Source organism: Aquila chrysaetos, chromosome 4 (assembly GCF_900496995.4).
Source record: "Aquila chrysaetos chrysaetos chromosome 4, bAquChr1.4, whole genome shotgun sequence".
Taxonomy (NCBI): domain Eukaryota; kingdom Metazoa; phylum Chordata; class Aves; order Accipitriformes; family Accipitridae; genus Aquila; species Aquila chrysaetos.
The window spans coordinates 26677509-26749597 of NC_044007.1; the positions used below are offsets into that span (position 1 = coordinate 26677509).

Sequence of the window (72089 nt, forward strand, 5' to 3'; positions counted from 1 at the left end):
GTTTTGCTCACATAATTTTAAGTAAGCATAGAGTGGCTTGCTGTGATAACCAGCAGTGGCTGTGCTCTAGAGACATGCAACCTCTTCTGCTGAGTTGGACCAGTCCAGCTTTTAGTTAGTCTTACCCTGGGTTCTTCTGTGCTTCCAACATCTGCTTGAGTAAAACACAACTGTTGATTTTCATCTTCAGGCAAATATAATGAAAAGTAATTGGTCCAATGGTTCCTACTGCATGGGTCAGCTACTCCAGACCACAGTTCGTTATCTTTGATACGTGGAACTGAGTTGAATTGTGAAAACTGTGGACACCCTCATGGTCTGTGAAAAGCTTTGAGGGGTGACTGTGCTCTGTAGGTCCCAACATGGGTGAGTGACTTTTCCTTTCAGCCATCCTCCCTGACCCATCTGATGGACTACCTGGACTGCCAGAGGAGAGCTCGGGGTGGGTTCCTTCACCAGGGTCGGGGCACCTTGTTTTGCCCCAGCAGCACAGCAAGTGGCCCTCACCTGAGACGGCGTTAGTGTTAGAGGTGTAGAACCAGCATACCCCATTTCAGGCCAACCTCCCTCCTCTCCCAGAGACAGGGTTATGGGGGGGTGTCTGTGAATGAGGAGGCTCTACTGTGCTGGGGTTGCCCTTGACTAGCAGATGTTCCCCTAGATCTTAGGCCAGCAAATACAAAATCTGAGTGGCCTTCAGTGTCTTTTAACAGAACTGGAACTGAGAGTGGGGTAGAAGTAGGTCCAGAGTCAGGGTGTCAAAACCGATTTCTGTGCGGCAGCTTTTCCTTAGCTATACCTAGCAGATCCTGGGCACAGCTGAGAATATAAAAAGCTATAAACATGTTAATGCTGGTAATATTGCATGTTCTTTTGGCACTTAGCTTCCCTCTTGGAGGAAAGCCAGCTCATCTTTTGATTTTTTTGTGTTACAGATTCTCCTGAGATGCTACATACTCAGGTCAGGCTTTGTGATTTGTATTAAAGTGGTGTAACTGAGAGTAAGTCTATTAATTTATTTTGGTGTAGAAAGTAAGAATCTGAACCCTTCCTGCTATTGCTGAATCAGTAAACAGAGGTTAATAAATTGTGCCACTCTGTAGATTTTTTTCTGCAGATGGGAACCCAGGAAAAACTTAGAGGTACTTGTATGACATTAAGTACGAGTGAATTCAATGTAATTTTAAACTTGCAGTCTTTCAGGTAACAGTGTGGAAGAAAACAGACATTCTAGGGTTTTTTATTGTAATTCTGAAGCTGGGGACTTGAAACCATTTTTGAGTAAGTAAGTTTGCTGTGGAAACGAACAGGTATCAATTGCAGATTAGGGTGATTTTGAAAAACGAGTTTAGCGACTGCTCAAAGGTTATATCTGCAAGAGTTATAAAAAATACATCATCTACAGGAGACCAGAAGTGAAGCATTACAAAGGAGAGAAAGTAAACAAGTAAGCCAGGAATGAAAAAGGGTGTAGTTTGGCTGGAAAGTAGCGTTGAGTGGTCTAGGCATCTGCACAGTGCAGGTGGGACTGATGTATTGTAAGCTATTGTACATATTGAGAAATATTTCAGATTAGAAAGATTGCTGCTATATAACTTTTTTTCTGTGAGTACTGTTAGCAAAATTCACAGCTGGATTGGAGAGAGAAGTAGATTTGCTCAGAGAGAGGGATGTGAGATGATGATGGGCTGAAAATTGTCTTGGTAAGGAAAAAACTGGGAGTAGAGACAGTTTACTGAGTGGCACAGTATTGCAGGAGACACTAATAATTGGAAGGGTGTCAGTGACCAAGAGTTAAATGAATGAAGCTAAACACGGTATAACTTTTTGGCAAAACCTGTAGTGCCACCAATCCAGATCTAAGCCTGGGAGATTCAGCATTGTAGGTCAGAACAAGTGCTAGTTAACAGATCCTGCCTTCCACTAATGGGAGCAATGTAGAATTCACCCATTTCTTGTCACCTGAGCCCGAACACCAAACAGGTCACTGAAGTGATTTTTGTTATTAGCTGTTACAGTTGGTACAGGGGTTAGACAGTGGCTCTGGTGCACGTGATGAGTCCTGATAAGGGTCATGTGTAAAAGAGAGGTGATGGGGGCAAGCAACTGCGTACTATTATACAAACAACCGTTTTCCCTCATAAAATAAAGCTGATATGAGTGCGATCTATTTGACTGCTCACATTAACTGTGTCTTGTTGTATGATTTTACTTAGAAAGTAGAAAAGGAAGCAGAAATTAAACAGGAAGAGAAAAAATTAAAGGGGAAGGAGCATGAACAATTCAAGATGTGGATCTGGCATTTTTACTGCAAAATGAAGCAAATGAAATGTCAATCTGGCTTTTTGAAGGGCTTCAGAGTCTTTCAAAAGTTACAGAAAGGCAAGGTTTTGATTAAGGTAATGGGATTCATTATGGTGTGGTTGTTGGGAAGCTTTGCTGACTTTGCTTAAGTGTAGAATAGATAGAGGATATATATAAGAGCCTAAAGAGATCAATATTCAAGCAGTGACATAGGAGGGGTATTTGGCTATCAAAATTTGTTAGGTTTGTCCAGCTTTTCCAAATGCTACCTGTGACAAAAGGAAAACAAGGATGAAAAATATTTTACAGCCGGTTTTATACAGATGCCAGACTCTTATTAGTAAGATCACTGAAACTAGAAGCATCTGCTTGGAATGGGAAGTACATTTGGAATGACAGAGTTGTATTTCATTAAGACATCAGCTAGAAGGTGGAGTTATTGTGGCTGAGGGTTAGGAAGAGGAAAGACAAAACAAAGGGAAGAAAAGGTGACAATTCTACATCAATATGGTTGAATGAAATTGCAGTAGGGTGTTATTTAAATAAAATAAAAAACAACCCACAGGTCACATTCTAATCTTGGCTTATTTCAGAATTCTGTTATCAAAACCAGAATTTGGTCTCCTCTTTGAGCTACTGTTTTTCATTCCAGTCCACAGGCAAACAAACAAAAGAATTTAAATTAGTGACTGACTTGTCCAAAGTGGAATGCAACTGCAACAACTAATTTAAATGTAGCCAAAAAGGGAACTTTGTTGTCTAGGAACATAATTTATATTTATTTCTTTGCTACAAATAACTCAAGTATATGACAAGGTGTCGCTATCAAAAACCACTAAGGGAATTAGGAGTTACGGATCTGTTTCTGTACACAAATCTGTCTCTTTGGCTATCACCCTGCTTTGGGATGGTCTAGACACCACAGAAATCTTTTGCCTCCCCAAATTACATGACCCAATAGGAAACATGGAGACAGAAAAGGCAAATCCTTTACACCCTAGCGGTCTCTATTATTCTTTGGCAGTTGCAGGGGGAGAATTCTTGCTGTTTGGACAGTGTTTGCTGCCTGAAACTCCATCCCTGTCTTGTCTAGGAAAGATATAGCAGGTTGGATGGAAAACACCTATGGACTGGACCTGAGCCCCAGGCCGCTAGTTGGACTTTGGGGACTGGATTATTGAGAATGGCAAGTGATGTGAAGTGAAGAATAAAGATAAATTTGGGAGACTGCTTGATGGGACAGAAGAAAGTTAGATCTCACAGTGAAGGTGTAATGATGGTGAACAAATATGGAGTGTGAGATATTGTGAAGATACCCAGCGTTCTTGTGATTAGAAAGGCAACATCTCCTGAAGCATTCTCACTTAGATTAGCTGTTTATTAGGTGTGGTGTGTGCAGCTTGAGAAATACACCAGAAGAATTACTTTTCTACTTCATAAGCTCATTTCCTTATTGTTCACTAACCTGTTGTCATCACTATAGGCTCCAGCCCAGACCTCTCATTAATCACAGTTGGAGAGCTTTGTAGCTCTCACACCAGGGGAGGAAGATAGGTTTTTAGTTCCCAATGATCTCCTCTTGAGTTTTGTGGGGAAAAAACAGAATTATCTTTCTGCTCCTCTATCCTTGACCAAACATGTTACTTCTGGTGGAGTGCAGATATCATCAGTGGTAATGCTTGAATCTAAATGGGCAAAGAAACTCCAACAACTGTGTTATTCAAATTTCTTTTGTAAACAAAAAGAGAAAAATGCATATTTCGGAAACAGACAAGTACAAAAATGCTAAAAAATCTTCAGTGATGAGACAAGGTAACGTGCACAACTAGGTACATTCTGCTCCCAGCTGCTCTGAAAGTCCTGGATGATAAAACTCGCTTCATGTTACTCTAGATTTTCACTAGTGCAGGGAAGAGCAAAACCTAGCACATTTTTAAAATCACTTGTTTCCTTATGATATCAAAATTTGAAGAGAAAAATGCTCCGTTTTCAGGTCTTAGAAAATCCTGATTGTGCAGAATTCTGCATACCGAGCTGGAGCTTAGAGCATGACAGGTGCAGATTTATGCATCTAATAATATTGGGATCTTAGATTTAGTTTTTGCTGTTTATTGAACTAAATACTATTAAAAGATTGTATTATGATATGTATAATAATGTTTCTTTAAATTACTTTGCACTGCTGAGCTGAGATGTACCTAGGATTTCAAAGCAACGGTATTATTGTAAGACCCTGTTTAAATAAAACTGGGGTATAAACCGAAAATAAAATAAACCATGTATTTCTCTTGAAAGATCTGCATTTTTTAAGTTCAGATCTGTAACTTTCCTAGAAAGATGTTTCCAAAGCCAATGGTAAACTGAGGATATTCCATGTTAGAAGAGGTCAGTTCTTTCAGTTGCATGACTGTTCCTCCAAAAACTTTTAAAAGTTTCACAATAAACTCAATCAAGAGGCTTTTCTATTGAAATCTAATGCTTTCTGTCACATCTTTTGCCCAAAGACAGAACTTGGCTAACCATACCTGGAGGCAGGGCAGCAGAAGACATGTACAGTGACTGTAAGTGGAAGTGAATGACCGGTGACCGCCCCGGCATGGGACGGGAAGGAGGGCTCCGCTCAGGCTGAGGCACGCTCGCAGGGTTGTCTTGTTGTTCCCTGGAGATGTCCTTTGTGACCTCTCTCCTTTCCTCTCCCTTTTCCCTGGGCAAGAGGCCCCAGAAGGCGGGGGAAGACGGCAGAACCGGAGGCACGGGCTGAAACGGGGCTGTCTGCGCTCTCCCAGCGGCGACTGGGGACAGAGCAAAAGCCTTGTCTTGCATCTGCTCTTGAAGGGGGGCTGCTTTCGGGTGCACTCTTGTGCACGTTGAGGCGGAAAGAAAAGCCCTCACGTGCAGACGAGGATGCCAGAGAGCACTTCTGCTGTGGTCCCCGCATCCTCTGGCAGTCCGCACAAACAGTGGCAATTTGTCTGCTCTCCAGACATTTATTTATTGAGTGGAGAGGAGGGCTGAGCACTTGCAGGACAGCAAAGTAGAGAAATTAATAGGATGCTCAGAGAATTAATAATGTCATGTGGAACTATTCCTTATTTAGTTACCAGATGAAAAGTGGCTCAATCCATTAAACAGCCGTCAAACCGTCCAGTGCCTGGCTGGCCTCGGTGAAAGTAGTTTGTGTGAAATCCAGTTTTGAGTGTACAGACATCACTCCCATTAAGATAATTTATGCAGTTAGTGCAAGCTGGGACTCCTGTTGTCCCTCTCAAGAATCAGGCTAATAATGAAATAGCACCAAATACTTTTCTAGCCAGGCATCATCTCATTAGTTCAGCTTTTGGACTTGAGGCCTTTCTAAAAAATCTGGGAGATGCCTGTATTTTAATGCTATACATTTATTGCACAAAGGAGAGATGGGATTTGCAGGTGCACATTATGCGTATGTGTTAGTGAGAGAGACTGCTGGTTCGTCACATAGGTGTCCGTGCAATGTAGCAAACCTCTCAAGTTGGTGGAATCAAATGACATCTAGCGTTGTGCGGTACAAATGAGCCTTTTTTTTTGGCAAATGAGGTTTTTTTTGTATGTAGTTATTTAAATGGGATTTTTTGGGAAGTCAAACCAACAGGCTGCATGAGCGCAGGCTGAACAGGGGATCTGAGGCGCAGGCGGCAGCTGCAGCTGTACTGCTGTCGTTGCTCAGCTTTTCACCTTGCACGTGCTTACCATATTGTAAAGGTAATTGTAAAATAATAACAATTTCTTCCCTCTCTCTTTCTTCCCCTGTAAAATACTGAGTGACAAAGTAGTGTCTGAAGAACAGGCATTTTTGTGGTTGGAGATCAAGAAAGGAAGGTAAGATTGGGGAAAGTGCTGATGAAGGGGCATTAGCCTTATTTCACCTTGGTGTTAACAAAAGCCTTATCAAACCTGGAGTCTGCATGCAAAAACATGCCGACAAGTGTGTGCCTGTCCCATGCCCACCTGCTACTGCAGCTGTGTGGGAAGGCAGGGGCCGATGGAGGTGCCGATGTACCCCCTGCATCGGTTTTCATCGCCGTGGCCATTGTCCGCAGCAGCAGCAGAGTGTTGCTGGGGGAAAAAGCAGGGTACTAGCAAGGAGCAAAGCCCTGGGAATGGTGATGTGGTTTAACCCCAGTAGGCGGCAAAGCACCACACAGACTCTTGCTCACTCCCCCACCCAGTAGGATGTGGGGGAGAATCAGAAGGGTAAAAGTGAGAAAACTTTTGGATTGAGATAAAGACAGTTTAATAATTAAAAGAAAGGGAAAAAACCCAACAAAAAGAGAGGGAAAAAAAAACAACCAAGAAAAACAAGGAGGAAGAGCAGCTCCCACCAACCTCCACCCCCCCAGTTTTATTGCTGATCATGGCATCATATGGGATGGGACATCCCTTTGGTCAGTTGGGGTCAGCTGTCCCAGCTGTGTCCCCCCCAACTCCTTGTGCCCCCCCAGCCTCCTCGCTGGTGGGGTGGGGTGAGGAGCAGAAAGGGCCTTGGCTCTATGTAAGCACTGCTCAGCAATAGCTAAAACATCCCTGTGTTATCAACACTGTTTTCATCACAAATCCAAAACATACCCCATACCAGCTAGTACGAAGAAAATTAACTCTATCCCAGCCAGAACCAGTACAAATGGTTAGGGATGCTGAACCACTGCATTGGCTCCAATCAGTGTTCCCGTGTTCAAGGAATAGGTTTGAATCTCTGGTGCTCCTGTTGTGTAGGAGAAAGAATGACTCAGTGCTTGCTCTGACACCGGTCCTGATCCTTCAGCGAGGGCTTGCATAAATCTCCCCCCACAAGCTGGTGAAATTTTTTGATGTATACAGGCAGGGGGAGGGGAGCCAGTGTAATTAGAAGGGAAAAAAAAAAAAAAAAAAGCTGAAGGAGAACTAATTACTGCAGTCATTTTTTTTTTCTGGCTTTGTTAATGAGGAAATGGAATTGGGAAACAGAGATACTGTATATGAAACACTTTGACAGTTTAAAAACTGTTAGCCGCATCTAGTGAGACTGCTTAATTTTTAGTACTAATAGCAGAGCCATTCCCAGAACAACAGTTCTCTGAGCTGCAGTGGTACTCTGGGGATGACGCTGCTATTTGTAACAATATTACTCCTCTTGTTCTTTTTTTTTTTTTTTTTTTTTTTTTTTTTAAAGCCTCATCACTCCCCGTTTATTGTGGTACTTGCTGCGTGTGATGAGAGCAAGGGAGGTTTGCACATTTGGAGCGGCTCCTGCGTGTCTCAACGCATCTTATCTGGCTCTCCCGAGGATCAGTGGAACAGGCAGCTGCCGCCTTCATCCCCCCTCGTGCCGGTACTTCAGCAGTCGCCAACTTTCACCCAGCTTCGAAGGCAGGTGAGGGGCTGACCACTGATGACCCTTCATGCAATGAAAAACACCTAAAAAGAAATATATAAAAATGATTATCTTTTCCCCAGATTTTACACAATGTTCAGCACAATAGTTGATAACATCAGGTGAAAGTAATACACTTGGCAAGGGAAAGACATTGCTTTTTAGCACTGACCTTTTTGCTGTAATACAGGTTTTTGTAGCAACTTGGTTACGAAAACCATGTATCTGCTTCTTACCCTGAAACAAACAAAAATTAAGAGGCAGAAGAGTTGGTACATTATTTTTCTTTTATCTTTATACTTTTTTATCAAAATGTTATTTTATAATATGGTATCCACTTACATTTTTTAATGCAGGCATCTTGGCATGGATCCATTTGTAAACATTGCTTGGAAATGCCAAGCTCACATTGAAGGCAATTGGCGTTTGAGCTGTATAGGATCAAGCCCACTCAGCTGTTGTGTAGATTTGCTGATTTACATGAAAACTCACATGCATTTGTTCATATGTTCGACCACTCCCTTTTTTGTACAAAAATAAATTGTTTCTTAAGCACATATTTTATCTTCTCTCATAAAGCTACAGCTGTTGAAATCCAGGTTGCATCCTAATACAGTCCTTACTACCTCATTTTTTCCCCTGGAATGGAGGTTGCGTTGTATAGACTAGTATGTATATGAGTGTCCACAGAAGAAGAAAACCCAGAATTTTCCATTCTCTCACATTTACTTGCTACAATTGAGTATTTATCCCTAAGGGTGCTGTACTGGACAGCTTCCATTATAAACGTGAACATTTGAATTTGCTGCACAATGGGCCAAGTTCGGAACTGGTATTAACTCAAATTTGTCTGTTAGGTTTGGGAAGAAGGTGATTTCTTGCTTTTCTAGAGAGAAGTGGATTTGCTTTCAGTGTAAAAGTATGCAGTGGCACAAATATCTCTTGAGCTGTGCTTTCTGCAACAGAACTGAATTTGACTTATTGTGCAAACACAATTTTCACAAATTTGGGACTGAAAGGGAAATCCTGGATTACTGCATGCAGTACCTTGTTCTCAGATGAAAACAGGTTATAGAGTTTCTTTATCAAACTCCAATTTACCCCAGTTATGTATTTTTTTGCCCCAGCGTAATATTAGAGGGCTGTTCAGGAACCCACTCTTCTGAAGGCTCAAAACGTTCTTCTAAATCCATTCTTACATATTCAGGAACAATTTATACCCATTTGTTCTCATGCCAGCATTTTCCTTTAGCTTAAATAGCTCTTTCTTCTCCGTGTGTTTACCTCCCCCCAATGTATTTATAGGCAGCAATCATAACTCTCATTGTTTATCACATCTCTATTTACTATTTTAATTAGAAATAGCAGCCCTAATTTCTTCCTTTTTCTTTTCTTTATAAAATAAAAGATTGATTATCTGATATTTGATGCCACCAATTTTCTTTCTTTTTTTGTGTTAATTTTAAATGGCATCAATTTATTTAACTTGCTGCTCATACGGAAAAAGAATGTTATGCCTAATTGGCTGCATTTTTGTAGCTACACAAAGGGGACATTGCATAAAGGCGAAGCAGTTGGATTCGCTGTCAAAACAAATTAGAAAGTATATTTTTGGTTCTTATTAGGGTAACAAAAATACGTGGTTCGTCTGCAAGCTGTATAATCATTTGACCTATTTATGACCTCAGGTGCACTTGGTTCACCTCCAAAGACCAAATGAAGTGATAACTGTAGCTAGTCAATAATCCAGGACTTAGCTGGCCCAGGAGACATTACTGTTAGTGTCCTATGGGTGATGTCTAAATTAGATGGCAGTCAGGTATGTGTACACTAGAGCGGTCATTAGAGTGGGCAGATGTGCTCAACTAATGGCTTACAGTGGGGATTGCTGCAGGGGGAATTCCTTGAGAAAAAAGTGAGTTAATGCAAGACAATAGGCTATACAAAAGGGTGCTTTTCTGTGAGCTGTGGCAAATATTTTCAACTTACAGACTTGTTACTATTACTTGATGGACAAAATATGTGAATTATTAAATTAACATGAAAGATGAAACTAATCTGGGTGCATAAACACTGGCCAGTGATACCATTCAAAGTAAGCTTTTCATTCTAAATATGTAAAAACACTGGACTAAACCAGTAATGCAACATAGAGCCCTATGCACAACAGAATAAAGCTCTACACATGTAAGCAAGAAATGTCTATGATCTCATTACAGCATTGAGAGCTAACCAGCATTACTCCCAGATCACAAAGAAGACTAAGTGCACAAGTGACCTATGTACCAGCATCTATGCAAATCTCAGGCAGATGCAGAGATTTATACACACTTTACACACCCCTGAGGAAATACCCATTTTATATCACTGATGGAGCAGATGTATTTTCCTCTGTGAAATGTGCATAGAATCTAATCAGAACAAAGTGTTTAATGTATTCAAAACAAGCACACACCATCCCTTAACTTTACTAGTAAACTGGAATAGAGAGCAATGTCATATCTAAACTAATTAGAGGTTTTATTGTATGCTATGACTATACATTTGCATGAGTCCATTAGCAGAATCTTGTGCCATTCCAACTGCACTGCAAATTCTTACCCAGGCAAAAATAACTTTTATTCTGATCATAATTGGCAGTGTCATGAAAAACTGCCAATGAGAGATATTACTATCCCTTGAAAATTTTGATGTAGATTTCCAATATTTAGCCCTGCCCTCCCTGCCCAACCCTTTCAACTTTGTCGATATGGAAGAAAGGGTGAAAGTCAGTCCCAAACAGAGCCTTCTAGAGCAATCAGCCCAGTCCTGCATCTGTACATTTTGCAACAGGAAAGTGAGTATTATGCTGCAAAATTTGAACTTGTAGACTCTTAACTGTTTTGATGTCATACTATCAGAATAAAAGAACATGATGCAGTTAATGTCTGTATAATCCTAAACAGTATAAAATGAGATGTATATTTGAAGCGTCAAGGCATTTGAATGTATCTTGTGCCACGGTCATGGACAATTATGTAAGGATCCACGAATAAAACATTTTTAGTACATAAACAGAGTAGAAACATAAGAAAAAAGGAACAAAATGTGCAATAATGAATCAAGAAGGAAATTCATCCTTTAATCTTTTGCAGACTTTGGATCATAGCACTCCAAGGAAAGCAGAATTACTCATAGTAATGTCCAGAGAAATACATAATTTACAACCTATCCACCACAAAGATTTTAATCCTCAGGTTTTTTTTGAGCCCTACAGATGGAGAAATTATTGTTAGCCTTTCTAAGCCTTTCATACTTCAGTGAGGAGATCCAAAAAGGGGCACATTAGTGTCCATAGATTTAAATGCAGGATTAGCAAGATGGTAGTGTTGAATTCAGGACAATGAAAGCCAGCCTCACAAAGCAAACAAATCACTCATCCTGCTTCTGGCATCAGCTGGCAATAACATTGCAAGGAAGACCGCTTGTTCCAAGGAACTTGTAGCTCATGTAGTGACACAGATATTTGTCAGTCTAATGAAAGCCTAGGAGAAGGGAAGATACAATTTGGAAATGATTTAGGTAGCTGAGTTATTGAGGGGTTAAATATAATACAATTATTTCAAGATGCCAGATGATATGGCAGCCAATTTTGAGGTACAACTTTTTAATGATAAATGAGTTCCTGCGATTATTCAGGATGTTATTGCTGAATGCTAGGGAGACAGGTTTTGGCATGCGTTAGCTGAAAACCCGAGATCTGCCAGAAGCAGGGTACTAAGGAGATCATTTATACTGACTAATAAAAATGAAGTGTTCTGGTTCTAGAACTGATTCTTATTAATATCATTTTGCATTAAGTGACATGATATGAGGGACATCTAAAATAAAGAATGTCTTTCAAGGCTCAGAACAACCAGGCCCTTCTCAAAGTACACACCTTCTTGTTTGTGAATTAAAAATTAAGCTTTATTTTGCTGATTGGGCTTTATTTGGATGATCATCTGGAGGTGCAGTAACTACGAGCTAGATTTTCTGCTGGTTCATAGGTTGGCATCAGTCCAGTGAGTGAGTGGAGCAACAGTGAGCTCCACAGCTGAGAATCCTCATCCCAAGCTGTATCCCACTGAGTTTAAATGGTTTAAAGTTTTAAGAGCTTACAATTCTCCAAACGTTTTTCATGGATTTAATGCAGCCTTGCAAAATACAATTCCTTGGACACAAGCATGAGTTTAGTGCTGTAGAATCGTGAGTGATGGAAAAGCAGGGAATGGTTAATTAGTTGATCAGATTTGTTGAGGGTATTTGCCATCTTTGTGAAATTCCAGGATGTGGAAAAATAATTAAGTTGGTTTGGGGAGTACAAAGAGGGAATCTGGGTGTTTTCCACTGAAGAGAAATTCTGAAGAGTTTTGTTGAGAAAGAATAGAAACATTTTATTTAAAAAATTGGAAATCTTAGTGTGACCATAGCTGGGTACAGTTCTATTATAAGGCTGGGTGACTCCATACAAGTAAGAAAGAAGCCAGTTTTGAAAGACTCTTGAGGTCTGTGCATTTACATGGACTGCTTTTCTACATTTTCTGATGGTGAAACATTCCATCTGAGAACTTCTGACTGGAGTCAAAATGGACATAGCACTAAGGATAGTTAAAGAAACTGGACTGGTGGCACAGAGTCCTCATGTGCAGAGCCTCTGTGGTGAAGAGCTGGAAGACAAAACTGATAATGGGTTGGAAGAAAGAAAAACTGGCAGAGGCAAGATGAGAGTTTTGAGAAATCAGAATTTCTAATAGAGGAGGAGATGCAGTTTAAAAGCTTGACCATGCACAGAGAAGCATTATTCATTTTCACCCTCTTCTCCATTTAGAATGACATTTTTTGGCAGTTAAATTTTGCCTTTTTCCAAAAGCCCACCAGTCTGTATTCTACCTGATCTATTATTCAACTGGAGAAGCAATGCTGACTGAATGTTTGCCTACCTTAGCAGTCAGAACAAGGTCAAACCTATGTGCTGCTATTTCTCCTGGAAATAGTCTTATTTCAGCACCACTACGTGTTGCTATTTCTCCTGGAAATAGTCTTATTTTAGCACCCCTACGTGCTGCTATTTCTCCTGGAAACAGTCTTATTTTAGCACCAGCCATTTCTAAGTTGCAGCAACATTTTAATATAACTCTTCCTGAAAACCCTTCAGATCCCTTGCACCTGTGTGACAAACAGGAGGGAGACGGCGCCCGAGAGAAAAGCATGAACCAAGGCTGAGGGGAATAGCTGGGACAGGGTAGATGAGGCTGCTGCTCAGCTCTGGTCTCTTGGAGACGGAGGGAGCTGTGGCAGAGGTGCAGGATGTGAGAGGGCTCCTTTCTCCAGCAGGGCCGGCCGGTGGTAGCCCAGGGGAAGTGGTGATGCTCATCCTCCCCTTCCCCCTCTACGGGTCGGAGCTGATGGAAACATCAAATGGCGAGAAGGAAAAGCACAGAAATGAAAAGAGCATAGCGGAAAGAAAATGCAAGCATGCCAAGAGGCAGGATCTCCTGGTGGAGCAGGAGGTGAGAGGGGAAGCCAGTGTCTGCAAGACCCTTGGTAGTCTTCCTTGGCCTGCAAGACCTCTGCAGATGAAAGGAGCTTGCTGTTCTGTGCTGGATGCAACAAAAACTTTTCAAAGTTTTTTCTTCTTCTGGGAAAAATGAGAGACATATGTGTGTGCCTGTGAAAAGTGTTTAGGGCACTGTGCCTGGCTGGGAGAAGCCCACCTTCATCCACCTGCAGTGCCAGGCTGCCAGCCGAGAGCGGGGGCTGCCGCTCCCGCGCTGGTTCAAGGAGTACTTCACACTTTTGGATATTCAACTTTTTTTTATAGAGATTGAAACATCTTCAGTGAGGCAAGCAGAGACTCTCAGTCCCCAGGCCACTTCTGGGGCATGAAAAATTCAGCTCTGAGGCTCTTTTAAAGTGCCTGTCTTTCTTCTGAGTCAGGCAGAGCAGGTCTGGAAGCTGGGGTTTCAAGCAGTTCCCGGTGTCCCCGTCACAAGCGCAGAGACTACATCCTTTTTCTCAGTTTGACCAGAAATTATATCCTGCTGCTGAAAAGCATTTGCTAGCAGAAGTTTTGCTGGGACTCAGATAAACTCCATGAAAAGTTTTTGTGTAGATGAAGTAGTGTTTTCCAACTGCTTTGCCAGAAAACTTCCAGTTAAACCCTATTTCGTAGCAATGCATCCTGGAGACTTACAGGGGGATGATTGCAGATTTGTACATGTGAAGCAATAGCAAAGACTGGATTCAGAGCCTGTGAAAGCCAATGAGGGTTTTCCCTTCAACCTGTCGTCCCCTCAGTGGGTTTTTCAGTGTACTTATGCAGCACTGGCTTGGTGGGAACCCAGAAATTCCCAGTTGCTCTTTAAAATCTCCTCCCCACAACAGACATAGTTTACTTGGAATGAGACAATTAAATTAGCAGTTTATCATCTCAGCTAACTGCCTTTTAAACTCCTTAACTGTCTTTGCAGTCCCTAGGGCAGCTTCATAGGTACTGATCACACTGGACAGGAGACAGGGATGGTGGGGTGATGGGCGGCCCATGCCGAAACAGAGCACCTACCTCAACTTGTCAGCATTTTCAGCCTTGAGGATGAATATTATTGCTGCAAGTGCAGCAGCTCCTGTGGGAAGAGTTTTCTTCTCAACATTATCCACCGGAGGCTCTTTTAAAATTAAAATTTGTTCTCCAGGGAGACTATAACAACCCACGAGGATACTGGGGAGGAGAAAGGCTATAAAGAAGCGCAGTTGCCCTGAGAGGAATTATTTTACTAATGCACACTCCTTTTTCACTTCCGTGGCTGCAGGCTGGACTCCCCGTGCCAGTACTGGAGGACACTGACCATGGGGTTGCAGGGTCTGAGTTCTGTGCTTGACTGCACTGACCAAGGGGGGCTCAGCCAGGAGCTTGGCAGACAGCAGCTCTCTCTACAGCTGGCTTTCCATGCAGTGGAAGCTTCAGCACGTGGCCTCTACGAGCAGCGTTGTGTGCTTCGACACCAAACGAGACGAAAATGTAGGGTTTGGAGTACGAGCACAGCTTTACCGTCTGCTTTGTCCTGCCTTTGCGTTCAGAATAGGAATGAAGGAATCAAGCTCTCTGACTTGGGCTTGAATTTCTGATCTAACACCAGCTTCTTCACTGTTTCTCTTGTAATTAGTCTCACTGAGAGGTGCTGGAATTGTTGAGAGGGTCTTGGAGGGGATAACAGTGTGCATATGCCCTTTGCCCAGAGCACCAGGGGAAAAAACCCTCCTGTGTTGGCACTCCTGGAAATGTTATCTGAATAATTCTTTTATTTGTGTTTGGACACAAATGATCTTTGGAAGCTTAGAACATAGAAGGCTACTACTATTTATTTTCTTTGGGGGCTGTGGGCACAGAATGACAGGGTTACTAAAGGGTGGGCATTTGGAGCTGAATGCAGTCCTGGGAGCATATTGGTACCAGGAGCTTGTCCCACGGTGCTTCTGCAGCTTTCATCTGTTTTCAGTACAATTACAGTGGATTTGCAGGGACTTTTTGAAAATTCCGCTTTAGGCTCGATTTGGGGAGCCCTCTGATTATGGAATTGATTTCTGCCTTTCTAAAATTTCAGCCTAATAAAGCATCTATAAACATTCATATCTTCTGGCATGTGAGTAGCCCCTGTGAACATCAGGAGTTTTATTACCCTTGCTGCTTTTGTGAAGAAGAGATTTTCCACGTGTCTCAGCAGATATGAGCAATTAAAGAAACTAATAAGAGGAGTGAAAACCAGTTTTGAAATGGTTTTTGTTTTTTCCAAGTGGATAAAAGATACACATATCCATTCGATTTTTATGCTTTAAAACTTATTAGGAATCAATATAAAATATTTGATATTTTTATATTATATTTATTTACACACTTTAAACATAAACCTAAAGGGAGTGTTTTGATCAAGATTTCTATATGAATTTCATTAGTCATGGAAACCAATTAGTTTTCCTAGCAGTATCTGTAATACAGATGCTTTCCACTGGGAACTTTGATGAAACTTAGCTCATTTCTCGTAGGTCCCTTGACACCCATGAGAACAGCAATTTCTTTCAGGACCACTACTGGCCCTGAGTGGCAAGGTCATGATGAAAGGTGCCAGCTCCCACTTTGTTCTGTCTTTGCCTCCTGAAGAGGAATGAAGGAATAAAGACTTAAACTTCTGGATTTGGCAGTCTCTGGAAATGTCCTGTTTTCCCATACGATGGACTGTAAATAGAACACAATTTACTAAGACAAAAGGATATTAGATGTAAATATATTTTCAGCCAGGGTTTCCTCACAAACCTGATTTCTTGGAAATGATGATTGACTGACTACGTTACTTATTTTCTGTAGTGCTATTTGCGCTTCTTTTTTAGCAATTGTATGTTTTTATCTGAACTACAAGTAATTTCTTGCCAATTATGCTGATGAAGTGTGAAGCTCATTCACAATTCCTTTTTCAGATTCCAGTTCAGTGCACAATAATGTTCAAACTACCTACAGCTGGGTTGTCAAGGTAGAAGTAGGTTATTTGCTGCTGACATGATTCGACCTACATTAGAAGGAGGAAAGAATGATCTCTGCCCTCTTTGCTGGTTCCATAATCTGTATCTACAAAAATGTGCGAAGTCCAACTTCAAGGAAAGAATTTGGTATCCCAGGCCAAACAGTGTCATTGCAACTCCAGTTAACTGATATTGAAGTGACTTCACTCCAGATGTAAGAGGAAATAATTTAGTCTTGTATTGGCAAAACCATGTTTTAATTTGAAATTTGTGTGTGCACATGTGTCCTTCAGAGGAGCTGATTCAAAAGAAATAGGTGAAGACTAGTCAGCAGCCTGAAAGATAGGGAATTCCCTTGGGGTGGTAGCAGCCATGGTTTGAATACTGCAGACTGGAAAAAGACTCAAACACAAGTCTTTTGCTATTCAAGCGAATGCTTTAACCATGCCTAAGGTGACTGGTGCTGGCACTTTTTACCCCAGCATGTCTTTCAGTGAATGTGCCCAGGGCTGGTGCGTTCAGGGACAAACCCAGTGCTGCTGCTGCTGCTGTTCATTAGGTGTGGTCTGTTTGCCCGCTGGAGAGGAAGCCACGGTACCTCTTGTACCATCTCTCTGAATTACAGCAGTGCTTAGGCAGGATGCAGGAATGAGTCTGTTCAGATCTCATGCTTCTGAGTAAGCAAATATTTAAGTTTAGGGGTCTGGGTAATGGTATTGTTCAAAAAGATTTTTTTAAAAAGTGTGGCCAGGGCTGGAGTGCACTGGAAGGCAAGTCTTTTTAATCATCCTCCCAGGCTTACGGCTGCCTGGGTCCTAAGCTTAGCTGAGAATTTTCATCTTTTTTATCTACACTCTGCAACTGAAAGTTATTGTACTTAGCTTTGTGTAGTTGTGGTTTTGGACTGTATTACATTTACATTATGAACTGTCTGAGAACAACCCTCTGATAAAAAGCTGTTCTCACTACCAGCAAAGTTTACTCCTGGTGGACATTGGTATGACTGAGGTCAAAATTTATCCTTCTGGAATTTAGGAGCAGAGAAAACTTGTTTTGCAGAGAAAGTCAGAGTCAGTTTGTACTCTGGACCCTCAGAAGCTGATATAGAGTTGGTGCTTTAGCAATCATTTTTTTGTGGCTGGTACCCAGCCAGTTACTTAGCCAGCCTTAGCACTAATAAAGCCACGTGAAACAGTTTTTACTGAACTTCAGGTTACAATCATCTTACTTTGAATAGTTATTTAACTCCAAAGACAAGCCCACTGCAAGCGGTCAGGCTGTTTGCAAACTAAGGTACTCCTCAGCATCAGTATGAGAAATTTGACCTATACTATCGCACTGAGTGTGACTCTGAGACAGGAATAATCCTAGAAGAAAAGAATTAAAACTCCTAAAATTGTGGTATTTCTTTCTTAGTCATATAACTGTACCTTGTATGTTTTTTGTGGACTTTCACCTGGGAAATGAAGCTACATGATCTGCTAAGGGGTTAATCAGTTTGGTTTACTTAAAAATTCTTAACCACAATGAAAACATTTTTGCACCTAAGAGGAGAGATTGTGGGTGAAAAACTGAAGATACATGATTTATCACTCCCCTCACAAATAAAATTTATTCATTGCATCCACCAGCCATCACACAGATGGTCAGAAAATTGGCTTTGTGTAGGGATGTGGATTCAGGCATGAATATTAATATGAGACAGATGTAAACGCATATTAATATGCATTTGCTTTGCATGGACTGACATTACAATATTTTCATTAAAGAAACCGCATTTGAAATGGAAAGTATAGGTCACCTTTTAAAAACATAAAATAGTAGGGTACAATGTATTTACACTTTCCTGGAACAACAGAAACAACTGAATAAATATTTTTTTTTTTTAAAAAGAAGAGTGTGTAACATTTCTTGTAGCAAAATATGCTGGATGCAACATAATAATTAATAAATCAGGAAGACATCTCTCACTTTGCGGTTAAAACACACTTCCTCCTTTTTGCCTGTCTTGTTACACCAGCAGTAATGCACGCTGTAACGTTCGGGAGATAGATACAGGGCTCCAGATCGGCATACAGTGAAGTTAAGTTAAGTTAGGTGGACTTACTAAACTCATCCTGTCTCAAAATGCACCATTCAATATGTTGTTGTTTTTCCAATGGCAGCAATGCATAAAACCTGTAAGATTTATGAAGATACAGTACTTCATGTGGTAGTTTTTTTTTGTAGGGGACAGCATTGATGTTCGCAGCAGCGTTCACATCTGTGCATTGTTAGTATTTGCTCATGGTAACATGATACATTTGCCCAAAGAGAAACACGGTGTCATTATATATGTCATATTATAAAAGACAATTTCACAGATATTTGCTGAGCATTTTTTGCAAAGGCTCTGTAACAGTAATATCATTTCAAGGGGGAAATTGGATTAATTTTGTTCTTATATAAAACACTGAGGTGCTTTCTAGCTGGTAGCCATAATGCTTGAGTGTCTGAATAAACAATTTTATAATTATAAATATTTTGCGAGGAGATGTTGTTGAAGTTAAGATGAAAGGTATCAGCAGGCTGTCCGGTGTCTTGTCAGATCCCATGCACTCTTTGAATGTAACTATGGCATTATAAATCTGTGGAAGCACCTGGGCTGGCTTCTGCTCGCATTGCAAAGCAGGTAGGTAGCCCTCCTCATCCTGCACGTGCAGGTGTGAACTCAGGGAGCTGGCTCACTCCTCTGCAACTGTGCAATTTAAAGATGGCACAAGTGCTGGTGTAAGCGAGACGGAGCTTTTTGTCCATGTCCGATCCCTGCGGCTAGTGAGGAAAAGCCCGTGTATAAGGTGGAGATAGTAACTACGCTGCTGTAAATCGCTTTGAGCGATGAAACCCACAGTACATTATTGGCCAAGCCACACCGCCTGCTGCCGAGTGCAGGATGCGGCACAGAAGCGGTAGCCCCGTGGGCTCCTTGTGCCCTCGCCTGCTGTGAGGCTGCTCGGCGCGGGGCAGAGGAGCCCTGTGCTCTGCTCTGGACCTGGCACGTGCCCCTGTGCGGGGAAGGGGTTTGAAAAAGGCGCTGCAGAGGCAGCTGTGACACCTTCGTGTCGCCTGCGGATTGCCCTACACAGGAGGCATTTTTGGCTAGCTTTTTAGAGCAACCAGCTATCCCGGTTGGTACGATATGAGGATAGTATCTAGTGCCCCAGTGTATTTTGGAAGCCTCTATGAAAACGGTAGCCTGATAGCTCTTCATGCTGCCAGATGCCAACGGACCGTTTTTGTATTTCTTGCAGCAGATGCTGGGTAAATAAATGTGGACTCTGTGACCTTTGCTCCAGCCCTCCCAGGTGCTTGAAAGACTCTGAGGCTCCTCTGCATGTGTGTGTGTGTGCACATATGTCAGTTTAATGATGGAAGAGGAGGAGGAAAGTTTATATTATTTGCTTTACTTTTTTTTTTCCTTTTCAGCTTCCTAAGTTTCAGAAAGTTTCACACAGAAGACTTCTCTGTAGCTCCTGAGAGCGTGCTGCCCTTGTTTTCCCTGTGGCTGACTCGCTCCAGCTCAGCTGTCAGTCAAACAGAGCATCTCCAGGAAGGTAATGCAGAGGGGACCCAGCTCCCGGCTCATTATACGCTTCTGTCAATAGAACAGAAGAGATCTCATTCACATAACATATTTTGTATCGCAGGTAACTTCCTCAAATTCCCAGTCATAAATCTTCCTAATTCAATATTCTGTGGTCTGATTCATCTGGCAAGCCAGCAGAGGTTTCAGCAAATCTGGCAGCTCCCTGCAACACTTTTCTCTCATGACTTACCCCTCCAGCCCCACATCCAATGCGGCTCTTTTCTCTCTCCCTCTTGCTTTTTTCCCCCCTCACAAAATCCCAGAGAATCAGTATTCTTATTCAGCAAGTTTCTTCAGAAATTATTTTCAATGGAAAAATATAGATTTAAAAAAAGTTGTGTTTGGTTTTTTTTTTTCCCCTAAATAAAATATTTGTTGAACAATCCTAGCTTATTTCTGGCTCAAATCAGCTCAGCATTCAATCGGATCTCCCTGGGACAGCCAGGGAAGTTGTCATAAGGCAGCCTGATTCCTTGTGTCTCACATACGGCAAGACTCTGGCTAGATGAACTGTCACAAAGTAAGGACCGTCTCTCCTTCTTGGCATTGTTTGCTCTCTGAAAGTGTTCAATATTCACATTTCCCATCCAGATTCAGGATAAAACAAAACATGGAAAGTGCCAGTTTTCACTTAAGGGTAGCCACAGGCAATGGAAGGTGGGAAACAGGCACGCGTGTGACAAGGTGGAGACCTGTCCCCAGAGAAGAGCTTGCCCTCTCGTTCTTGGGCGACAGGAGCATTTGGTAAGAAGTGAGGCTATGCTTAGCTTTGTGAATCTCCAGCTGCTTGTTTCCCCTTACAGTACATTCTTCTGAGACAAAATATTACATGTTAATAGGCTGGAAAGCTTAATGTTGATGACTCTTCATCTTGAGATGTATACTTTGAACAGTGAAGTGCGTTCTGATGGGTACCAGTGTGGGACTGTGAAAAAAAAAACATCTTAAGAGTGTGCTAGGTCTAGGTTGTGGTACCTGTGGCTATCCTCCAGGAAAAAAGAAGCTAACTGAAGGCCAAAAATAAAACCCTCTTGTACATGAAATATTTTTTGAATATTTTTGTCTATTTATTTTTTCATTAGTAGACTGAATCAATGAAGAAGAGAAGGGAGCTGGGATCTGCCTCTGCATTTAATCACTTGTTTTGCTTTTTATACCACATGAAGAGTTCCCATCAGATCATTTTTAGGACAATGGTGCAGAGACCAGCTTAACTGGAAATTTCTTTGGTTGCATTGGATCAGACTGCAATATCCTCACCAAGATATTTTCTTTCTGTCCCAGCAGCAGTTTGGAGAAGTAGGGACTGCAGTGTTCACCTCCATCCAGAGTGGCTCTTCAGAGACTTCTAGGCAGTCTGTTGGCTTTGCCCCTGACTGAGTAATTTTATCCTGCTCTGTTCAATCCCCTGCATATCTTGCAGCTTCTGTTCCTTGTGCCAGTTGCTTCTTTCCTACTCATATGCTGTTGTGTGGAGTATTAATTAAGAAGTCAAACTCTGTTTTTCCCTCTGTAGAAAATACACATTTTTACGAACAGGATCATTGTGAGCAATGCCTTGGGGACCTTATGGGTTTCAACGACTCCCTAACATCCTAGTGAAGGGCAAAGAGCCTGCTGAGGTTGTCACTGGCCATCAGCAGACACTTTTGTCTCAGTGCTGCTCTCTTGTCGCTGGCTTCTGTGGGGCTCTGCGTTGCTTCCCTCTGGATGCTCTGGGGAGTGTGCTGGCAAGATAGGACACTTCTTCAGAGCCTCAGCTTTTTCTCCTACTTTATTGCCTTGAAATCACTCTCAACTCAATCCATTTAAGCACAAATAAAATATTCACAGCACCCAAACCAGATAACGTACTTAGAAATGTTTATAAAACATTGATGTGCAATTGAAAAATGTGAAACAATATATGATAAACTTACCTGTGTGGGGTTTAGATGGGAAGAGCTTCCCTGCAGGTGAGCCACAGCATGGTGGCTGGCACCAGGGGCCTTCCCGAGGGTCTGCCTTTTGGCGCGCAGGTGCTGCCACAAGCCCTGTTAGCCAGTGCTTCATCCCCTCACCTGCTGGCACTGCTCTTTAGTCTGTTAGTGGCATCAGGGTGACTCACCTTCTCCCCCAGACTCGTTTCTTTCTGAGAAGACAGGCAGATGGACTATTTCTTCTAGTAAACACAGCTGCTCTTTCCCTACCCGAGAGATGCTGAGGCATCGTCCCCGTTGCTTAACTGATCGCTGCTACTCCCTGAGTCAGCAAGGGTAAAACTCGCCTCCGTTGCTCCTCTGCACACCCTACTAAGCAGTAATAGATAAGTTTTGATATAAAATATTACTTCCACTCAACCTTACATTTTAACTCCATCTGTACTTTGTCAGCCATGCTCTTACAAATGTCTAAATGGGGTGTAGTCATTTCATGGTGAAAGAGTCTTAGGATGATTTGACCTCCACACCTTTTTCTTCAGCGGGTACTGAAATAACCATGTATTTCTGGTCCAAGTCAGTCAGGATCGTTTTCTGTCTGCATTGGATTTGCAAGGACAGATGGCTTCCAACGTCTAGAGCTCAATCCAAGTTAAAACTGGAGGGGAAAGTTGTTTGATTCTTTGCAGGAATTACTGTCTAAACAAAACCTGACTTCAACAGATTTCTATGCAAAACCCTTTGATTCCCATATTCCATCTGTGAGAAATTTGGGATGTTATTGTTGGATTTGTATCTTTCCTTTGATAAACATATTAAAACATGGTTCAAAATAGCTTTTTATCTCCTAAAAGATATAATGTGAATTAAATCCCCTCTGACTCCTATGGGTTTGGAAGCAGCTTTCCTGCTTTTGTTACACTTGCACCAGGTTTCTGTAATTCTTTGCTTGTTGCTTTGCTCACGTTGCTAGTGCAGAGTTTGTGTTTGGCTCAGGAGCCAGCTGTAAAATGGACTCCGATACCTGGAGATACTAATATTTCCCTTACCTTGGCATTTTCCCCATTTCTTGCCTTTGATTGCTACCTCCACCAAGAGTGAAACTCGGAGCCTTGGCAGGCGGCTGTTGGGAGGGATGCTGAATACCAGACTTCTGAGGTCAGGCTTGAGAGTGTTCTCATGATCCTTTTGCTTTCTCAGTGTAGGACTTAGCTCCCAGAAAGTGAGAAGTCAGAGCTTTCAATCTTTAATCTTCTGTATTTGTGTCTTCTCTCATTGAGCAACCCATAGCTGCAAAAAGAGACACCACAGCTGTCAAGAGCTTACGGTCCCCATGGTGATGGTCGGTCATAGTGTAAAAGTTACACCTTTTTTTCCAGAGTAGCTTTGATACCATAAGATCATTACAGGCAAAATAAGTCTTCAACTCTGATCTACACAGGTTTAAGCTGTGGTTAACTGTTCCCAGTTCTTTCCCTGTGAAAATAACCCACTTTTAACCTTCTCTTTACAGGTATTATTACCAGTAAAGGTATCATCTTCATTACCACTAATAGTATTATCATCTACCAACACCTGTGTAGTTGATGAACCCAGTAATCTCAGCTGTTGGTCTGTAGCTGGCAGTGATGTTGTGTTTCGCTGGGGCAGCTGTGGGCATCCAGCTTCTTGAAGCACGCAGAACCTGCCTGGAGCAGCAGCTGCCCCTCCCTGTGCTACACCACCGTGCTGCACCGCCGTGCCAGACCTGGGCAGTGCGGCTGGGTGCCAGGGGACTTTTGCTCTCTGAAAGCCCCTACCCATCACCAGACTGCACTTTTACCCACATTTTCCTATGGTCGTCTGTCTGCCTGTGGAAGGCAAGATGCGAAGATCATTTTCTTCTGTGTCTTTGTCCTGCTGGATATGTTTTTCATAGGACAAGGGGTAATGGTTTTGAACTGAAAGAGAGTAGATTCAGACTAGATATAAGGAAGAAATTTTTTACGATGAGGGTGGTGAAACACAGGAACAGGTTGCCCAGAGAGGTGGTAGGTGCCCCATCCCTGGAAACATTCAAGGTCAGGCTGGACAGGGCTCTGAGCAACCTGATCTAGTTGAAGATGTCCCAGCTCATTGCAGGGGGGTTGGACTAGATGACCTTTCAAGGTCCCTTCCACCCCAAACTATTCTATGATTCCATGATTTTCTTTCAGTCTTCCTTCTCAGGCTATGGCATTGGGACAGTAGAGTCGAAACTGTTACTATATTCACTTGATTTGAAGAGCAGCATTCATTGCTTCAGCAAAATAAGAATATAACCCTAAACCAACTAATTTAACAGAAAATATTTCACTTGCAAGATACTTTGGCCCATATAAAATACTGAATAGTCTGCCCACTGGAAAGGTGAATGTCTCACACATCTTCTATACTGAGAATCAGAAAGATCCCTCAGAGCAATTCCTTCTCCCCAGTGTAGGACCAGGCAAGGTGACCTCAGCGTGGTGAGGATGAAACGCTGCCAGTGCAGACCTGAAATCAGCCACAGGACTGTGCTGGGCTCAGTGAGGTTACACAACACAAATGGACCCTCCAGGTTGTTTACTGTCTTGCTAAATTTGGGTTTGAGAGTCAGATTCAAACCCAAAGCTTAGTAGTTTTCATCTTGCTAAGCTTTTGGCCGTTGATGACACACTGTGTATTTTTGCTTCAGTTAATGGGTTATTTCTGTTGCACAGGGAGGATTAATTGTACCGTGCTCATTTTACAGTTAGTATGTCATGGATATTAATCAATCTGAGTCTGGAAAAAGATGAGTATTGATCTGTGATATTTGCTAGAAGTACATTGCCACATTTTTGCCTGAGAGCTCCCTTATGAAACAAAGCAGCAGCATTCCCACTGAAATAATTTGGTTGTGCAAGCTTACAATGAAAATTCAGTCACGAGAAGAGCTAATTAAAATAATTGCTTGTTACTATTTTAATATTAATTCACTTTTCAGTCATTCATATCACTGCATGCCTTCCTGCGATGACTGCGGGCCCACAGAATGAGGTAATGGGATGGACTGGAAGAGCGTCGTTGCTGAGTGCAGCGCCTGAGATCCCAGGGAAGAGGCAAGTTACCACAGGCTGAGCACCCACCTGTGCCTGCGTGGCACATGGGACTCGGACTCTGAATGAGGCGCTGGGCAGTAGGACGCAAATCTGCATCCCCCGTGCATCCTCCATCCCCGTAGCCCGAGGGTCCCCTCTGCCCGTCCGCCATCAGGGAGCAGCTCCAGCTCCTCTCTTGGGCACCTCTGTTGGGCGCCAGAGCCTGGGGAGCCGCTGTGGGGCCTGGGGGCTCTCTGCCCTCCTGCTGAGGCTCCCCATGACCTTCCTGTGGGTCACAGGCAGGGGTACTACAGAAAACAACATGCTGAAGATGCGACTGAGGCCACCAACTGTTATCGCGAAGGCTACAGTACAGACATGAGCTGCTAGGAACAGCTTTTGGGCAGCACCAATCTGGACTGTATTTAAAAAGAAATCTGTCTTGATGGTTTCTCTCCCTCCCTTTACATTCCTTTTTTTTTTTTTTTTTTTAAATCTTAAACACTTTAGAGCCTGTTTTCTGGTCTTTGGTTTTAGACAGATGAACAGCAGGGCTTTATAAGCTGATTGTGTTCAGATGTACATCTGCAGCAGTAATTGGGATACACAGGGAATGGTGTCACTATAACATTTTGCAATAGATGTTGGAATGAAACCACAAATAGAAACCACATTCTGTTGTTAATTGTTTGATTTAAACCCCCAAACCCAGTAAAACTCAAAGACATAAAAACAATAAAATGACATGGTGCTGATAAAAGGCATGCAAGTTTTGGGACCAAATTCTTGTCCCTAAATTAACATCAGCTCACGCACAGGTCTTGTGAAACATTTTGGGAGGTAAAGTCTTTCTTTTCAGTCTCCTGCAAGCAGTGCCGCAGGGGGAAACTGGGATGACCTGAATGCTTCAGGAATACAGGTGCTTCCTACCCCCTCTTCTTCCCTTTTTTTCCCCCTCCATCCTCTTTTATGCCCCTTCTCCCTCCAGGCGCCTCCTGTGGTAGATCTTGCTTTGATTCACCCAGGCTTTTCCCTTAACCACTGTGTTGTCCCCAGGAAGCAGCATTAAAGAGGTTTACAGCTCACCATGCAGCTTTGTTGTAGCCGCCTTAGACCTCAGTGGAAATCCAGGTCTAGTAGGAAAGTTACTGTATTCATTACCAAAAAAGGTTTTGTACAGCTCCCTCCCCAAATCCCAAGCCTTCAAAACTTCTTAGCTTACAGGATTTGGAGTTTTTCAGTAAAACTTTTCAAATTTCAATCACAAACAAACAAATATTCCCTGTGATTATCTATTAAAATAAAAAATTACACCTTTTCATAGGAAAAAAAGTAATTGAAAGATTTCACTCACCCTTATTGGATTGTTCCATTTTTGACCTTTTTTGGGGGGGAGGAAAATAGAGGGTTCGCCTTTGGTTCAGCATAGCCTGAAGTTGCCTGGACGTGGTCCTGTTTTTCATATTCTGACTATAATGGTGAAAGCAAAAGGTGCTGCTCCCAGACAGAAATAACAAAGTATCATAGGAGCTGGTACCATTGGCTGCTTTGCACTAAGACAGACTTTCTGTCGGTCGTGGGTCAGGGAAAGGAGGTGAATTTGCACTGTTCTGCACAAATAGGAGTAAAACTGGTCTCAAGTCTTTAACAGCCTTGACTAGGATTAATGTATCTGCTACAATAAGGACAAAACCATATGAACTTGGCCCAGCCCTCATCTGAAACTTTTTATGGAGATTACGGTATATACACACACATATATACATGACAGCATGTGATAGAAGGTGTAGAATCTGATTATGTGAATGTACATTTGCATTCCATGCCAGGAAAGTGGAAAAATAGTCAAAGCAACTCTAAATCATCTGAAAACGAAATTAGAAACTACCATGCTGAAAACTCGAAAACAGGTCTGGTAAAGCTAAATAAGCCTTCTGTATCTCTGAGTTTTCAGGTAAACAGTGAATAGATAATACCCACACCTTTCCTTACTGTATTGGCTTTGTGTGTCAAGGTTTTGGTGGGGGGGAGTTACAAGGGTGGCTTCTGTAAGAAGCTGCTAGAAGCTTCCCCTGTGTCTGACAGAGCCAATACCAGCCGGCTCTAACACGGACCCGGCGCCGGCCAAGGGCCAGCCCATCAGCGATAGTGGTAACGCCTCTGTAATAACATTTTTAAGAAGGAAAAAAAAGTTGGGACAGACAGAAATGGCAGCCGGAGAGAGGAGTGAGAACATGTGAGAGAAACAGCCCTGCAGACCCCCAGGTCAGTGAAGAAGGAGGGGGAGGAGGTGCTCCAGGCGCCGGAGCAGAGATTCCCCTGCGGCCCGTGGTGAAGACCATGGTGAGGCAGGCTGTCCCCCTGCAGCCCAGGGAGGTCCACGGTGGAGCAGATATCCACCTGCAGCCCGTGGAGGACCCCACACCGGAGCAGGTGGGTTCCTGAAGGAGGCTGTGACCCTGTGGGAACCCTGCGCTGGAGCAGGCTCCTGGCAGGACCTGCGCATCTGTGGAGAGAGGAGCCCACGGAGCAGGTTTTCTGGCAGGACTTGTGACCCCGTGGGGAACCCACACTGGAGCAGTGTGCTCCTGAAGGACTGCACACCATGGAAAGGACCCATGCTGGAGCAGTTTGTGAAGAACTGCAGCCCGTGGGAAGGACCCACGTTGGAGAAGTTCATGGAGGACTGTCTCCTGTTGGAGGGACCCCACGCTGGAGCAGGGGAAGAGTGTGATGAGTCCTCCCCCTGAGGAGGATGAAGCGGCAGAAAATAACGTGTGATGAACTGACCGTAAACCCCATTCCCCGTCCCCCTGCGCCGCTGGAGGGGTTGGTAGAGAATCCGGGAGTGAAGTTGTGCCCGGGAAGAAGGGAGAGGTGGAGGGAAGGTGTTCTGAGATTTGGTTTTGTTTCTCATTACCCTACTCTGGTTGGTTTGTAATAAATTGAGTTAATTTTCCCCAAGCTGAGTCTGTTTTGCCCGTGACTGTAATTGGTGAGTTTATCTCTCCTGTCCTTATCTCGACCCACAAGCCTTTTGTTATATTTTCTTTCCCCTGTCCAGCTGAGGAGGGGCAGTGATAGAACGGCTTTGGTGGGCACCTGGCGTCCAACCAGGGTCAACCCACCACACTTATATAGGTTTTAGCCGCTCATATTCTGCTCAGGCCCCTGTTTGCCATTCAATCCTTTGTTTTCCAGCTTGTCCATTTTCATTTATCGCCTCCTCTACTCCTCCCCAAAATCATATTCTTGTAGTTCACCTTTCTGGAAAAACTTTCTTGCTGCTTCTCTAGACTTTTCTTCTAGCATTAGTTGAAAGACTTTTTCTTCTTTGCTTATCGAGCATTGATTTTTCCTTTGTTGTTATTCGTCATTTAATTTGATGACTGCATTCTTTACACCATTTTTGTCCCAAAGTTTCGTACACAAGGCAAAATAAAATACAACATTAAATGTGCCTCGCTGGGCTGAATTCCAGCCTGATAGCAACCCTGAAGTGTGTGCAGCTACTCCAGGAAATAAGACAGCCCTCTGCACTGTGGACAGCCATGGCCGGTCCCTGAATGCTGCTCCTCCTGGGAACTTCTGCCTCGCCACGGCTTGCTATCGGCAGAGATGCTGTTGGGGTTTAGTCTCTTGTGGAAAAGCTGCAAAACAGGCAGTGTTGACTGAATGATGAATACCAACGTAAAGTGTAATTAACACAGACAGGCATTTATTGCCAACAATAGTAGGAAACAGTTTTATTCCCTTATTTGCTGCCAGCTCTGGCAGGTTAAAGAGCCAAGTGTCATATCAGAACATGGTTGCTACGTGGGGAGTTTGGTGCATACTTCTAGATTCAGTTAAAAAAAAAGAAAGTAAGTGAAAAGGAAGGATAGAATGGTGTCACTTTTGCTGGTGTGGGATTTTGTTGGTAACATATTCCTATGAATTGTTACAGGCTGTTTTCTTATACACTTTTACATTACTAAAGTTCCTTTTGTGTGCAAGTGAACATTTTATTATGAGAAATTAGTGAGGAGTAACCATTGTACCATGGGAAAATGTACAGTAAACAGAATGCTCATATTATGAATTTGACTTCATTTCTTCAAGAAAGAAGGTGTATATAAAAATAAATAGTAATTCAGGAAGAAAAGTATTATAGAAATGACATTCTCCTTCCACTTAAATCTTACTTCACAGGAAGAAAAATATTATTTTAAGAGTGCTATCAGCCTCCAGAAAAGATTATTATGCAAAAATATGGCAACACTGCACAGTGTCTTTTTGAGATGTGAAAAAATACCATATAAATCTGCATAGAATAACATTTATCACCTTTTTCTGAACTACACTTTGGAAGACTACCCTTAAATTTCCAGGTTTTTCACTGACATTTGATGGACCTAAGAAACCTTTCCCTAAATTTATTGTGTGTGTTTTTTTAATCTACACTTCTTGGTTTGTAGGATGGAGATTCCTGAAAGATTTCCAACCAGCTCTACTTTAAACTTGATTTTTTAATTGTAAACATGTAAGAATGATTTAAATACAATAATAAAATAGAAAGGAAAAACAAAAATTTCAGACTTTGTGCAGCTACTGGCTTATATCTATATAGAGTTAGCTGCAAGATTAGGGCTTGTGAAATGGACATCACTTTTTCTTTCTGAAGAAGTAGTGGGCTATATTTTCTTCTGCAGAAGATGGAAGGGATGAGCAAGCTGACACACCAAACATGAGCCCTGTTTCAAAATTTTTTGAAAGAAACATACTGAATCAGCACAGAGAGCATTTCAAAAGAACTAACTGATTTCCTTGATGCTAAATTCAGGGTGTTGGATGTCAGGTAGGCTTAGTTTTACTCTGGAAATGATGGAAGCCCATGTATTTCTGGGCACTTCCCTGTGCTTTGCATAGGGTGTGTGCCAGAATCAGTGTACGCCTGTGAGAGTCTGGGCTCATGCTTTCCAGTAACTGAGCTACCAGCATAAAGCAGGTACACAGTGGTTCATCCACCCAGGTTCTTCCAAGCTACCACTTTTCAGAACCTGCATGACAATATTGAAAATTAAACCCAGTTAATAGAAAAAAATGTTAAATCAATGGCCATAAAATTTAATGGGTTTATAGCAGTCTTAACACAGTAGGACTGAATTATCATGTTAATTTAATTTCCATTTCTAAATGAACCAGAAGGCACAATAAAGGTCAATTAACCACTACCTTCCTTGTCTTCTTTTTTCTTTTACTGCCACTTTTAAATCACAGTCACCCCCAAAGCATTCAAACCTTTTCTGGAACTTCACGAGTTTCTCTTAGAGACTCCATATAAACAGAATACAAACTAACAGCCCATCATGTGCTCAAACACACTGACTCTTTACCATGTTTTATCTATATCTATCATTGCATCAGAGGTAAATAAATGTTGCAGAGAGTTTTACTTGCTGGTACTCATTGCTATGTCATTATTTCTGGAGGAGCTTTGGACTTTGGCATATTGTCAGTAGCTCCAACCTACATCCTTACAAACAAGTGGCATGTGTGCATCCTTCCCTTCCTGTCTCCTCTGCTCACAGAGCGCTCCCCATCACTCTTTGTGAAGCAGCTCCAAAGCCTTCCGTAAAACTAGTGTGTGCCGTGATGCCTTAAAAAAAAAAAAATCACACCAGTTAGCCTAAAAGACCACTTAGCACATTGGCCAGGCTCATCTCTTTGCCATTGCTCCTCTCTACAGTCAGTGATCATCTCCTACCTTATACTTGGAGTGCAAGGTCTCCAGCTGCATCATGGGAAGCTCATCTTGGTCCTTGTCCATAGAAACAGAGACTGGGCCCTTTAACAGGACAATAATAATTAATGCTCTAGGTAGCTTCAGGAGCACCTGTGATTTCCATTGAGATGAGCATGTCAACTCTGTGCATTCTGGTATTTGGTATCAAGTCACTCTTGCTAAATTTACCCATATGTTGTTTGTGTGTGCTACGGAGGGGCTGTGGTGCCTGGTTACAGATGCTGATAAACCGCAGGACAGCTGAAGCACAGAAGGTAAGGTCTCAGTAATGTTGAAGTTAACGTCTCAGTAGTGTTGAAGTTAATGGGAATTCTGCTGTTGATTTTAATAGGGCCAAGGTTATACTGGAGCTGTTTAACCTCCCAAGGTCACACAGAGTCTTAGTGGTCCAGCTGGGGATGTAGTCAGATGTCTTGGTCTGCACCTTAGCTACCAAGCAAATCTTCCCTCCCTTCTGAGGAGTCAAGTCTGCACATCTCTTAAGGCTTCCTTTGGAATATATTCCTTATATGTTCTTGATTATTTCCTTTCCTCAAAAGCCTATTTGTAAACAAAATTATTTCCCTTATTTCTCTTTCCATGATGAAATGGAATCAAATGAATCATGATTAGAGCAACATATGTATTGGAGTAGTGTTTTTATTTTTTATTTATTTGTAAAGTTTGTTTGTTATGGGATGGGTGAGCTTTCCTGCCTCATCTTTAAACATTCTTGAAATAGTGATCTAAAGAGATGATTGAAAAAGATAAATCTTTAGTTTTACATATTCTGCTGACTGGAATCACACAAAGCCTCAAATGGTGCTATATAAAATAATGATATTTGTAAGGTCATATGTTCAGTATGAGCACAAATCTGTACACGGCTAGAGGCAACTTTGATTTTTATATCCAAGCAGTAGTATTATTGAGGTCCACAAAACAATATATATGCACACACATGCACAAGAAACACCATTTTGTACTGGTGCAGAGTGGCTGTTGTAGGGCCTGGGGCAAGAAATGGAGAGGAGCCTCCTGCCCAGCTGACTGGGAATGCTCAACCCTGTCCCCTCTGGCATGTGGGCACAGAGCAGCTGCATCTCTGGTGTATTTAAAAAATCTGCCCCAGGTCTTGCTAAACAATGTGGGTTCTGCTGGGCTTTTAAGGGACATGGCAGGTGAGTGAGGTTATGTGTTACTGGGGTGTTGCTCGAAAATTCAGCATAGTTCCCTGAAAGTTCAAACTTTTTCCTACTTTGGGAAATGAAGTAAATCATGCCCAGTGGGTTTCTTAAAGCAAAATGCAGACTGCTGTTATGGCAATATAAAAGAAGAGTAAAAATAAAGATAGAGAACTAAAGTTTAAAGAGATTTCTGTAATTGTCGATTTCAAATGCAGAAGACCCTTAGGCAAGTGTCAGGCAAAGCTGGTAGGAGGGAAACCAAGAATAGTCTGTAGAAATAACTCCAAAATGCCATAGAAAAATAGAAGGAATGAATCAATTATATGGAGCTTTTTAAGCCATCCATTAGAGAAAAATAACTGTCTGCTAAATGTCATACAATGAGGCAAAAGATCTGCAGAAATAAGTTTCTTCCTATTAAACCCTAGCTTGTCTTCTGTAAAGACAGTAATGCTGTCTGTTGGCCTCTGCGAATTCTTCAAGATGTATTTATAAATAGTTATTCTGCTGAAACAATTCAAACCTGTATTGATGGTTTTCTAGGTGGGCTCATAGTGATGATTTTTTCGCCTTTAGCTTTCAGGGTGTCAGATCCAGATACACTGATCATCATATTTGTTTGTGTGAAGGCTCGTGCTGGGCATGCCTTTGTGGCTATCTCAACATCACTAAGGTTCCAATTTGTAAAGGCTTGTCGAACATCTGGAAATGATAGTTCATGATCTGACACGAGCAATCATATGCCACACCTATCAGCAAGCAGCCAGATAGCCAAAGGGAATAGCTCAGGGGCTGAACTCTTTGCACAAAGTGTGCTTAGCTTGACGGACAACTCTGAATAATAACCCTGCGAATTTCAAACCTGTCCTGGAATTTCCTGAGCAGAAGGCAGGCATTGGAGAAGTTAATTGATGTCCATAGTTCTAAGTTTTCATTCAAAAGAAGTCACAGTGGAATTGGATGAGCTGATTATGTCCAGTATGTTGGGAAAACAGGAAAAATTGCTTGTTAATAAAATGTGTGCTGAGGAATTCTTGGGTGCTGAAGCTGGCAGGCATCATGTACCACCCTTGTCTCCTATGTGTAACTCTTAATTCCAGACAAGGGTCAGGGAAGTTATTATTTGGAATTTGGGGACATTAGATAGCGCTAACTATGTATGTCAGGATTTTCAAAGTGATTGTGGATGTGCCAGATTTGAGATATTTTATGTTTTATCCACCTTAAAAGCTGCTTGTTCTCATGAAGTGCACGGAACATGCGCTGACCACCTGCTTTCTTTCCCCAGCAAAGGTCATACTATGAAATCCCTGCTCCCCTTCTGCAATCCAAGCACTTGAGAGCAAGCATCCACATAAAAGCTGCAAGGAAGTACACTGTAAAATCAAAAGTCGGAGCAAAGTCCCCTTGCAAGACCCTCAAGTAGACCAAAAGAGCTGCTGTTGCTTGCTCCAAGGGCATTACCTTGGAGCTGGGCTGATGCTTATGGTTATGGTGACTCTCATAATGCCTTTTCTTTGGGAATTTTTAAAATGACTTTGCTTCCATTTGGAGTTTTCACAGCACTGTTTCAGATGACGAAGAATCACCTCATTTGCTTAATTCTTAGTGTCGTGTTAGTTAAAGGAAACAAGATTTTTAATTCACCCACAGTTCTTAAATCTCTCTTTAAAGTTGTTTTCACTATGTTTTGTTTTTATTAAATCATACAAAAATGCATGTGGTTAACTGCCTTTAATTAGCTTTGATTTAGTGAAATAGCCCCTTTGATAATATCTGAATAGCTAAAGCTACAAAAGTGTGTTTTGCAACTTCTTTTTCTAAATGTTTTTGTTGTATTTAACACAAGAAATTCTTGTCCTAGTTTTTTTAATGAACCCCTGTTAGATTTTTGTGTGAGACAGAGTATTATTTTACAAAGTGTACTGGTTTCTTTTTCTGTGCTTAAAAATAAACAGCCTTCACTTTTCTTTTCCCCTTTTTTATGGATACTTGTTAGTTCATTTGTATGACCAGAATGACTTCCTATGACTGATCTAATTTGTATTACAGAACATACAGTGTGGAAACTGTATCTATTTTTCCTGTTCTTCAGACTGAAATGGCTATTGGATTAAGCTGGCGCTGGCTTGAGCTGCTTTTTGGGGGATTGTTATGGTGTTTCAGCCAATTAAAGGAGAAACTTAGATATTGAATGTTGTGAGAAAATAATTTTCTCTGACCAGTTTGGCCACTGAAAGGAAACTGCCAGTAACATTATTTCTCTGACAGGAGTGTAACCTATGTGTGCATATGTATTTGTTTTCCGCTGCGTCTGCCAGGAAAGCTGGAGAAAGATGTTACTCATTACCTACTTGGAAACATCTGTCCATTTTCAGAGCGTAGCTTTTACAAGGCATGATATTAAACATTACATTTACACATCCTGAAAAGATTTACAAGGGGAACAAAACTGTTACAAACAGCGAAGGGAATGTGGTTAGACTTAGCAGACAGAAATGAATGGATGTGTGTTCGTGGAGGAACGCCCTGCAAAGCTGCTGCTGGAGAGCGGGGGGCTCCCCGCTTGGCTTGGGGACAACCCTGTCCAGGGTCTCCCCTCTCTCTCCCTGACGACCTCCCCCTCTTTTTTCCAACCAGATCGAGTACTGCCTACATTGCACAGCTGTCCTGGTCGGCAAAAGTACAAAAGAAGCCTGAGACAGCTATTGCGTGCGCAAAAACCTACCTGCCTCTGCCCCAGTAGTGTGCTTAGAGCCTGACGGGCTCCTGTTTGCAGTTTTGGGGACCTCGGTTGGTTACTGGAAACTTCAAGGAGTATGATAAGACCTGAGGTTCACCCACCAAATTTATCAATTACCCTCAACTCTTATTGTTCCTTTAATAGTTAAGCACTCTTTTATTTTCTGCTCTTTTAGTCATGAAAACTGAACTAAAATACTGACTCAATGTCCATTTTGCAAGCCAGTGTCAGAAGGCACTGAGGAGTAAGAAGCCTTACTATTGACTGAAAAACAGATGGTATAATATCATAATATACTTTTGTGCAGGGAGGTGAGCCAGTTCAATGCATCTCTCTTTTGCCTCACATCCCCTGCACAGACATACAGAGGAGGGACACAGATGACATCTCTGGGCCTAATGGCCCTTCTTCTATTTTTATTTCTCAGTTGGGGGTTGACTGCTTACATTTTTATAGTCACTTGTCCTTTTCAACTCATAGAAGGGTTTCTTTTTCTTCTTTTTTTTTTTTTTTTTTTTTTTTTAAAGCTAGTTATCTTTCTCTAGAAAGCTTTCTCTTTTCAGAAAGTCTTTAACAGGATTGCACGTATTGTCTCTCCATTGTTAGTGCTGCTTTTAGTATTACACAACTGCATTTGTCTAAAGGAGATGTTTATTAAATGCAGATACACATTACTCAAGTATAAGCTTCATGCTATAATTTTGACCATAGCATCCTGCAATCCACTAGGGTATGATTTGGTAGAAAAATTATGACTGTTTTATGAACTCTGGAAGTCCACATGTGTTACTCAATGCATAGCTCCATTCTCCAGAGATTCCCCACAGGTTTACACAATGCCAGAATCAGGTATCTTTTTTTAGATTTAAATTAGGCTCTAAACCAGTAAGATCCTTTAAAATTATCTGCACTAAAAATATTTGTAACTCTGCAAGTCTGTATCTAAGCAGCTTTTAGTACAGTAAGTTGCAGGAAACAGTTTCCAGGATTTTAATTTTTGTTTAATGCATCCAAATATTATGTGGGAGCATGAAATAAATGGCAGAAATGTTTATAATTTGTAAGTTCACAATATATTATTACTGTAATAATGTTCTAGTGTGCTTATCTGATTGCAAATGCAATCATTCTTAAAATCAGTATTAGACGAATTCTAAGTGGAATTAGTCTTAAATCTCTAATATGTTATAGTGAAATGTAAGCCTATTGAATTTAGCTGAAGTTTTAAATTAACAAAATTATGCAAAGCAGTCAACCTGCTTGAATGTTTGCTTTTTACTTTAAATGTTAATATTTAGATTTTTATTCAGACAAACATTTATTTTGTAAGTTTGAAATTACAATGGTAGCATGCTTTTGAAAATAACTTATGTATGAGAAGATGGATACCTGGCTACTCGTATCAGAGTGATAGCAAAAAAATGCTAATTGACTTTACAGTTTACATATCACTCAATGTGGAGAATATGGCACAGGTCTTTGTTGCAATCTAATCGAATCATCTATCAATTTTTGGCTCCTGTAACACCAATCATGCTAGTAAGCAAATGCTTATTACTACAGAGCTCCACTGGGCCCAGAAATAAAATCGGGCTTTGTTTGAGCTTGTAAATTTCCACTCAGCCGAGACTCTTACCTAAGTCGTAAAATAACTCAATATGCTGAAATTTGTGCTTGTACTGGGTCCCAAACATCTGAGTGGCATAAACTCATCATCCCCACCTGTGCTTACGCATACTTCTTTGGGTGTGCAATTTTTAAGATGACTCACGTGCTCAGGAGATCCGCTCATGCCGGTCAGAGACAAGCTGCCCACTGGCTCCTCGTCTACCTGTGTAGTCTGTTGCAAGTTTCAGATTTGGGATATGCATCTTATCTCTTTTTGAATTTGGCATTCGTATAAGAGAATCCATGGTTCACCACTTAAAGACTATGCTCTTCTCCAGACTTTTGATGAGGACATGTTAGATGTTTTTTTACTAGTGTTGTTCCCATTTTAGTTGGATTCCAGTATGTGATAACATTCTAGATGACTGTTTATTACAGATGCTTGCTATCCACCGTAGTATCCGGGTATTATTTAGAAACTGAAATTTAATATGAGGCCAAAACATAACAGGCAGCCTGGTTGCTACCTTCTTCACCTGTCAACAAACAGAATGCATGCAATAAGAAATGTACAATTGGGAAAGTCATATTTAGGAGCTCTCACTCTGCAGCCCAAAGCTGGGCACATATGGACCTTGTGAGGTCTCAGCAGAAACATGTTCTAAAGATAAGGCTGTTATATATGACCTCCCTGATTTCATATCCCATGAATTAATGTCTGTGAGTTAGTAATGGAAACATCTCAGCATATTCCAGCTACCATACTGACATAAGGAAACACCTGGGTATTATATTAGGTGATCTAGAAATAGCTAAGCTGGACAGGTGAGGTAAAAGTGGGTGAGGGAAAGTAGTTTCTAAAATGCTTATTCATGTGGTGTTCAGTAATAGTATCCAAAGAGATTTTCACCCTGAAGGATCTGAGGATGCCTTACAGATGACATACTGTCTTGAAAATCCATGTGTCCTGTTTCTGGAGCACATTGTCTCTGGGATGAGGCTGGGAAGCTGTTTCCTTCCTTACACTGCACTTGCACTGACATTTTTTAATAGAACAGAGATTGTGCTGATGGGCTTGTCTGATCTCCAAAAGCCTTTGAGACACACGTAAGTGCTGATGGCCCCTTTTATACAGAACCTGATCTCTCCTGAGCAGCACCCCTGAGAAATGGGGTGGACTCTGGTCTGCTGAATCCAGTTACTGAGGCATTTCAACCACTCACCACAGTGAATTATGCTACATCTTAGAAAAGAGACCTTATGAAACTAGAGATTTTATTTGCAAGGTGCAGTATTCACCATTAGCACCAAGCCTGGGAGACTTTGAAATGCTGCTTTCCTGTTAAGGCCAACAGAAGTTTCACCCTGCAGATCAGTCCTCAACTTTGCCAATCAATCAGTTGTGTGTCTGCTGAGAAATCCTCCTGTAATAAGTTGTAATAAAAAGGATATATGTATTTTTACTGCACATGCACTGGTCCTGTCCTGTGGAATTACACTGGTCCTATGGTTGCACAGCACTGAACAAATAAAATAATTTTGCTCTGACAAGGTGCTGTATAAACTGAAGTTGTTAAATGGAAACAACCATGTTAATATTACCTTTGAAGAAAACACAAAGAAAAGAAAAATCAATGGTTGCCAGATAGAAAAGAACAACATGGATAGGGAGAAAAATAATGTTTTCCAGCAACCATAACAGAGCGTTGCAAAAAAATGGATAGATAGGAAAAAAGCCCCTGAAGCTGTTAAGGCAGAACAGAAAAGCACAGTCAAAATATTTGTTTCTCCTCTGAAACAGAGGGATATTTAAAAAATTGTAGCTGCTCTTCCTTCTTTTCTAATGTAACATGATCATGATTGAAAAGGTATTCTTGGATAAATTAACACCGTGTGGTGTTAAACACACCTTGTTCCTCATGGAGGGAGTTGCACTCTTTTTTTTCTACTGAAAGTTGCATCATAAGACAGCTAATGTTAGGCACTGCATCTGGGTAATGACTTGATAAATTACTTGACTCAGTGGTTGCTGACCTCGAATTTATAATGTGATTTCATAAAAACCTGTGTAAAAACCTAATGGAGATAGGCATGGGGCTTTTCTAAATATAGCAGCAATTTAGACAACAGTAAAAAAGATAAGTACAAAAGTTATCCAGCACAGTTCCCACGTTTCTCATTGACTCTAAGACACCCGGTTGTGACAAGCTTCTGCTGCTACTATTGACAGCTGTTTTAATGTGCTGGAATATTTTAAAGTACTGGCCTGTGAGGGTACACTGATAATAATTAGGATAACAGTATGGGCCAAAATATGTAACATTTACCTTATACCTATGGTATCTCATATTAAATGGTTTAATAAAGCTGTGACCTCTTGCTTATGAGCTGGTACGTAGGCTGATAGCACACATATGACTTGTTTGCCAGCTGTTTGATTCTTATGTTTTGAGGGCCCGATTTCCCCCCCCCCCCCCCCGCCTTTGTTACTGAAGGAAAAAGAAAAGTATAGGAATGCATGAGGTAGTATATGAAAGATATTTGAAAAAGAATAGAAACCTCCACTTGCAGTTTGTTTGTTCATTAATACAGACATGGCCTGCCATTTGAGCAGATGTTGTAGATGCTTCCTATAACATGGCCGTTCTTGCAGTGAAGTCACCTGTCTATTTCTGGGATGTTTTATGGAGACAGACAAGCTGGTGTGTGGATCACATGAGACAGCATGTAAAATTTATTCAGCACTGGAAAGGGAAGGGGAGGTGTGCAGTCAGAGCCACAAGCATGAGCGTCCATGGTCTTGGCTGTATGTCCCCACAGTCACAACAGCAACCAGAGCTGGCTATAACGAACCCCAGCCCTGGAGATTCTGCACTGAGTTACCACAAAGTCAGAATTAATGAATCACGTATCTGGGCCCTGGTCTGAAACTGGCTTGCCTCCACTGAGGAGGGGTGCAGTGCAAGTCAGACGTGTTCCCTGGGACAGCTTGCTGCGGGATCTTCAGGTCCAGCCCTGCAAGGGATGAGAGCAATTGCTGAAGTGGCTAAAGGAAGGCAGGGAGAAAGGAAATGCAGCAATAGGACTGAAGAATGGTGCAGGCTGAGGATTGGGGTGAGCCCCCATGTATATGGAAACAATCCATCACGTGTGAGATGCTATTTCAGCAAGAGATGGCAATAAATTACAAAGGGGTCAATACCCCTCACATCCAAGATTTCAATATGACAGACTGTGTTAGATGGAGTGGTGGCAGGCTCCTTGGGTTCAAACACATACAGGCAGTTTATTTCTCAAGGCAGCTAAATACATAAAGTGTCGTCTTTATTTTTAAGGATTTTTAAGTATTTGGATTGCGTGTTGTGCAACAGTCATCCAATGAATATTTTCGGCCAAAAATGAGATAGATTCCTTACAAAGGCACAAGCCTTCAACAAACACGTTTTAAGACTGCAGAAATGTGAAATTTTAATCCTGATCCCAAACCTGCCAGTTTTAAACTTTGTATGATTCCTCTCTAATTAAAATAATTTCTAAATGCTTCTTCTTGTCTTTTTGGCCTATTGTCTCTCAACCTATCTAGTAACAGGTAGGTATCTACATCACTAAATCAGGCCAAATGTTGACGTGCTCATGGATGTGGAATCTGAGTTTTCCTCCCATCACTGAAGTTGACATGTCTGTAGGAAGGCTAAGGAAATTTGCTTTGCCACTGTAGAGTGAAATCTAGCCTGTTTCTTGATCTGTGGTGAAAAGGAATTTCAATTCTACAACTTTTGTTGGTTTTATAAAAACTCGAAACTTTGAAAAAATCTAAAAGTTATCTCTACTGCCAAAACCATAACACTCTGCCAGCTCCTGCTGCATGCATGTCAGCTGCTGCACTTCACTAACAATGGCCAATCAGTGACGACATTAGAAACAACTGCAAGAAATCTGAAAATTTGAAAAAGTTTCATCAGTGTAACTGTAAGTCCAGTCTTGCACTGGCTTGTGTCTGATATGGTACCGAATGGATTTAAAATTCCATTAAATTAGAATATGTGTTCCTACAGATAAAAAAAAAGTTTATATTTATATTCTTAAGGTATTCATTATGATATTTTCAGAGTATGTATATGATTGACATCAGTACTAGTTACATTTTTATTTGTTTCTCTGGTAAATAAATTATCAATCTTTAAATATCCTCAGGTGTCTTTTAAATAAATAAAGATATCTGGTCTTACACTGAAAGCATATTTTAATTAAAACTTCTGTTTTTTCTAATTTCTGATGGACAATGCAATGAAATTTTTACATGGCAGTTGTCTGCAGCCTTGCATGCTGGACCTGCTCAGATGAACTCATAACACCTGAGAGACACAATTTTATTGTTACCACTCTTGAACTTCCTGACTATCAAACTTTTAATTTGAGATCTGATTTATATAGGGAAAATGTAATATTTAAAAAAACCCAACACTCAATAATCCTCTGCACTTCTTCCCTTCTTTCCAAGAGCTCAGACTTCATTATTGAAGTTAATGAATTCTAACTCACTGCACCATTATGGGATATATTCTTCATTGTATCTTACACTTGAGGAAACAGGTGTGGAGAGAATTTGAGATAGATCTGTAGAAGAATCATGGCTTAGTCCAGATCTCCTGACTTTCAGCATTGTCCTTCTTTCAGTCTCAGATGGATTCTCGGATGCTTCTACACACTAAGGGAGTATAGGAAGAAGGTTTATTTTGTTAGCACTTTCTACCACATCATAAGGAAGCGAAGAGACCCAGCCACCTTTCAGCATGAATCTACTGACATCTAATCTTTTTGTTGTGCTACTGCTCTCCATCAGTGAAATGCGGGCTGATTTGTTGCTGTCTGCGCTGGCAGCTCCTTTAAAGCTCGACAGGCTTTGAAGTGCAACTAAGCTAAATATGACTAAATTTAGCAGATTTGATACTTTGTGGAGGGTCCATGATAGCAGTGCAGGAGAAGCACTTTCTAATGGTGTGGGCCCTCAGCAGAGTAACTGGTGCATCATCAAACTGGAGCACGCTCAGGGGTCTCCAATTGTTTCAGCCTTCTCCTCAGCCAGGCTTCAAGTTCGAGTTAAAAGCAGCTTCTGCATCACTTTTGAAAACTCTTCAGCGGACTTTAAACTCGATCAGGTCTTGTCTGATTGCAGTCACCTCTTTGCAGTTCCTCAATCATTCACAAAGCCAATTAGCTGTGGCCTTCAGTCCTTCTTCCCAGCTGTGGGCCGAGGCAGGGAGCTGAAGTCCATTTTGAGCTCTGCGACACCATCTGAGTCCTGCAGCCAGCTTACAGATGTGCTCCAAGGGCAAACATGCCACAATGCCCTTCCATTCACTTCACAGTTCCTTTTTTCCTTGAAAACAACTGATCTGTGGGCAGGAAAACCATTTACACAAAAATAAAGAGTAAAATGTTTTTCCTCTTCGATAATGTTCCCCGTTCTTTCCGTAGGTATTATGTTCTGTAATGTGCTGTGTGTGCACCCATTTTGTCATCGCTTTGGGTCATCCTTGCTCACAATTGGTTATTTACTCAGGGGCTTTTGAAATTATTGAGTTGACACATCTGTCAGACGGCAAAAGCAGAAATGCTGAAAGGTCACTTGGAGAGAAACCAGCTGCTTCAGACAAACCTTTCTGCCTTCAAATAGCACAATCATTATAGTCTAACAGATGGGGCCTCTGCTTTCATTTCTGTTTTTCTCCTTCACTTCAGGTATTTAGATACACTACCTCATTGCCAGGTCAACACAGGCCTTCTTGTAATTACCTACACAATAGGCAGCTCACCGCTTAAGAAAAAACAGCTCCATTTTCTGTAAATGGGGAACCTGTTTCCTCACAGATATGAGTTACAGAATGCTTGCCACAAACTTTCCTATTAACAGATTAATTTTGACAGCGGTAAGTATGTTTTTATTACTCCTGCTCCAGTCATTACACTATGAAGAATGTATTTAGTACTGATCTAATGCTTCAGAGAGCCCGGGGGCTTTTGGCAAAGATGGTGGTAAGTAGAAGTGAGTGAATAATTCTTAACAAATAATTTATTCAACAAATTGGGACTCCCTCCCTCTTTGGTGAACATTAACCAGGCGATTGTGATTTCCTCTGATTTATTCAATATCCATATTTTTGGAAAAACATCCATCCAGATGATTGATATTGCAGCTGGTGAGTAATTGTGATTCCAAATCGAGGTGTTGGGCTGCTGTGAGTCATAAATCACGTGATACTGTTTCTGTTCTGTGATTCGGCAAAGAGGGATTGCTTCTGATATAATTGCTCTCCCATTTTAAAGTTCTCTTTTGGGGGAAAAACCTGTTAAAAGCTTGATTGCTCATCTGTATGTGGAAGAAGAACAATGAGAGGCTGCAGAAATGTTCAGGTGAATGGAAAAGAAAGACACCAATTTTTTTTATTAAAGATCTACTTTTCAGAAACATCACGTGCTTCTACACAAATTCTTGGAGAAGAAAAAGCCTCATTTTCAACAGGAAAAACACACAACAAAATCAAAAGCATTAAAATTACAGTAATTGTTTCAAAGAGTCCAATCTGATTTGAAATCAAGTTAATGTCCAAGATGAAAGTTATGTATTTTTACAGAGTGCACATTTTAACTGTGTGAAAATCCTTGCTTTTCAGTAGACATAATGGAACATTTTGTTTAATAAAATTCTTGCATTTGGGCAATAACAGAAAACTGAAAAATTGTACTTTGGGAACATCATTGCTCTATAAATTAAGCAGGTTTGGAAGTGGCACTTTCAAAGTAAGTATGTACCTGTTACACATACCATCTCAGAGAGTTTTTAACACCGAGTGGCAACAGGACACAAAAATTTGAAAACAACAAAACTGAACCCATAATAAAACTGTGATTCTTTGGAAACATGGAAGGAGGTGGAGGAAGATCTTCACTCTGCAGGGCTGATCAACTGGTATAAAGAAAGAAAGAACAATTCAGAAGGTATCTTTTGGTTCTGGTGGTGGTTGGTTTTAATGCACTGGCTCAGTTCAGTTATTTTCAATTATCTGTGGTAGGATAGGCTAACTCTCATACCGTGGTTAATAAATTTGAGGAATACTGCAAGCTGTATGAAAATGAATTACAGGAAGGAAATGTTTTAATCAGAAGGATTGTGATGAGACAGGTCATAAAATTCTCCATAATGTGAAATCTCAAAAAACAATCTTGCAATTTTGAGAGGCTGACTGTCTGGTAAAAGAAAGGACCAGGGCTGCAATCTGAGTCAAGACATTTAGGAAATTGTGTAATACACAGATTTTCTCTTGACTGAGCATTTGAGGTTGCAAAAAAGCAGAAACGGTGCAGCCTAGGATGAAGCTTTGGAAAGGGAAGACAGTGCTTCCCAACATGCTTGTGTAATACTAAACGCTGCAAGAAGAGTCATCATATGTGAATATCTGCAAAACTCAATCACAGAGTCAGGCAAAAATACCCAAGGAACTGCTGTGCATCCTGTTACAGGTAACCTAGACTGGGATCATGTCTGACAAATGGAAAAGATGCAGAAGAGCAGTGATACATTTTCATCCTTTTTCAAGAGTTTTCAGGGGCTGACACCACAGCATGGGTACAACACGGTAAAGCAATATACCCGGCTCAGATGGACTACTCCTAAGAAGAATGGACACTGCATAGTGGCAATAATATGTGTTGAGAAAAGTCCACACAAGTGTACGATAACAGCAAATAGAAATGTGCTTTACTCAACAGGTAAGAAGTTGCAGATTCCTTAGAAAAATAAATTACAGAGGAATTCACAGCATTCCTTTGATGTGAATAGGATTTACTGCTATCACTTAATAGCATAGTGGCTAATACATGACAAGCATTGACACTCCCTATGGTCAAAAGAGAGGTTTTATGGGAAGCCAGTACTTGGTGAAACTTGACCAGGTGTCACCATAATACCTTTGCCAAAGTGAACAACAAGCATAATCTTGAAATAATAATAATAATTATTATTTCATTGAGCTTTTGTGACCAGAAATTGAAATGCAGATGAGTGTGGAGTGACAGGATGCCCTCAGGACTACTTGCCAGCACTGCAGTAGAAACAGGTCCAGAACAGGACATCTTAAGCTTTTCCAGATCCATGTGAAGTCTGGACAGAGACTGAATGATTCTGCAGAAAGCAAAGGCCACTAGCACAGGGAGGTCAAGATCCCATGCTCCAGACTCCTGTTTCACAAGTTGAGGAACCCATAGGTCTAGGAGTGCCAGAATGTCGCTCCCTAAAATGATACGGAAAAATATATTTGCATGAATACACAAAAGTTATTCAGGGACTGAAAGATCCAAGGAAGGGCCAGTATTTGTCCCAAATTATTGGTGACACAGAGGAAGTTGTCAAGGCTTGGAACCTATGCCAAAAACGCAGGCCAAGTCAAGCAAGAAAGTCCATGTTGGCACAGGAAAAATTGTTCTCCGGGAGCAAAGTATGCACAGAATTGTTTAGAATGACTGGAAAACATTATGTACTTGTCCTAGACTATTATTCTCATGTCAGTAAGATAGCTTTAGTAGAAGATACTAGAGCTAAACTGTGATTATGCTTGTCAAATGTGTTTACACTAGACATGGAATACCTGGCATAGCGATGCTTGGCAATGAAGTGCAGCTTAGTAGGCACGAGTGCTGGCTGCTAGTGGTAAATTTGGGGTTTAGATCTGTAATCCCTGTCTTTTATTTACACCAGTCCAATGGGCAGGTTGAAAACAGTGTCAGTGTAATAAATCTTCTCTTAAAAAGAGATTGTGAAGTCAGACTCTAATCCACGGTGAGGATAAACTGGTAAATTGCTCCAAGGCAATGATGCTGTGTGTAGCTCTGAGCAGAACCAGGGGTTGAAAATGGCAGCAGTATCCTGGGAATCATCAGTCTGATGACATTGTCATCACACTGAAGGGACATACACAGTCCCACTGCTTTACAGCTTGTAAGGTAAGGGACAGTGACTTAACTATTCCAGAGAAGGTGTTATGTGGGTAATATTTCTGGAAGGTTAAAATAGAAAAGCACGAGAATATTGTATTTTCAGATAAAAGCAGCCTGCATGATAGCTGCTGCTGTTAGGGGGGTGGTGGAGTGCTGTGTGCGGCGGTGGGAGGGCTGCACTTCTGAGCCCTCATTCTTCTGCGGCAGCAGCCCTGTTGAAGCATGTCCTCTTGTACCAGAACAGAAACGAGCACCTAAAATAATGTGTCATGATGGTTCCTGTGTGTGCATCTTCAAGGCCCAGGCATGTACTGAGGCCTCCAGAGACTTTTGTATTCGAGTTATTGGCTTGAATCAGGCCTATCCAAGTAACTGAAAGTCATTACCAGCCTAAGGTTGTTCTATGTCCAATATGAAATGAATTGGTTGTGCTTGACAGCTGGGGTAGAGCTTAGACGCTTAGATGCAGAGCATATTGCCATCAGGTTTTTTTCACAGTACACAGCAGAGATTCTCCTTTTTTTTTAATTCCCTTCTTACCATCAAATATTCTGTAAGACTTGCTGGGAGCTGCATTGGCAGTGTTCAGCCTGGAAATGATTTCCTGTGCTGCCCAGGAATCCCTGGTCAGGGGTAAGCCTGTGAGATCTGATAAAAGCAGGTCGAGATGCTTTGAGGGAAGGTGGCAACCTGAAATCACTAAAAACCTGAGGTTAAGGAATTTACGCCGAAGGGAGTAGAGTGTAGTTTGGGTTAACATTATTTCATGTCAGCTTCAGCTGGCCTCTTTTAAAAAATACCTAAAATAAAAAATGCTTAAAATTTATACCTCCTAACTTGAATCCTAGGTGTTTTGTGATGTGAAGAGGTAACATTATTATCATCTGTCATTAAATCCACTGAGTGTCAAACTTATCACCTTGACACCTTAATGATCCTTAAGATGTCCTTGTAAAAGCTGGGTACCATGGCAACCACTCAAACACAGGGCCTTGGCACTGCTGAACTTCTCTTAATAAATCAGGCATAATTGGCATCTATGTATTATAATAAATTAAAAGTTATTCAACTGGAATGATTTTATATTGTACAATATTAAGTCATTAAGTTTGCTGTTCTGATCTCTCCTTTGCGATATAATTCCTGTGTGTGCTTTTTAACACAGAAAATTTTATCTCCTCCTCTAGCAAGATATAACTGAGGGGTTCGAAGGTGCAGCAAATTAGTGTATAGTCTGTCACCCCCAGCCATATGGGTTCAGTTTCTGGTTAAACCAGGACCGCACTGAAATGATTTATTCCCAAGGACCAAAGTAATTAAATTAAGCAGACGAAAATTACCCATACATGTACTCAAGTCACTGCATGATCTGTCCGAGGTGATCTGTCCTTCTTCCCCTTGTCCTCTGCTTCGTCCCCCTGCTCAGCCTGTTGACCCGCACAGCAGCTGGGGTGGATTGGCTTGGCAAGAGGTGGGGGGGTTTCTCTATGTAGCCCCCACGTAGTACCTGGGGAGGGCAGGAGGGGACGTGCCATCCCCACGCTGCTGATGTGCCAGTGGTGCCCAGGTCTGCGCCTGCTCCATCTGCGCTCCATCTTGCCCTGTCCGCTCCAGGTCACCCATTGGAAAAGGTCCAGTAAAGAATTACAAACCCTTGAAGGTAGGAGCCTGCAGTTACTGCAACGCAGAGAGAACACGCAAAGAAATTTGCCACATACTCAAACTTTTCCTGTCATCTATTTTGTACTCTGTGGCAACACCAGCTGCAGACAACACGGTTTGAATTCATTGCCTTTGGGCTGCAAAAGGTCACTGCACTATCTGCGTAGTGTTTTCTGGGAACAGACTGCCTGAATGGAATATCAAATGTTGGGTGCAAAACTTGTAAAGCATATTAAAAATGTTCCCATGACAGAACGAATGGCTTAATTTTGAAACTTCATCTCCTTTCTTTCTTTCTTTAAAGATCTTTTATTGATTTTCTGAACGGGTCCTTCGTGTCACAGAGTTACAAGATATTTCAAAAATTAATTTTTTGCCTATAGGATGTCTGCAGTGGGTACCATGCAACATTTCCATTTGTTTTCTTCAGATTTGGGTTTTTAAATGTCTAGATTTTAAAGTATAAATCTATTCCGGTAATGAGACTGTCAAACAGAAAAAGAGGACTTTTCCTTGTACTGTATCATATTTGTTCCTTAGCATCCAGGGGTGTTCCCCCAGATAGCTGAAAGCATCACTGAACCTCATCAAGTTGAGGATAACAATACTCCCTCATGGCTGGGAGTGCTAGCTGACTTTGCAGAGCTGTTAGCTAGAAAGAGAGCTTTGCATGGACTCAGGCATGAGGAACTCAAGGATAAACCAGACAGATCTTGGCCCAATGCTCCATGACTTGAAGCTACTTTTGTGACATAAAGGGATGGAGAAATCCCAGTAGCTGGGCTTTTTCTAAGGCTCTGCAACCTTCCCTTTCCCAGCTAGGAGACAGTCAGCTCCCATGTACTCCAGGGACTTGGGATAAAAGAAATGTGGTGGCATACTACAGAGAAAGACCAAGAAGGTGAATTTACCACAATAACACCAGATGTATTGGTAAGAAGTGGGAACACAGAGATTTGTCAGGTTCTCAGTCAAGTCACTGTGAGCTCTGGCTGGACTGAGGTCTGTCTGAAAGCTCACTTGTTACCTTGTGTGACCAAATTTCGCAACTCCATGTACTGATTTGTTTGGCATGTTCAGTTTTTACTTGATACCACAGTGATGGCTTTCTGACCGTCCTCTGATTTGGTACTGAAAATCAATAAAGTCAAAATAAATGGTCCTTTAGAAATGTTCATTAGTCTGTTTACTAGTAAGTAAATCATGTGTGGATGCTCTTTTTGTGGGCACAAAGTCTTTTTGTACACTTTAACAGTGGTGGCACAGTAGACAGTAACATGTTTTTTGACAGGTCTGCATTAGGCATGCCTAAGAAGTTCTCAAAACAGCAGAGTATTTGTGTATATGCTTAATTTGAAGCCTGTTTCAATATTTCACTGATAGAAAAATCCTGCAAATACTTATGCAGGTGTTTATCTGGACTGCTGAGCCATTTAAAACTGGTCATCTAGACAGTGAAGTTAAGTCAAAACATAAACATCTACCCATGTGTCATTGTGATTTTAACTATTATCCTGATTGCCCTTCATGTCCGATTGTTTCTTAGGCTTCCCAGTTGTGTGTTGTATTCAGGTATCACCTCTCAAGGACAAAGAAAGGTTCTGAATTTTTGGTGACAAACAACTTTAGCACACTTGAAGATGCTCAAAAAGAATGTGAAACATTAAAGAGAGGTTAATAGTCCCCTTCTTTCACCTCTACTGTGCACTTACATCAGACTGTACATCCAATAGTTGAGAGCAATAAAATAAAAACATATCCTTGATCACAGTAACATTATCAGTGCACAGATAATTTTTACATGAAAAGTTTATTGTTGAAATATGTTAAGTTTATCAACATTTTTATTTTTAAAAGCTTTTAAATTCATATTGAATCAAAATCTAAAGAAAGTTGAATTTTGTTACTGAAATTTAGGTGTTTTAAGCTGAGAGCCAAGTTTAGATTTCTTTGATTTCTCAAAAAGCTGATTTATCATCCCAAATCCAAAAAATCACAGAATTAAAAAAAATAATACTTTCAAGAAATAATTTCCTTAGTCTTACATAAACTTTTATTAAAAGTATTTTGGATACTGATACACAAAGGCTAATGTTTGCCTCCAGAGAAATATTAAGATCCCAATGAAAAATGCAATGTCCTAAAAGTTGTTACAGTACAGTTTGCCACACTAATGTCTAACGAGATAGATGCTGGTATTTTAAAAATAAACTTCTGAGAGGTGTTACTTGCAATAATCTCAGGATGATTTTAGGGTATTCTTCCACATACTCTTACGTCTCACTGCTTTCACAATTGTTTTTGCTACTGATGAGTTTTGCTTGTGAAGCACTTGTGAAGGTGTTGCACACTACGCAAAAGAAGGACATTGTAGGATGGTGGAGGAGAAAGACCAAAGCAGACTAGAGGTCTGTACAAGATAGAGATCTTTAAAGTTTAAGTGATGGCTTGGGACTGGAATAATGGCATTTTGACTGTAGAGTTATTGTTATTGGACCCCTTGTTTCTGCAAAGAAACTTATTTGTTTGGGTATATTAATGTATTTGTTATCACATCTGAGGTACGTTAGCTGGACTTGAACTGTTTCTTCTATTCTAGCAAGAGTTTCCAAATAGCACTTCTTTAAAACCTTCTTCTCTTCTAAAGAAGAGTTGCTGCTTTAGATGTGCCAGGGGTTCTTTTGTTCAACAATTTCCCATGATATCTACATTAAAATGTTCATTTTGATCTAATATATCTAATAGAAAAATGATTATCAGGTTGCTGTGTGAGATAATTTATGAAAAGCTAATACTTTACCATCATATCCACCATTTAGGAACTCTAGCCAAGCTACTGTAGTATCCGGTAAATGCTCTCCTCCAGGCTTGCTACTTGTGACTGTTTTGAGGGTGCCATTTCGGTTCTTTAGAAAAAGGGCTTTTATTAAAAAGAAATAAAGGTAAGGGAAAGCCTTAAAAATATGAAATAGGTATACCCTGATGCAGCTGATGTCAGTAATGCGGATGCTGAGGGACATGGCCTGCCTGCTTATCAGTGGATGTTACGTTCAGACACTAATAATTTAAGTGCCTATTTTATTAGAGACTTCAGTGGTTATATAAAAATGCAAGAAAGGAGTAAGAAAGAAGCATGTGATGTGTTGCAGCACTTCAGTCTTGAGCTCTTGCCTACATCAGTGTTTCTGCTCACGATTTCATTTGCAACCAACCTTTTTCTTTTCCTTTTTAATAGAAAGAGAAAATCTGACGCCTGACCAAGGCAGCTCTGGCAGCCTCTGCGTTTGCCCGTGCTTTAATTCAGTGCGCACCAGCGGGTGTCCAATACTCACTTCTTGATGCTTACATATTGTGTTTCATCCACTGTCATCCTCGGAGCTAAAAAGTGCTGGTCCTCAGTTCAAGTTTTATATCTGTGTGGGAGAGCAGAAGTGTGAACTGTGACTGCAGCTGGTACAGACCCGTGTGACATAGCTTTGATCTGGGTAGTTTCCAGTTCCAGGTTCCAGCACCAGTTGCAGCCTCCCAGTATGAGGGAAGGCTCACGCAACCCGTGCGGAAGGGGCTTGTTCTGTGCCTGAACTCAGCTCAGTCTCCTCTTCCCAAGTTGAGGTCTTGTTCCATTGAAAGAATACGCCTGATTAGTTTTCCCAAAAGCTGAGCAGTCTGAGTGGCTTCTCATCTAGGTGCTTAGGGCATTCTAAAGCAGCAGAAAATGGCTATCAGGTAACGTTGTGAAGAATACAATGGGGTTTTTTTAATTGTTTGTTTGTTTTCTCCTTCCATTGTGAGATCTGACTTGTAGGTTGTCAACATCTCTCTTGTACAGCGTGTGGATAACAGCGTGAGTGTGACAAGGATGGCTATGAATAATTTTACACTTAATCATGTTGTGATGCATGCGGACTGTGTTTTTGGTATTTGTGATTTCTGTGTTGTGCACTTTTAACTGAAGAGAATTTCCTCTCCCCAAGATAGGAGGGTGACTGCTCTGTCCTCCAGACTCTGAGGACTCACCCTGTGACTCCTGAGGGTGATGTTGTCTCTTATGCTTTCTTCCCCTTTTCCATAATCTAAAATCAATTATTTTAAGGAAAGAATAGTTTTATTTTGATTTTCTGCATGGGAGTACCACATGCATAATTAGCTGTGGACATGTTAGAATTGTCCAGTGCTGGTCTGTCCCTAAAAAACTGTCTAGAAGCTTGACTCTTGGGAAGAATAACAAAAGAGATATCAGATACTCTTAGTTAAAAATAATTCTAAATCAAGCTTTTATGGTTGCTCTCATAAGCATATTTGTTCATCACCACTTATCTGGATTTGTTGAGTTTATTGGAAATTAGTAGTTGTTGAGTAATGGTGAAAAGGTGTCTTTCTGCTTTTACAATAAGACCAGTAGCAGATATTTAGAATATCCCTGTCCCCTCATCATGCTGCAATGCCATTGTCACTTTTACCATAAAAGAATTATGTATCTCTGTATATGAAAAATGTATTCTAGAACTACTCTGAATTAGTTTTTAATGTACTGTGACCTTGAATTGCCCCAGGATATTAATGCTAAATGATTACTTCTGAATGCTTTTTGAATAGCTGCACAGAGCAATTAAATGCACCATACATCACAGATGACATAGTTAAACGCCTCTTCTGGTCAAGGAACCTAAACAGTTCTTTCAAATGACGGTAATTCCATATTACTAAAGATGAAAAAAAAAAGAAGCAATTTGTTAGTATTAAGATAACCATAACCTGGAAGAGGTTATAACCTTTGCCTGAGATGGAACAAAATAAAAAGATTTTCCTTATGGTGATCTACAAGGAAGATCACTGCAAAACCAATGCCCCATCACACTGCATTTTCTCTCTAGACAAAGGGAGCAATAGCAATAAATCCCTCACTTTCTGACAAGTTGCCATTTTTTTCCCCTGTAAAATAAAAGAATAAAGAATATGGATCATAAAATGGGTATAAAATGTGGACACTGCTATTATGTACATTATATTGCACAGCAGTTGATTTTAGAATGTGGAATGACATAAATCTGATCTCTGCAAAACCTTCTTATAAAATTAGTGGAGTTAGAAGTGATCACGGGGGCCAAGATTACTCTGGGAACAAGAAAAAAAGAGCCTTTTTCTTGGGCTACCGATTCAAAGCTGACCTGGTTTGGTTTCCTTAAAATGTTGTAACTACTTGAAAGTATGTGCTATTTCAGATGCAGTGGCAGTTTTGGCCCAGGTCATAGCAGATTTATCACTGCTTTCAGTATTCAGTGGGTATAGATGTTAGGCTTAACTGTTTTGGTGTGTTCCTGTTAAAAAGCAGCACAATTGCTTATATTACACATCAGACACTGGTGACAAGTGCCTGATAGACTCAGCTTTCAGACTGCCCCGCAGACCGTTGCTGCAGACCATTTCCTCACCTCCAGCCTGGCTCCTGGCAGCGATTCCCACCCCGTGCTGAAGCTGCAGCATCCCTGTCCCTGTCCCTGTTCCCCTTTCCAGCCCCACCCCAGGCTCTGCTGAGGTTGAGACATCATCATGCGTCAGACGAACTGTCTAAACCATAAAAATGTTAATGGCAAATACATATTGACCTTGAAAGTAAGTCCTGAGTAATTCCAAGGAACTGAGCAAGGTCCTGGGAAAAAAGAAAAAAAAAGAATATAAAGCATGTGTAGGGCATGGTTCATATGAGATTTCCAGCTTTTGCTCGTGTTCTTGCTCAGGTTTTGGGGTGGGGTGGATTGTGTGCGGTGATGTCCACTGGATGAAAAGGGTTAAGGAAGTGGGGCTGTGAAGCCCTGATAAACAGGGCAGGTTTTGGAACCTGGCTTTGTTATCTCTGTGCTACAGGAGCCCCAGGGCTTCACCGGGGGAAGGTGGGCGGTGGGCAGGCAGAAAAGATGATTGCTAGAGGCAGCAGTTCATTACAGCAGTCCTGCAGCAGGAGAGAAGCCCAGAAAGAATATGTCAAATAAAGAATTCATTTCTTTCCACGTGTGCTTTAACTTCCACACACTGAGAAGAAATAACCCAACAACTTCCAGAAGCACTTGCTGGGGGAGAGTAGGGAGTGAAAGCCACCATTTGTAGGGGAATTGGTTATTCAGCTCTAAGATAGTTTTCACTGCATGTTTTCAGTGTGAAGCAGCACACTGTTGTATGACTGGATTAGAGTGTGAAGACAAGCTGTATGTGCTTTACAAAAGGAGCAAAAAGATTTTATGATGAAACAGATTTGATGCTCCAGCTACTGAAATCAGCTGCTATGCAGTGGAATCTGCTTTATGGCTGCCCCGTGTCGGCCAGTGAGGATGTAGGCGTAAACATCTTTGAAAAGTTAGAGCACGAGTTAGACTAGCCCAAGGCAAGCATAACATGCATGACTGGCACTTGCATGGCAGGTAATCCAAGCTGACACTGACCTTGCCAACATTACATGACAATATTTTTACTAGAGTAAACTGACCTTGAATTTCCCAGCGGTATTAGGTTCCAGCAGGCTTCTCTGCAGCATAAGGACAGCACAGTCCTGTTCTGTTTATTGTAGAGTTTGGAAACATTTGACATGGTCAGCACAATTACCTATCCCTGTTCCAGCCCTGGTCTTCGAATTGCCCTTGGCCTCAGAGATCATATCACAATCTCAAATTATATAGATCACTTATCATCTCATGACCTTCATGGCATCTGTTAGATTGTGACCTGTCTTTGCACGTGTATGTGGATAAGAAAGTGTCCTGGGGAATGTTTCTTGCTTACTGGCCTGGGGAAGGGTCAGTGACCATCATAGGCTATATATGCAGAATACTTGGTGAGAAAATTTTCCAAAGTCAGGGAGGAGAAGGAGGCAGGACTGATGCCTTTCAGCTTTCTCTGATCCACTAGAAGGGGATAATCTGTGCCGTTCAGCTCGCGCAGTCTGTGGGCCCCTGTCTGCCGCAGCCTCCTTCAGAATCAAACTCCTTTGTAGGGACTCCTGCAGGACTGGTTTTACCCTCAACTTCATTTGCCATGACTAAGGTTTACTAAAATGGGGCCATATTTTAAGGCTTTCTCTTAGCTTCTCCACACCCCAGTTTGATGTTAAATCTTTTGCTTTGTTAATCTGAAAAAAATCCCAACCAAAACCCAACACCAAACTTTTTAAAACATTACTTAATTGATGAAAATGTCAATGATGCAGATGTAATTTTATTATTGGTTGCTTCTTTGGAAAATTTAAAGTTTCATGAAACGTGATTCTGTAAATTAAGCACAGGGAAAAGAGTAAACAAAAGGTAGAAATTACTAAAGCCTGGTTTTATGGGTCAGAGTCAGATTGTTGATTACTTTTGTCAGTCTTAAATGGGAGTAATAGCTTTCGAGGGGGCAGGTGTCTCTTATCTGAGGGATCTTAGAAGTTTCTGGTGTGATGAACTCCAGGTACCGTGGAAAGGGATGGTGCTCTTTGCCTCTTTTTAAAGAAGTGAGTAAATTAACCAGTCTTTTTCTTCTCACATTTGTATTCATTGTATGCATTCTTCTTTGAAGGCCGTGTGGTCTAAAGGATGGAGACCACAACAGGAATCTTCACGGCCAACTGGGAATCTGTTTCCTGTTGTTTATCTGGCAGAACTGACAAAATCAGTCTTCTCATCTTTCTTCATTAATTTCTCTCTCTATCCCATAACTGTGTGTAGAATAATTAGTTAATTTTGTTTTCATTTACACTAATGTCATTATGTGTGATACCTGATGAGATCAATGAAATCAAATAAACCTGAAGAAATTGCTGAGGTCAGAATCACAGACAGTATTTGAAAACCAATAAATACAATCTTTCATCCAGGATCTAGAGTCTTGTGGTTTTTTTGTATTCCCTATGCATTCCTAGAGACCTCATTTTTTTTTCTCCAGGTATGTGCAGCACTGCTTAATGTCATTATCTCGGTTTTGTCATTGGTCAATGACATTATTACATTGTTCAAAGTCATTATCCAAGAAATGCAGCCACTGAAAAAAATGGATGGGCAGTTATGATGCCTAACTGTACCACAACACTAACATCGCCCAGAACAAAAGGAAATTGTTCTTTCTGCTGTTCTGCAACTACGGGGTAATTTTGAAATGCAGGGATAGGACACAGCTCCGCAGCTGTGGGTTGAAGCTTTCTAAAGTAAGGAAGAGACCAGTGGTTTCTCCTGTAGGAACTCTATTGAAGTAGACTTGCCCAATTATTTCAAACTTAATTTTGATATATTTTCTGTTTTTTTGGTAGGTCACTTTAATGTAAACATTAATTAAAATTAAACCTAACTTTCTTGTGTTCTGAAGTTAACACAATTCAAATAAATTCCCCATTTACTCATTTTTTCTCTGACACAGTGTATTTTTCTAAAACTATTTTCAGTCTGAAGCATATTTCTAATGCTGGTATTGGCTTCACTTCTTCATATCATTTTTTATCTCTTAAACTATTACAACTTTATTATTATCATTACAGTAATGTGGTGACCAGAACTGAACACAAAACTCTAAACTCCCTGCCAGAATCTTATATAATAGGAGAACAATGGATGAATGTTGTTAATTTTAAATGCAAAATTATAAATCAATTACAGTGATGGCAAAAGCCCTTCGTGACATGCCACAATTTACTTTCAAAGACATTTAAACCTATTTCACATGCTGAACAATCTGTAATAAATTATGATTTTTTTTCCTCCTGAAATGAAGCTATAATTATGACAGTTGAATTCTTGTTCTGAGAAATAAGGTGGCATTTAATTCCTTGAGAACAAATGACACTCACAAAAGAACAGTTAATTATTCTCAGCTGCAAAAAAAAAAGGGGAGGGGGTAGGGAAAGAAAAAAAAATATGAAAGAGAATGTGGTAGCACTTTATGTGAAGTGTCTATTAATGAATCTTTAACGAAAGCTGTACTGCAATTGAACTTTGCTTGGTGTCCATGTGATTGAGTGACAATCTAAGTCCAACCCTTCCCATAAAATCAAAACCACATTCAGAGTAGGAATACAATGAAGGGATGTATCTTCAGGAAATACTACATCTCTGTTGCCAAACCTTCAATATGCAAAGAACAAAATGCAGAAAAACTCTGATGCCAATCAGATGGGCAAAACAAATGCCTAAGTCAGCTCTGCAGTTTCAGGTTGCGTTGCAATGGTACCACTGTACGATTAATTCTAATACTTCTTAATTTCCATGCTTACTATTACAAGAAGATGAATCATTTTGACTTCTGCTAGTATTAATAGGGCAGTAAAGAGGAATGCTAGTCAGCTCCCTCACACTACAAATATGTCACCATGTGCTTAACTCTTCTCGCATGCATGACTCCTCCCGTGCTCAATGGGAACACGCAAGGATTACAGGATAAGGGACTTTCAGACTTTATTCCCTGAAAGTACTGATCGTCCTAATTTTCTGCTGTAGCCTTGCAGCATCCAGTGCACAGCTGAATGTGCTAGCATAGGTAGTGCTGCATCTCACATTTTCAGTTCTCGCTGGCTGGTGAAGAGTTGCCAGTCTTGCTAATCTGCCTTCCTTCCTCAGGGAAGAGAGATGTTTCAGAAGGGCCATACTAAGTGGAATACCCTCATCCTTCTTGGTTCAATTATGATTTGTGAATTGGCTAATTTGGGGGCTTTCTGAAATGTAGTCGGAACAACACAGTTGCATGTAAAACAAGGCCTAATGCACTGAGCTACATTAATGTTAAATCAAAGATGATTGGATTAATTGCTGTTTCATTTTATCTTCCATGCACGTGTGGTGCTGGCAGAATTTCAGAGCTTTTAGAAAAATTAATTGAGAACTATGGGGAAATAATACAGGTAAAAAGACTTTTGCATTGGGTATTTCTGCTGGCTGTTAAGGGGTATACAGTCTAAAACTGGGAGGTTATAATGTATTTCTTAATATTTGTATTTTTTATATTGCTCATGAAATGTAGGAAAATGAGTTGACCATACAGTATGTGAGGTACTGGATATTATAACTCCTGGTTATACCTCAGGAATAAAGCACGCTTTCCTTAAGACTTTCACCACAACAAAGCATATGAGAAAAACCAGTTAATTTCTAATGTGGAAAAAGGAGATACTGTTAAAAATGTAAAAGTACACACTTTAAAATAGTATTCACATATTTTTCATTTTGTCACCTTTATATTCAAATCTGGTTAAACCCCTTGGTAGAATGACATAACGGAACAGTGTTAAATTCATGTGGAAACTCACACTATTGGGTATTTTATTTTATTTGTCCACTCAGTTCTGATAGCAAACAGAAGATTTGTTAATGCAATGTAAAATATTCGCTGGCAGGTAAAAGTAATTCCGTTAATGAACGTGATTAGAACAGCAGCTGGAATACAGAAAATGCAGTGTTTGCAAGATCCGTGGAATTAATAGACCTTAAAATACTTGGGAAATCAATTAAAATACATCTTCAAGATTACAAAAATGACTGCGCATGTGTTTAACTTGAAAATGAACAATAAAAGAATAAAATCCATACTTCCTCAGCAATAACGTTTCAAAGTGCCTTTTCCTGACCAGTAGCAGATCTTGCCAAAAGATTTGGGGAAGAGATATTTTTCCATGGCTTTTAATTGGGAAGGTACACTGCCAGCGAGAGCTTGAGGTAGTTGGAAGTTTGCACTTCTCCCTTATCCTCCCTTAGGGCATTGTCACACTGACTATGTGTTTTCTGTATTTATAAGATTATTTATATCCCAGTGTTTGGGATAAACGCCCATTAAAGTTGCTTTGCTGCTACACCAGCTGGACTTGTTGGCGAGGGCTGGTTGCTCCCAGGGAAAGGAGGCTGGGTGCTGAGGGTGGTGGCATGGCCGCAGGGTGATGTCCACACCGCCCTTGGCCCCATCCCACCTCCCCCAAGCGAGGAGATCAGGGCGGATCAGTGGTGGGATCAAATTTGTGGAGAGCACAAGCTGTGTCTCTGTTTGGCTGCTGGTGATACCATCGCCCTGCCACCAAGCTGCTGGGGCAATGTCCACACCTGGGAACCACCAGCCTTCCCAATCGCACCGACAGGCAGGCAAGCCTTGACACCAGAGGCTGGTCGGGAGAAGGTGGGAGTGGGAAGAAACACCATATTATATTGGTGCTTTGTACAGCCAATTTCCACGTCAGGCGTGGAGTGTTGGGGACCAGCTCTTTGGTGAGCGAGCTCTGGGGTGTGTGGGGATGCGATGAGCATGTGTGCTCCCCTGGCCGTGCAGCCTGACCTGCTGTTTCAGGCACGGACCGGTGACCAGCTGAGCCTGCTGATCCTGTGCCATTCAGCCAAATGAAGTTGTGCTTTGAGAGGGCCACTCGGTTTCCCTCTGCTTTCCTGAGGCTGGCTGCCTCACAAGTGTAGGAAACATTTTCCCAGACAATCAAATGGGGTGGTTTTCTTTTTTAACTAAATGTAATAGCAGATACTTTTTACTCTGTGGATTTTCAGTGCCACTTTATCTTCTTGGGCTACTTATTACTGTAGGGCTCTGTCCCTTTCTTGGCTCCTGCAGGAGTGAACTTAGTGCTCTGGAAAAGTAAGGATGCAAGGTGATATCCTCTGCTTGGTGACATTTCTGGTCCAGCACAAGCAGCAACATGGATCCCTGTGCCAACCTATTTATTTGTTTATCCAAAGATACCATCTCTTGGGAGAAAACAATGAAACAAATAATATGCATTCCACATTTCAATCACCTATGGACCTCAAAACATAATCACCTTCCCTTGAGACATGCTGCAGATTTTGGGGTTTTATTTACCTGAATATATCACTGATGATCTAAACCTGGCAAATCTGCTATAGATTTAGGAAATTTCTCTTCTATGGCAATATCAGATGTAATCTTGTTTTATTCACTAGGATTTGGATCTGCATTAGTGATGAAAGTATTTGTTACAGTAACACAGGTAACATAATTGAAGCCCAATGATCATGGAGGAATAAAGAACTGAAACAACCTGGGCTGAATCTCACCATAAGCGATATGGTGTATTTATACCTACTTAGACACTCCAATGAATAAGAACCGCTCTGCTGTTTCATAATCTAGCCCATGCCAAACCAATACAAAGCACAAAATGCAGAGTATTTTGGGACAGTTACATCACATGTGAGCAGGTAGTGGTGTTTAAGTGGAAAGAGAGTTTATGAAGTTGATTTACAGCTTGCTTCTCTTTAAAGAACAATACGCTTACATATGCTACCAGAAGAGATGAGAATTCAAGGATCTTGTCCAGGCCATGAACAATTAGTGCATGTCTGGTTGTGAAGGCCTTTTTTTTTTCAGAATTTCCTGAGAAAAGCAACGAGAGAAAGGCTATAAGTACAAAGACAGCGTTATACAAATCACTGTTGTCTCAATCACCAAAGGAACACACAGAGCTGCAGATAATTTTTAGCACATTTATTATTTAAGAAATTGGATTTGAACCTGAAAGAGATGCCTTTTTTTATAATGCATTCATTACTACCTGGTTATTGGTATAAGACAAAACGATATCTGCTTTATGCCAATAGCTAGAAATTAGGATTGTTTGGAGTGCAGCAGAATCTGAAAGATGTAATGCCATCAAGTAATTTGCTTAAGAGAATCGAAGGACTAGTACTTCAGGTGCCAAAAATGCAGTGCTCAAACATCATTTACTCTTCCAGGGAAATCTGTTTCAAATCAGCATCCTGGTCCTTTTCAGTAAGAGACCCCAATTAAAGGAGATTGCTATTTTTTTCTGTTTGGAAAAAAATAATCCAAGTAATTTTATCCTTTTAATGCTTTTTACATACAGTGAAATCCATATTTATGCAAACATGATGAAAAGGAGTCAGAGGGAGACAGAGTGCGTACCTCCTAATGAGTTTCACAATATATCGTGTACTTCCCATGCAAGTGAATGAGGTAGGTGAGATATACAGAAGGCCGAAGAGCTGCTAAAGTCCTCGAATTCCACTGAAGGGAAGATTTTCCATGAGATTTCTTTCCATTTATACTTACTCTCCCAAAGAAGATGCAGAGGGGCAGAGCTGTTGTCAAACTATGAATAAAAGTCCCTGATTCAATGGGGAAGGAAGCCCTGGTGAGCAGAGTACAAATCTCAGTGGACCAGGGTAAAACTCAGGCTACCTCCTTCCAGCACATAATGCAGGGGCTCTCCTCTTTCCCCTTGAACTTTCCCTAAGGTGGGAAGTCTTTAAGAATACGAGCCAAGAAATGTTGCTGCCCATATGCATCATCATTCAGTTTTAGAATCATCTAATCACAGAAACACAGAGAGATTTGGGTAGGAAGGGACCTCTGGAGGTCATCTAGTCCAACATGTCTCAGAGCAGGACTAATCAGGTTAGGTTGCCTAGGTCTGCATCCTCTCCAGTCTTAAACACCTTCAAGGATGGAGGCTCACAGCCTCCCTGGGCAGCCTGGTCCAGTGTTCGACCACCATTACAGTAGAAAAAAAATTCTCCTAATATTGAATCAGAATTTCCCATGTTCTGGCTTGTGTCTCTTGCTGCTCATCACATCACTGCACACCTCCAAGAAGAGTCTGGCTCCCATCTTCTCTGTACCCTCCAATACAGACAGCAGTAAGGTCTCCCCTGAGCCCTCTCCTCTTGCAAACACTGCTCCTATCAGAAAATTCTGTCTCTTGGGAAGTGTGTGACAACATTTTTCTAGGAATGAAAGTGGGATTTCGATCTGCTGTGCACAGTCTGTCCTCAATATCTATTCTGCACTGCTGTGAAAGAACTTAAAATCTTGTTTACAGCCACAGGCTACCTTTTTAAGCTGGTTTGAAAATGTTCTCTGCTACTGCCTGTTCAATCCAGGTTGATTTCTAAATGTTTCTGCTTAGTGTAAGCCATGAGTATAACATGTATGTTACTTATTTTTCATATTGGTGGTGGAAACAGAAAATATGAGGAATAGTAATAATTTTGGGTTGAACATAATATTTTACTTAACTGAAAAAGGCTTTGCTCATTTCACTCATCAGGGAAAGTGTTAAAAAACCCCAAAAGATAAAAGAAGAAAAGAAGCAGTGATTGGTCTCTTGTAGCCCTGGGATACTGCTGTTGAAATTTTTCATTGAGAAGATGGCATCCTAGAATACTTCAACATTTTCCAACTTTTTAAAACAAAACTTCAACTGTATTTGTCACAAATGTATAACATGTTTTGACTGACCTACCTTGCATTCTTCAGCCAGTAAATCATTTGTCTGGAAGATTTCAGCCAACTCCATTCACAACCTTTGGGGAAGCCCCAGCTCATGTGCCAACATCAGCACATGGGTGCACGGCTCTTGGTCTCTGGAGGAATCACACAGAAACCATCTTTGGTGCCTTTTTTATGCCCTTGGCATGTCTGCTTTCAAGTTTCATGCCAAGAAGGCACCTCAGAGTTTCTAGAAAAGTAGAAATACTGAAAAAAAGGAATGACTTTTGGAGTAGAGGTGCAACAGTAGTGAATATTTGTAAATGATTCCAACAGCATTCTTGGCATCTGGCTGGCAATTTCATGTAATCAGATTTCTCCTTTAGTTCCTGTTATGTTAATTTATTGGTTTGCGGATCTGAAAAATTGCAGCTCACACTCTGTTCAGCTTCTAGGTTCAGGCTCATCGTTTTAAAAACTGCACTCTGCAATATGGAAATCTGGGCTTTTTAATGCAGCTTTTAACAATTGCAGTTAAATTATTTGGGGTGGGGGGAAAGACATATCCAAGGATAACACCTGTTTTGATGCAGTTAAAGCCCTACAGCAGTATATGGATAAAATACTTCTAGAAAACCTTGCTCTGTAGAGTTTAAAATGATTACACGACCAAAGGGGTTGGAAGTAGTTAGTCCCCAGAAAATAGATTGGTAATGATGGAAACAGATTGATTTGAACTAACTATTGCCCAGGTGCAATGGAAGGTGTATGATGGTGGCATTTAAAGACATAGAAGAGTAATCGGAGAGACAGGTGCTGCTTATGCTGAAACTCGCCTGTTGTGCTGTAGACAAACTGAGGTAAAACTGCTGGTGCAGTGCAGTGGCTCTAAAACAGGATCAATTAAGTTATTTTATTTAAAAAAATGATAAAATGTGACATTGGTTCCTCTGTCCTTTCCTGCACTAGTGTCCCTTAGCAACTGTCTTTGTGAAAGTCATAAATTCAGAATAAATCAAATACAGCACAACTCTCCCCAAAGCAAACTAAGCCTCCCATTTATTTCTTTGCCAAGTTCTCTCCTGCAGCAAACAAGTGCAGTTCTTAAATCTTTACAACCCAGCCTGATGTTTTCCTACAGAGAACATGTGGGGAAAATGTAGGCCCTTGCTAACAGTGAGATTTTTTTTTCCCTTGTCTTCTGGGCTGGCTTGTCATTCACTCTGGATCTGGCTTAAAGCATACTATTGAGTACCCCAGGCTTGGGCTATTGTGTATCCTCTTTCTTTCCTCTCCCCACACTGCAGGTGCACAGGGAGGACATTGAAGCACTGTGTTGGGAGGAGGTTTGAAGCAAAGGATGGGGGAAAAAGAGGAATATGGGGTGGGAACCCCGTATGAGGAAAAGGGAGGTGCCGACAGTGCTCCAGGGTAGGAGAGACTTCGGTGCAGCAGGGAGAGCTGCCCCTGCCAAGGCTGCGGGAACAGGGTTATCTGAGCTCTGGGCTGGGAGCTCAGTTCTGGGAGGTGTCAGGACACCCCTCATGAAGGGCTGTTTCATTCCCAGTCACTGTGCTGTCTTGCGTGCATCCTCACTGGGGCCCCTGTCCTCTCCCTCCGCTCTACCCGGGCACAGGCGCTGCAGGATGCCCTCCTGGAGCCATGGCTTTGCTGCACAGCACCTTGGACCTGCCTGCTTCTGGCCTTCCCAAGGCATTTCTTTGCAGACTGCAGCCCCCTCTTCCCAGAAACTTTGAGAAATCTGTGCAAAAATAGCCATGCAGTTGCTGCACTCCCTCAAGTCTGTATCTGTAGCCAGGTACACCTCTTGCTACTTGCTCTGTTTCATAGAGAACTGTGTTAGAAGTTGCTTACTGATTTAATCTTGAAAATTAGTTCAAGAGCTTTATGAAACCACTAATACCACTAAGTTCTCCAGCCCTTGATACTGTAATGAATTACTGTAATAAATGTGAAGTTTTTGGTTAATATAATATCAACATAGTATCCTAAGAAACAATAGAAATCAATGAACAAAAAAGAAAAAGCCCTCCAGAAAAGCCCCACCGAACCCCTGCTTGGACGTAATTTGCTCCAACCATACACAGAAAATGTCTAATCTTTGTATTAAACCCAACCAATGCAAACAGTCCGTTGTATAAATTGAGAGTACAGAAGAAAGCAGGAGAAGCATGTGCTGAGAGCTACCTGCTCCTCAGTTTAATTTTGGGTCATTTCATGATTTACTTTTGCTGAACAACTCTGCTGGTAGGTGGGGTGGAGGGGTCACTGACTAGATTAAGACAGAGTGAGCTAAATTCATCTGTGATAATACTAGACTGGTTTTGCTGGAGTTAGGGCAGGGATTGTTTTGACCCAGTATGTGTTGTTTCCTCCCACCTTTAATGAACTAGAGGGATCTGTCAGGGTTTAATCCAATTACTGATGACATTGGAGAAAACAGCAGCAGAAGTGGGCTGGAAAGAAGAAATGTATTAACACAGGAAAATCTCATCTTTCTCCAAAGAAGCGGGCTGAGAACAAATCCTGGGAATCGTCAAGTGCCTCTTATTTCGGTTCTTTGCATAATTTAGGGTTAATGGGAATGTTTGCGATCATTTAACCGATGAAAACACAGTAAACAAAGGAGCTGGTTGCAGTTCTGAACAGGAATTGAAAGCAACTTTTTTTTTTTTTTTTTGTAGCTAGTTTGCATAGGGATTTCAAATAATGACAGAAAAAAAAAAGTTTGGGTTTAAAGGGGTTTCAGTTATGAGACATGTTTGCAGAACTCCTGTGAACTAAAGAGAACAGTGTTATCCAGAGCCACCAACAAATTTGCCTCCAAGGGCTTCAAGAATGATTTTTTTTGAAAGGAGAAGTATTGCTAATATGTCTACCTTGCTCATTCTGTTAAAATGAACCATTTCTAGTAATCTTCTTATTTCCAATGATTTTTATCCTATTTCCAAATCTAACATATGCACATGATGTTAAGTGAATGGTACCTAAACCACTTACTGCCCTGGCATGTTTAGGATTTTGCGTGGCGCTACTTGTGGGTTGTCTGGTGGGACTGATGGTTTGTGTTTCTACTCCTTGCTTGGGTGATTCCCACCTCACAGCGTTCAGGGTAGCCACAAGAATGCAAAGTTTGAGTAGTTGCACAAATATCCATACAAAATGCATGTGTATGGGTTTCCCATTTTTCTGTTCCCTGTGGTGATATCCCAGAGCCAAGAGGAACACAAACTCTGACAAAAAATGAAAACTCAGATATTTACCGGAGTGCTGCTGGGGTTCACACCGCTTTGCTCACCCCAGTCCCCTCAAACAGTGTTCCTGTTAGCAGCATGGTTTAAACAGTGTTTTTATTCCCTAATATGACTGTTTCCAACAGTCCTAATTGCTTAAGATATGCAGATTTCTTACACCCATGACCCACTTGAGCACCCTTGGAAGTAGGTTAGTCCCATGTGGGTAGCCATGAAGAAAGTAAATCCCAGGCCAGGTCTGGGGAAAGCATTTCACCCCTGTGTCACGGGCAATGGTCTGACTGTCATGTCTAGAATTCACTGCTGTGACTTTTGGCAGTTTCAATTTAATTCATAGGTGATAATGAGGCTGGTTCAAGCCTGTGGATGAGGTCTTTCTGTGGCTGTACTGCCTCTTTTAGACAGGTGGTAAAAAATGCATTTTGTAGTTATGACTGATGTCTGTTCGGTTACTATATTTAAAGTCTAATAGACTTTTAGAAATACTGTCTTAGCCAGCAGGATTTAACTTCATTAGTTTTGAAAGAGGAGAGGAATGTTAGCCACTGTGCAATCTTTGATTATGCTCTGGGGAATTTCCTAGGGTTAAATTAACCACAGGGGAACTCTACTCTTGTTCTGTGAATGCCAATGAAACATATTGAGAAATACAGGGGAGAAAATAATTATAAATTTGGAATGTAAAAACTATAAAGTTCATCTTATGTATAATCCCTAGTGCACAGTAAGTTCTGTATACTTGCACCATTTAATGTTAATTATACCATTTATTTTATATTTTGTTTTTGCTTTATAAAAAAAGTCACGCCACCGGCAATAGGATTTGACCATAAAGGGAGTTTCAGAAAACTACCATTTCACCAGACTTGGTTTAAATTCAGGAGGGAGATAATTTAGCCACTAAATGTCCTGCCTTATCCACAGTGTCATTGGAGAATTACTCTCCAGAATCGCTTTCATCCCCCAGCTGCTGACAATTTAGCAGGGCTGCTTGCCTTTAATTAATCTCTTTGAATCTACATGTAGAAGGTCAGTGTCAATGACTATGGCAGAATGAGCGGAAATTTTTGTCCAAAAAATACATTTCGAAAGATGTGGTGTCATTGGAATCAAAAGCCTTTTTCGATGTTTTTTTATGTTATACTTGGAAAATATGAAATGAAAGATTGTTTCTAATTTCATGTATCAACAAAGATTTCAGTAATTTAGTTTCTAAAAAATGAAAATTAGCCGGTTTTGCTTTTCTTTTTGTCTGCCAATTTTCTTTTTATCTCCTCATCCCACTCATTTCAAATGGAAAATGAAGGGTGGAGGGCAGAAGTATGGAGTTAACACATATAAGAGTGAAGAAATCTCCTTTCCCTTCTCACAGAAGAGTTAGAAAAAATGTAAGAAAGCCCGTGAATTTATGTTTTCTTCTGTTCAGCACTCTTAAAAATGTTCCCCTCTTTTTGTACTGAAAAACAAGTTGAGGAAAATATGAAAATCCATACTTTTAAAATTAGTATTTTCACATTTCCAAAACCCAATCTAATCCTCAAGTCAACATTAACTTTTTAAACAATGCAAAAGAAGCACAATTTCATTTTTTTAAAAAAAGTCAAAATAAAATAAAACTGGTAAAAGTTTTCCTTTATTTTTTTTCCATTTTCTTAATGTGCATGTAAACTAGGATTTCTGTCTAACAGGTACAGAGCCTGAGGAGGACCTGGATTCTATATGAGACTGAGAAAGAAACAGGGAAAAATGTATTTCTTCTCAAATTGCATACAGTGCTTAATACAAAAACATCTACCTAATCCCTAGACTGCTCCTCTTCTTTTTTGCTCTGTTGTAGAGATCCTTACTACAATCTTACTACCTTTTCTCCTGCCTGATCTTATGCTAAAATTTTAAGCGAACAGTCCATATATCTTCTCACAAGAAAGGTATGAAAACCACAACTTTAAAAAACATATCCATGTGTACATCCTATGCAAGAAACGTGGTATGTGCTTAGACACTCAATACTGCTGGATGCAGACTCTACCTTGTAAAAGCAGGACATGCTTCTTATGGCAAAACCTAGTAAAAGAACAACCGACCTATTCTCTGCCGGTACTGGAGGGTTATGTCTATAACGATGCAGATGAATGTCAGTCAGGTACAGAGAGATCATGGGTCTAAAGATTTCTCATCTGTTCTATTTAAGCATGTTGGCCTAGTGGCATGCCTCCTTCATTTATTTATCCCTCTGCATTTTCTTAGCTTCTCTAATTCCTTGGGATCTCTACCTTTTTTTTGCACAGAATTCACATTGCACTTAGCTTTTACCTACTGGTTATCCATTTATGACTGCCAAAAAGATGGTATTTCACCATTTTCCAGACTACAGGATATATGGAAGTTGGCTCCCGGTTTCTCTCGTTGGGGTAATAGGAGATGCTTCTGGCAGTCTTCATCCACACCTACACTCCTATTTCAGTACAATATCCTTTCAGCAGCATGCAGGCTTCAGACTGGACTTGGCAAACCTATTTGCTGAGAAAAGGCTAAACCACAATACCAAATGAGAAAAAGAGCATGGTAATACATTTTTCAAGACTGATTTGGATGGTCTGGGGTAGCTTATGACTTCATTGTCATTATTGCAACCTCACACAGCCCTGTAAGGTAGGATGTACAATATTGCTGCTATTCTAGAGATGGAAAAACAATTAGTTGATTTAATTCAGTCCTAAAGAAGAATGATTCGACACTTAAGCTTCAAACCAGAACTTCATTATTCCTGGCTTTACAATGAGTCTGTAGCTGCAGCTCAAATAACACATCTTTCCCTATAGTGCCCTTGCACAAAGGATAAAAAATGATCACAAAAAAGTAGTCCTTGACCTGAAAACCAGAGATTTTCAGAGAAAATCTGAAAAAGATGGGAATTTGTTATGTAACAAGTTTCCAAAATAAGAATAACCCTAATTTACTCTAGGTTCTGTTAAAAACCCAATTAAAAGATAGGGAAAAAAAGTCTTTCAGCAGGGCACATTTTGAAAGAAAGATATAATAGGTGGAAGAAAGCAGAAGAATAAGATAAGCCACAGGAGAGAATGAAGACACATAGGCGAATTGGTATGTATTGTAAGATAAAATGATCCATGAACTTGGGTTATGTGTGCTATTTAGAAAGAAAGACACCAGAATACAGAGGTCAGCGTGGATGACTAAGGAATACAAAAGGTCCACTCAGATATAAAGGCGTGTGTGTAAGAAAGAAAATGGTTGGTATCAAGCAATACCAAAGAGATCCCGGGATGAAGTTAAGACAGTGCAACACAAAAGAACAGTAAAAGAAAAGACTGTGAAAGCAGTACAGACTATGCTAAAATAAATATTTCTTTTTTAGATGCTGGAGAGTGATATGGTCATATAATCTGCATATTGCCATCACAGTTGCTATAGCGAGTGTAATGTACTGTATTTTTTTACCACCAGGGAGACTGTTGCAACAGACAGGGAGCTACATTAGGAAGTTGTGCTTAACAAGTCATGTGTGATTTTACTGTCAAACTGCAAAGTGCCGTTCTCCTATGGAAAAAGGCTGCGAGTACTTTCTAGGAGTTGATAAACACCACATGATGCAGCTTTCTGGGAAAAACAGAATCCTTTGAAGCATTTCCAGCAAAATCCTTGGAGAGGCAAAGCATATTTTCAGATGCATGATTCTAGGTTAAACAGCTATGTCCCCCACTTGTTTACAAAGCAGCTCGACAGCTGCTGTGAGCCACTGGCCCCCTTTGGACAGACAGGATACATTTGGATCTGTCACACCGAGCCACGGTGCGCCTCCACTGCATTACTCTACAAAGATCTCATCGGAGATCTGCTGCTGGCAAGACTAAAAGCCTCACCAGCTTTAAGAGCGGCAGATGATTAGTTTCGTTCCCGCTTTAATTTTCCTTGTTGTTTTTAACTCTGAAGTTGGGAGAAATGTTTTTAGTGGTGAAATTGGTCCTGGGAAAGCTGCACCCTGCTTTATGCATGAAGAATAAGATATAAAAATAAAAAGCAGCACCTGGTTATTGGCAGAGAATGGACTCTTTAACAGAAGAGAAAAAAGACCTGAAGTCTGTTTGGACACAGAGATGCAGTGTCCATTCTGAAATAAAAAAGTGTCATTAAAAGAGCAGAGTAAAGAATGGCATTGCAGCTCTACTTCAACATTCGGGAAATCAGGCTGAGAGATGCAGCTCCTGAGCCACGAAGCCCAACCATCGCTCCCAAAAGTGCCGCGGAAAAAAAACCCAAGCCAGGACACCCTGTAAACACCGATGGGACAGCCTGTCCTGGGGAGTGAGGGACAGAGGTTTAAATCTCATCTTGCAAATGAAGACACATGCCTGGGTATGGCCCCTCTCTTGTGGACAGGGCTAAGGGTGATTTGGTAAGCTCAGTGCACCTTTCTACGTAACGAGGGGCACAGCTGGTCACAAAACAAGGTCTGGTTGGTAATTCCCCTTTTTTAGTCCAGGCTTTCTTCTTCCTGCCATGGCCATGCTGCTGCCAGGGAATGAGAGGGAAGCAGGACAGGAGCAGTGACCGGCCAGGGCCACCTGCCTCCCACCGCACCTCTTGGCAGCATATGCCTGCTGGCACGGCCGAAGGATGGATGCAAGGGAAAGGTCTAAGGCTGTTTTGCTTTTTTTTTCCTGCTAAATAGCTCATGATAAACTTCTACTACAAAATACTGCTTCTCCAGCAGCCCTTCTGCACCCTTCTTATAGAGGCTTTATATGTAGTGGTCCTTTACCTCTATGTATAATGCTATTTGATGCACTTATGCCTACATAATATCCCACTGTAGGTACTTCTGCTTACCTCTGTGCAACACATTCCGAGTCTCTTCTTCCCCAGCAATGTTTTTCCTCTAACCAAGGCAAAGGAAAACAGTGGAGACAATAAATCTCTCTCTGTCGGGGAGGGTGGCAGCAGACCCTCTGTCTCTGAAGCCTACAAATCACAGGCAGCCGGTCCCTTGCAGTCAGTGACAATATTGTTTCCTTTGCCCTCCTTACCAGTGACTGGTCATAGCAAAAAATGATTACTGATGGCATCTGACAGGCCTACATCACGTTTTGACATTAGCTTTTAGCTACTGGGTTTTTTTTAATAGCTGCCAGTGTATTCAGTCAAATACCTGTCTGTCACCACAATCAGACAGACCTTAATGTGTCTGCGTTATAGGAGAGGACCTCGGCGTCTTTCCAGCACTTTATTATAGTCCCACTATAGCTTTTTATCACAAATTCCTCGTGCATAGCTGTCCCTGCTCCACCACAGAAATCTTCCGAGTTGGCAGCTCTGGTGTCTGCTGCCATTAATCTTCTCCGTGCTGCCGAGAGCGGGGCACCAGATGATTTATGGCAATTACCTCCTCTGATGCAGCGGAGCTCAGGTGAGTTGGGTTGAATCGTCGTTGCTGGTATGAGTTTTGTCCCCAAGCAGCCCAAGGGTGTAAAATACGCCTCTATACACCCGCATTTACTTTCCTCCTCAAGCAGTGCTCAGTTAAACAGGGGGAGGGAATATGCATTTTAATCACATTTCAAAATAGTATTGAGGTGGTGGTGCACTGGTAAGTGAAAGGTTAAACACTTTGACACCAATTCAGAATTAAAAGCTGTAATCAAATGTCTTTGTTAGTTCTGTGAAAGCAGTATTTTCCCAGGAAGGCTGTAAAATGCACATCCTTCACCTGCAATTTCCCAGGCTAAGGAAGTTCTAGCTTTTATTTTAAGCATCATTCTCAGGTTTTACTCTGATTTTCTATTCTTTGAACTGGCAGGGATCTGGAGTGATGCGCGGGAAGTGAAGGTTGTGCCAAGCTGAGATCAGCATCGATGGCTTGAGCCAATTAAGAAGCAATGTTAATGGGCTCTCTGGGAATCCTCCTAAGCCTTCCACACCAGAAAGGATGATGCCCACAACACAGGGCTAGGCTGAGCATTTGAAGCCTAGAGAAATAAGAGCAGACCTTCAAGTCTTCATTATTAAGCAGCTTCCCTACTGGTTGTAGTGAAAGGCAAGTGTGTTTTATAATGGGAAGACATATAAGTGATTTCTGCTCTTCTCTATGGGTGCATGAGAGTGTGTGCACGCAGGTGTGTGTTACAGTATCTCAGTAGTTTATATCCACTGGGTATTAAGCTGACTTCTACATTTCTTTTTCCCTGCTGCTGCTTTTTATTTGTTTAATGTCAGCAGGGAAAATGGAAGGTAAGATGAATCCTGTAAATAGGCTTGCATATAGAGGAAAGGAGTTGAATTTAGGAGGGGATATGCGTATGCAGTAGTCTGAATGCATGCAGCCATTTGGAGAAGGGCTGCAGGAAGAAGTGGGACCAGCTGCTGGAGGAGCAAGGGGCAGCTGAGGAGGGCACTGGGGAACCCATGCACCGAGAGGTTTGGGGGGAGCCTGGCAGCTGGTGCATGGCTCTGCGGAGGTGGGTCTGCCCTGTCCCGCTGCGCCCCTTCGTTTTCACGTGGGAAATCACAGGGGTGAATGGCAACTCGGCAGTCGTACTGATGTGGGACACATTTATTTGGGAGTAAAGAATGGCTTTTTATTGCTTAGCTTGAGCTCTTTCCAAAGCAGCCTAAGTTGAGCTGGAAAAATGTGCTCGTTCTGGAATGCAAATCTGTGAGGGCCTTACAGGAATATAAATATAGCATCTTATCTTGCACTGTTATAAACTCCCACACAGACAAGCCCAGAGGCAAGTGGAAAAAACAAAGGCAGGGCTATTCATGATACCCCTGGCATCAGCTACAGTCACAGGTGGGGATGTGGGCAGCTGGAGCCAACATATGCTAATAGCGATTAACATATGTACGTGAAGCTCGGCCACACAGAGCTGCAGCACAAAGAGCCCGGTTGAAGCGATGTTCACCAGGGCATCCTTCGGCCAATGAGCCTTCTATTAAATGCTGCCTGTGATCCACGCTGTGACAATATGTAGTAAACCTGGTACTACCTTTAATGTGAAGCCGTGGCTTTTCTCCAGGATGCCTCGCTTGAAAGCTCAGTCTTGGTATAGCCTGCTCAGAGCAGGTGAATTCAGCACATAAAGGAGTTTTTGGGCTATGTTTCCTCCCAGTGGTTGGCTCCTGGGTGAGGACCACGCACGCCCTCCCAGCTATGGGGTTGAGGACTTCCAGCATCCTTACTGCTTTGGAACTTTCAGGCCAGTTGTAGTATATGAGGTGGCTCAAAATAGCTGGGTAACGGTGCTCTCAGAAGCAATTCTATTTTTTAAACACTTCACTCTTTTAGCTGTCTAGGGCCATCTCCAACCCGAAGCCCTGTCATAATCTGGTGGCACGCTGGGGCTTGTTTACAAGATAAACTAACAGCTGCTTTCCTCTCATCCGCTGCCCCTGCTTCGAACTTGAAATGGGAATTATCTGTGTGTGTCAGAACCAGAAGAGTCAAAGCCTCCTTGGAGATGCCCTTTGGGCCTCTCTTTCTGCTACCTTGAAACATCTTTCTATTTTCAGGGATGGCAACCCAGCACCTAATCTTCCAGAGGCACATGTATTGCTCCCAGGGAGGCATGTTAGGAATGAAGGAACTGATTTTTTTTTTTTACCCCCCCATGGGTTAGCCCACTTCTGCTTATCAGCCTACCTCAGCACTTGGTGTTTGAAATCTGGATCAGAATTTTTCAGCTTTCAGGTCCTACGCAAGATTTTTCAGCAGTGGCCTCATTTGCTTTCAAAGCAGTTGAGTGAAAATGCATCCATTTTGGGTTTTGTGCATCTGTACTTAGAAATATAAGAGGAGA

At 41.3% G+C, this 72089-nt stretch overlaps 1 long non-coding RNA gene across 1 annotated transcript; it reads left to right on the forward strand.

The window, feature by feature from the left end:
• The first annotated feature begins 4809 nt into the window (after positions 1-4809).
• LOC115340424 lies at positions 4810-19867 on the forward strand. The gene is made up of 3 exons (XR_003923050.2): positions 4810-6159; positions 7490-7690; positions 19688-19867. It is a non-coding gene; the product is annotated as an uncharacterized LOC115340424 (long non-coding RNA).
• Positions 19868-72089: the final 52222 nt, after the last annotated feature.